This window comes from Sus scrofa, chromosome 14, assembly GCF_000003025.6.
Source record: "Sus scrofa isolate TJ Tabasco breed Duroc chromosome 14, Sscrofa11.1, whole genome shotgun sequence".
Lineage (NCBI taxonomy): Eukaryota > Metazoa > Chordata > Mammalia > Artiodactyla > Suidae > Sus > Sus scrofa.
The window spans coordinates 82,214,004-82,281,062 of NC_010456.5; the positions used below are offsets into that span (position 1 = coordinate 82,214,004).

At 44.0% G+C, this 67,059-nt stretch overlaps 1 protein-coding gene and 1 long non-coding RNA gene across 9 annotated transcripts; one reads left to right on the top strand and one right to left on the bottom strand.

Annotated features, from left to right (window-relative positions):
* Positions 20,903 to 35,346, bottom strand: LOC106506062. The gene is made up of 3 exons (XR_001301043.2): positions 35,128 to 35,346; positions 25,940 to 26,216; positions 20,903 to 23,107 (listed from the first exon to the last, which is right to left on the bottom strand). It is a non-coding gene; the product is annotated as an uncharacterized LOC106506062 (long non-coding RNA).
* FAM213A (family with sequence similarity 213 member A) lies at positions 35,447 to 57,224 on the top strand. 8 transcript variants are annotated; one of them, XM_005671140.2, is made up of 7 exons: positions 35,447 to 35,650; positions 36,206 to 36,319; positions 47,904 to 48,066; positions 49,845 to 49,936; positions 52,581 to 52,721; positions 53,305 to 53,469; positions 56,467 to 57,224. In XM_005671140.2, the coding sequence occupies exons 3-7, from the start codon at positions 47,922 to 47,924 to the stop codon at positions 56,578 to 56,580; spliced, it is 657 nt and encodes a 218-aa protein (XP_005671197.1). In that variant the 5' UTR covers positions 35,447 to 35,650; positions 36,206 to 36,319; positions 47,904 to 47,921; the 3' UTR covers positions 56,581 to 57,224.

Consider the following 67,059-nt stretch of genomic DNA (forward strand, 5'->3'; position numbering starts at 1 on the left):
ATTTTTAAAAGAAAATTTTATTTATTTATTTATTTTGCTTTTTAGGGCCACTCCCGCAGCATATGAAAGTTCCCAGGCTAGGTGTCAAATCGGAACTACAGCTTCTAGCCTATGCCACAGCCACAGCAATGCAGGATCTGAGCGGTGTCTGTGACCTACACCACAGCTCATGGCAACACCGGACCCCTGACCCACTGAGCGAGGCCATGGATTGAACTCAAATCCTCATGGATACTAGTCAGATTTGTTTCTGCTGCACCATGACAGGAACTCCAAGAAATTTTTGTTTTTAATTGCAATTAATTTGGCCAATTTGTCATCTGGAAAGTTTAAACTAATTTGCACTTCCATATGAAAATTGTCATTTCTTTACACTCTTGCCACATTGAGCTAGTTATTTTATTTTCTTCCAACCTTATACGTGAAAATTAGTCAAGTTCTTTAAGTATATTCTGGATACTGAACCCTTATCAGACATGTTTACAAGTACATGCTATTATTATTATTATTATTATTATTTGTCTTTTTGCCTTTTTCTGGGGCTGCTCCTGCGGCAAATGGAGGTTCCCAGGCTAGGGGGTCTAAATGGAGCTGTAGCCGCCAGCCTACACCAGAGCCACAGTAACATGGGATCTGAGCCTCATCTTCGACCTACACCACAGCTCACGGCAACACCGGATCCTTAACCCACTGAGCAAGGGCAGGGATTGAACCTGCAACCTCATTGTTCCTAGTCGGATTCGTTAACCACTGTGCCAGATGGGAACTCCCATGCTATTATTATCCCCTTTTAACCTGTAAGAAACTGAGGCATTAGGTAGCCTGCCTGAGCCATGTGATTAGAAGGGGGGAAAGCCAGTGTTCAAATCCCAACAATTTGGTTCCAAAAGGAGGGCTTGAACTCACTCATAAGCACCTTGCTCAGAAGAGCAGCCTTGGAAATAAAGGGTTAAGGGCACTTGGCTCAGGAGCCTCAACCCTCTTCCACCTGAGATGGGTCTACACTAAGGTTCAGGACAAACCAATTCCTGACTGGTTAACAGATTCTCACAGGCTTTACCAAGAGCTAGCCTTGCCCAAGGATTGAAGATGGCAAAATGAAATGACCATGTGCCTCTCCCCTCCAACCCAGGGCAGTGCTTGGAGGTCGCTGCCAGTGCTTGGGCTGCTCCCTCTGATGGACACATTCTTTCTAACAGGAACTGAATGCCTTTACTCAGGTTACAGTCTTTCTCGCCTCTCTAAGATCATGATGTGTCTCACCTCTGACCAGGCTGGCTTTGCTTTTACTGGGCAACTGATGAGCAACTGAAGAAAGACCACCTTCTTCTCCTCTCCCCACGAGTTCTCATGGTTGGCAGTGCGATTCACCCATCCTGTGGAGCAATCAAGGGCAGCCGTGATGGACAGGAGCAGTAAGGGATTCAGTGCTTAGGACATGGGAGATGTTCAATGACCACAGTAAGAGTCCTAAAATGGGAGAGATGACAGCACAAACAAAGGCAGGTGGACAACACCACAAAGAACCTTTCAGACCAGGAGAAGGGCACATGCAAAGGCACAGGCACAAGACTAAAGGCTCTCTAACGCATAAGCATTAGGAATAGCCAGAGAGGCTCAGGGTGCTGGGGGAGGGCAGGACCTGAGATAGCCTGGAGAAGCGGAATCCACAGTGAGTTGGAAGGAGAGGTCTAAAACAGCTACAGATTTTGTTTAGGGGGAAGTTAAGGGGCTACGTAAGTTCACTCCCAAATGATGCCTGCTTTTGAAGTGACTTTAAATCAGGAACTCGGAGTTCCCGTCGTGGCGCAGTGGTTAACGAATCCGACTAGGAACCATGAGGTTGTGGGTTCGATCCCTGCCCTTGCTCAGTGGGTTAAGGATCTGGTGTTGCCGTGAGCTGTGGTGTAGGTTGCAGACGCGGCTCGGATCCCTCATTGCTATGGCTCTGGCGTAGGCCGGTGGCTACAGCTCCAATTAGACACCTCGCCTGGGAACCTCCATATGTCACGGGAGTGGCCCAAGAAATGGCAAAAAGACAAAATAAAGAAAGAAATAAATAAATCAGGACCTCTCCCAAAGAGACAGGGTCCAGGATGGAGCACATCTTCTCCCAGAGGGTATGTGCTCATTAGACCTTCCATACCCTTCAAAAGGGAATACAGCAAGTTCATTCCTCCACTTATGTTTAAAGAAAGAAAGGGATGTAACTTACAAGCATTATCTTCACTATCAATAATAACTGTCTTACTCTGGACGTTGTATATGAGCCAAGCTCTATGCTAGGTGCTTAAGTGCATTATCTCCTTTAAATCTTCTTTTTTTTTTTTTTTTTTGGTCTTTTTTGGGCCACACTCGCAGAATATGGAGGTTCCCAGGCCAGGGGACGAATCAGAGCTGTAGCCACTGGCCTACACCACAGCTCACAGCAACACCCAATCCTTAAACCACTGATGGAGGCCAGGGATCAAACTTGGGTCCTCATGGATGCTAGTTAGATTCGTTTCCACTGAGCCATGATGGGAACTCTGTTATCTCCTTTAATCCTCAAAACACTGGAGTTCCTGTCATGGTGCAGCGGAAACAAATCTGACTAGGAATCATGAGGTTGTGGGTTTGATCCGTGGTCTTGCTCAGTGGGTTAAGGATCTGGCGTTGCTATGGCTGTGGCTGTGGCCAGCAGCTGTAGCTCCAATTAGTCCCCTAGCCTGGGAATCTCCATATGCCGTGGGTGTGGCCCTAAAAAGCAAAAAAGAAAAAGAAAAAGTCTCACAACACTGCACAAGATGATTCAGTACTTGCCCCCATGTTATGGAGGAAACAACTAAGGTTCAGGAGTTGATGGCTGGTGATCAAAGGTCATACAGCCAGGAGGTGGCACTTGGGTCTCTCAGGAGCCCACATACTTGACTGCCAGGTAGTGCTGCTTAAGCCTTTCTAATAAAAGAAATTTAATTCCTCTGTCCATGAATATTTTGCTCCAAGTCAACTGCAGTCTTTTTCTTACCTCTCAGATGAAATGAAATTTTCAAAGAACTTTCATGTTATTGAGAGCATATGCATATTTTATTGTCTTGATTATCAGACAAAATTAACTGACACTCTAAGCATTTATAACCCCAAGTAGGATACTTCAAAATCATGTTAGGAGTTCTCAATGTGCCACAGCAAGTTAAGAATCCAGTGTTGTGGTTTTCCCGTTGTGGCACAGTGGAAACGAACCCGACTAGGAACCATGAGGTTGCAGGTTCGATCCCTGGTTTTGTTCAGTGGGTTAAGAATCCGGCCTTGCCATGAACTGTGGTGTAGGTCACAGATGCGGCTTGGATCCTGTGTTTTGCTGTGGCTGTGGTGCAGGCTGGCAATCGCAGCTCTGATTCGACCCCTAGCCCAGGAACTTCTATATGCCAGAGGAGCGGCCCTAAAAAACAAACAAAGCAAAACAAAAATCCAGTGTTGTCTCTGCAGCCAGGGGTATTGTCTAAAAATATCACACTTGTAGATAAGTTTAGACAAAGTGAAATGGAAATTCAAAATTATCAGGAGAAATACAGTTCTCAGACAACACTTTGTTTGGGCAAAAACTGCTCCACAAGAGGCACCAAAAAAGTCCGCATACATATTGTCAAGGAGGGAGAAACTGATCAGGAATCATTGCCCCTAATGATGAAACATGCGTATATTTTCAGCTAGACTGCAGTTATTCCTTACTGCCCCAAAAAAATCACCACTGGGGACATATTCTGAGACCTAATGGACCAGAATAAATTATCTCCAGGTCATTTGTCTGAAAAACGAAGTACATGGACGCAACTAGCTGAGGAGAGACTGCAAGAATTATCACTAGGGGAGATAAATTCTGCAGATGAGCCTCACCAAGGAAAACCCTCATGAATAATGGCCAATAGAAAGCAATTTCATTAGAAAAGTTCACAGGGGAAAAATTCCTCAATACTCATCACTGTTGCAATCAATGCATAAAACCCGTGTTTATGAGACTCCTCAAAAATCAGTTGCTGAATTAAAAGATTCTATAAATAAAATCAGCCACAAAATAATTAGCCGAAGAGGCCTGAGATCTTTGGATAAGGATATTAAGAAATGGCTCTCTAAAAAGCAATGTTTGGAGTTCTCACTGTGGCACAGTGGAGTAATGATCTGGCTTGTCTCTGTGGCGTTGCCAGTTTGATCCCCAGTCCTGCGCTGTGGGTTAAGGATCTGGTGTTGCTGCAGCTGCGGCATAGGTTGCAGATGCAGCTCAGTTCGATCCCTGGGCCAGAAACTTCCATATGCCATGGGTGCAGCCAATAAAGGGGAAAAAAAGTGATGCTTAACTGGGTCACTTTGCTGTAGAGCAGAAACAGAACAATGTAAATCAACTATAATAAATTTTAAAAAGCAATGCTTTATATACATACATATACATACATTTATACATTATAGATAATATGGAGTTCCTGTCATGGCGCAGCGAAAATGAATCTGACTAGGAACCATGAGGTTGCGGGCTTGATCCCTGACCTTGCTCAGTGGGTTAAGGATCCGGCCATGAGCTGTGATGTAGGTGGGCAGCTGTGGCTCCAATTAGACTCCTAGTCTGGGAACCTCCATGTGACACATATGCCTTCTGGGGGGGGGGGGGGCTAAAAGACAAAAAAAGAAAAAGAAAAAAAAAAGCTTTTGAATCAAATTGACAGAAATCTAGAGAGAAATTCCCCAAGAATTTTGGTCTGAAAGAAGCACTTCCAGTGATACATTTAGAATATAGTTACCAAGAAAATGGCCTCAGAAAGAGAAGTTTCCAGGGAGTTTCCTTCATGGCTCATCAGTTAACAACCCTGACTAGGACCATGAGGATGTGGGTTCAATCCCTGGCCTCGCTCAGTGGGTTAAGGATCCAGCGTTGCTGTGGTGTAGGTCGCAGACACTGCTAAGATCCTGAATTGCTGTGGCTATGGCGTAGGCCAGCAGCTACAGCTCTAATTTGACCCCAAGCCTGAGAACTTCCATATGCTGTACATATGGCCCTAAAAAAAGGAAGAGAAGTTTCCGTCAATAGGATTGGCCAGAATAGAAGATGTTTAAAGTTCATATAGAAAGATAATGCCCAAAGAACAAGATGTTTAGAACAAAACCCTCAAAAGAGGCAGAATCTGAAGTGACTCGTTGACTCCATGAGAGATAATAAAACTAAGAAAATCTTGAAATCTGGAGAAATTGAACCATTTTATAGGGGCAAGCCCCAGGGCAGAGGTTGTTAGGCTTACTCTTCAGAAGTGGCCAGGTTCACTGAAGAGGTTCTGCAGAACATGCCTTGAGGCACAGAGTTTTCCTTACCAGATCCCTTCAACACAAAATATCAAAATAATTATCATTGTCATCAGTAAAGTTATGAGCCAAATAAAGAACTTTAAATAAAGAACAAGTTTCTCAGCAGATGTCATCAAAAATATCAGTATGTAACTCTAGTCCAACAATGCCATCTGGAGATAAAAAGTTCAAGCATACGATTAGTCTGGATAAAAATCTTACACACAATTCTTTAGAAGAGGAACAAGTAGTGCATATTTTGAGCCAGGAAATTCTTCCCAGCAAATGCTTCCAGAAAAATCTATGGAGAGGATCCAACGCGGTGAAGTTCCCTGGCAAACACTATTCAAATGAAGAAAATCTTTAGAAAGTGGTAGCCAAGACAAAATGTCTTAGCTCTTGGGAGTGGTTTGGAGCAAAGCAGAGCTGACACTGAATTCACGATACCATATGCTTGGAGCCCATCAGAAAAAAGTGCTCTGCATACTCTCTCCCACAGAAGTGACTTCTCTTAGGAGTTCCCTTCATGGCTCAACAGTTAACAAACCCAACTAGGATCCATGAGGATGAGGGTTTGATCCCTGGCCTCACTCAGTGGGTTAAGGATCCGGTGTCGCCATGTGATGTAGGTTGAAGACGAAGCTAGGATCCTGTGTTGCTGTAGCTGTGGTGTAGGCCAGCAGCTGTAGCTCCAATTCAACCCCTTGCCTGGGGACTTTGATATGCCACGGGCGTGACCTTATTAAGAAGAAAGAAAGAAAGAAAGAAAGAAAGAAAGAAAGAAAGAAAGAAAGAAAGAAAGAAAGAAAGAAAGAAAGAAAGAAGGAAGGAAGGAAGGAAGGAAGGAAGGAAGGAAGGAAGGAAGGAAGGAAGGAAGGAAGGAAGGACAGACCTCTCTTAAGATAAACTCCATTATCTCAAATAAGTCTTTTCAGGAAAAACAGAGCCAAGGTAATATAAATGCCAGCCAAGTATTCCCACACAAGACATCTTGTAGTGCAAGCCCTTTAGGCAGTGTCGCCCTGGCTAAAGATTTATCAGGTCTTCTTTCTGTACTCTATAACCCACTTCTAGAGAGCCAGGAGGGCATTAAGATTTTCACCACTGCAAGTTTAATTTGCTTATCTTTAGCACTTCCAAAAGAATTCCCCTTGTGTCTCAGCAGGTTAAGAACCTGGCTAGTATCCATGAGGATGTGGGTTCAATTCCTGGCCCCAATCAGTGGGTTAAGGATCCAGCATTGCTGTAAGCTATGGTATAGGTTACAGATGTGGCTCTGATCTGGCGTTGCTATGACTGTGATGTAGGCCAGCAGTGGCAGCTCCAATTCGCCCCCTAGCCTGGGAACTTCCATATGCTGCAGAGGTGGCCATTAGAAAAAAAAAAAAAAAGAAGAAGAAGAAGAAAAAAGGAACAAAAGAATCTCTTCAGAAGTTTTCAGGAGAGATAGCTCCAGACTAAGACTAACAAAGATGAGATGATATATCTCAGTGAATAGAAATGAAGGTCACAGCATCAAAGAATGAGATCAGTCAGGATGAAGTTACCCAAGGAATGATTCCCAAAGACCATCCTTGAAAAAGTGGTCAAGTTCCCACAGCATTTCTTCCTCTAGAGATGAGATAGCAACTGAGAGGTGATATTTACCAAATTGCAACCAGGGAGAGGCAGATAATAGAGGTAAAGCCAATGAACAGACACCATTAAGAAGAGATAAAAGAACCCAGTCTCAGTTTCATCACAAGAGACAAGTACCCTGGAGGCTGTTCATCAAAACTGAATTGCTCCTGATATCCACCAATCTGAATCAAACACCTCCTTGAAAAGGGGTTATAATATAGGTAACTATAACTTTTGCACTATGGTTCAGTGATATTCCTTAGACATGAAAAATGATAAAGAAACTATCTAAGAAGTTATTTCTCAAGAGATTATCAACCAAAATACAACAAAATGATGCATCAAATACTTCCGAAACTCCAAAAGAAAAAGCAAATGACTATATGGGTACCTAACGGATAAATGAGAGAAGTGTACCTCCCTTGTTCAATGAATAATGAAGACAAAACAAAAATAAAGAATTGATGACAAGTTGGTCAATTTCTACTTGATTTTCACCTCAAGGGAATTGTTATTTAGTTGGAAAGCAAACAGCATAACCTAAAGATTAAGAGCAAGAAGTTTGGCCTCCACAGACCTAGGTCAAATCCAGGTAATCCAGAGATGGGATTAAGATGGCAGAATAGAAGGACTGGAGCTTAATTTCTCTCCTAAAAACAACAAAACTCACAACTAAAGGCTGAGCAATCTTCACCCAAATGGACCAGAAACCTTAAAAAAGATATCCTACTGCAGAAGAAAAAGAGGAGGACACATCAAGAGGTAGGAGAGGCGATTTCACGGTATAAAGAACCCCATACCTCCCGGGTGGGAAGCTGCACAGACTGGAAACTAACTGATTCACAGAGACTCACCTACAGGAGTGAGAGTTCTGAGCCCCACATCAAACTCTCAGTGTGGGGATCTGGCACTGGGAGAAAGATCCCCTGGAGCATCTGGCATTGAAGGCCAGTGGGGCTTGTGCGCAGGAGCTCCACAGGACTGGGGGAAATGGAGACCCCATTCTTAAAAGGTGCACACAGACTTTCACGTGCACTGGGTCCCAGGGCAAAGCAAAGTCTCCATAGGAATCTGGGTCAAACCTGACTGCAGTTCTTAGAGGACATCCTGGGAAAACAGGGGTGAATGTGACTTGTTGTGAGGGAAGGACAATGAAAGCAAAGTTCTCAGGAATATTCAGCAGCTGTGCCTGTATCTGGAAATGGCCATTTGGGAAATATCTGGCCCTACCCATCAGTCAGCACTGAGAAGCCCCAGGGCAAACAACAATCCAGCTGGGATCACAGCCCCGCCCCTCAGTAAACAGACTATCTAAAGACCCCTCAGACACACAGCTGCCTCTAATCCCATCCAGAGACTAAGCCCAACCCACCAGAGGGATTAGAATTGGCTCCACAGGGGGGGTGGGTGGGGGGAGAAGAGGAGACCTCAGCCCCTCCCATCAGGAAGCCTACAGCAAGGCCCCATACCAACTTCAGCCACACGGGGGCAGACACCAGAAGTAAGAGAGGCTACAACTCTACTCTCTGTAAAAAGGTCACCACACCAAAAACCTATAAAAATGAAAAGACAGAGAACTATAACTCAGATGAGGGAGAAAGGAAAAACCCCAGAAAATCAGTTAAGCGATGAGGAGATTCTCAGCCTCCAGAAAAAAGACTTTAGACTGTTGATGATGAAGATGATGCAAAACATTGGAAATAAAATGGAGGCAAAGATGGATAACTTATAGGAAACACTGACCAAAGAGATACAAGATATAACACTTAAACAAGAAGAGATGCAAAATACAATAACTGAAATAAAAAATTCACTAGAAGCACCTAACAGCAGAATACAGGAGGCAGAAGAACGAATAAAAGAGGTGGAGGACATATTAGTGGAAATTATGGATGTGGAACAGAAAAGAGAAAAAAGATTGAAAAGAAATGAAGAGAGTCTCAGAGGACTCTGGGATAACGTTAAACGCACCAACATCTGTATTATAGGGGTGCCAGAAGGAGAAGAGAGAGAGAAGGAGACAGAAAAAATATTCCTAGAGATAATAGCCAAAAACTTCCCTCACATGGGGAAGGAATCACTCACTCAAATCCAGGAAGCACAATGAGTACCATATAAAATAAACCCAAGGAGGAACACCCTGAGACACATTAATCAAACTGACCAAAATTAAAGACAAAGAGAAAATCTCGAAAGGAGCTAGGGAAAAGAAACAAATAACATACAAGGGAACCCCGATAAGGTTATTGGCAGATTTTTCAGCTGAAAGACTGCAGGTCAGAAGGGAGTGGTATGACATACTTAACCTGATGAAAGGACAAAACCTCCAACCAAGATTCCTCTACTCAGCAAGGCTCTCATTCAGATTTGAAGGAGAAATCAAAACCTTCACAGATAAGCAAAAGCTGAGAGAATTAAGCAATACCAAATCAGCCTTACAACAAATACTAAAGGAACTTCTCTAGGCAGAAAAGAACGAGAGAAGAAGGAAAGTAAAAAGAGCAACGAAAGCAAATCCAAAGCAATTAGTAAAACGGCAATAAGAACATACATATCAATGATTACCTTAAATGTTAATGGACTAAATGACCGAACCAAAAGACATAGACTGGCTAAATGGATACAAAAATAAGACCCATATATATGCTGTCTTCAAGAGGCCCACTTCACTTCTAGGGACACATACAAATTGAAAGTGAGGGGATGGAAGAAAATATTCCATGCAAACGGGGATCAAGAGAGATGGAGTAGCAATACTCATATCAGACAAAATAGACCTTAAAATGAAGAATATTTTAAGGGACAAAGAAGGACATTACATAATGATCAAAGGATCAATCCAAGAAGAAGATACAACAATTTTAAATATCTACACACCCAACATAGGTTCACCACAGTATGTAAGGCAACTGCTAACAACCTTAAAAGGACAAATTGACAATAACACAATAATAGTGGGGGACGTTAACACTCCACTTACAGTAATGGACAGATCAACCAGACAGAAAATCAATAAGGAAACACAGGCCCTGAATGAAGCATTAGACCAGATGGACTTAATAGATATTTATAGGACATTCCATCCAAAAGCAACAGAATACACATTCTTCTCAAGTGCACATGGATCCTGGGCTACACATCAAGCCTCAGTAACTTTAAGAAAATTGAATCATATCAAGCATCATTTTCTAACACAGCACTATACGACTAAAAATCGACAACAAGAAAAAACTGCAAAAAAACACAAACACATGGAGACTCAACAACATGCTACTAAACAACCAATGGATCACTGAAGAAATCAAAGAGGAAATTAAAAAATACCTAGAAGCAAATGACAACAAAGATACGACACTCCAAAACCTATGGGATGCAGCAAAAGCCATTCTAAGAGGAGAGTTTATAGCAATACAAGTCCACCTCAGGAAACAAGAAAAAGCTCAAATAAGCAACCTAACTTTACATCTTAAGCAGCTCAAGAGAGAAGAACAGACAAGACCTAAAGTTAGCAGAAGGAAGGAAATCATAAAGATCAGAGCAGAAATCAATGAAATAGAAATGAAGAAAACCATAGAACAGATCAGTGAAATGTAAAGCTGGTTCTTTGAAAAGATCAACAAAATTGATAAACTTTTAGCCAGACTTATCAAGAAAAAAAGAGAGAGGACTCAAATCAATCAAATTAGAAATGAAAAAGGAGTAACAACGGACATCACAGAATACAAAGGATCATAAGAGACTACTATATGCAACTATACAATAAAATGGAAAACCTAGAAGAAATGGACAAATTCTTAGAAAAGTACAATCTTCCAAGACTAAACCAACATGAAATAGAAAAGATAAATGGACCAATCACAAGAACTAAAATTGAAACTGTGATTAAAAAACTTCCAACAATCAAAAGTCCAGGACCAGATGGCTTCACGGGTAAATTCTATCAAACATTCAGAGAAGAGCTAACACCTATCTTCTGAAACTATTCCAAAAAATTGCAGAGGAAGGGACACTCCCAAACTCATTCTATGAGGCCACCATCACCCTGATACCAAAACCAGACAAAGATACAGCAAAAAAAGAAAACTACAGGCCAATTTCACTGATGAACATCGATGCAGAAATCCTCAGCAAAATACTAGCAAACCTCATCCAACAATACATTAGAAGGATTGTACATCATGATCAAGTGGGATTTATCCCAGGGATGCAAGGATTCTTCAATATCCACACATCAGTGTGATACACCACATTAACAAACTGAAGAATAAAAACCACATGATCCTCTCAATAGATGCATAAAATGTCTTTGACAAAATCCAACACCCATTTCTGATAAAAAAAAAAAACACCTCAGAAAGTGGGCATAATGGGAACCTACCTCAACATGATAAAGGCCATATATGACAAAACCACAGCAAACATCATTCACAATGCTGAAAAGCTGAAAGAATTCCTGCTGAGATCAGGAACAAGACAAGGATGTCCGCTCTCGCCACTACTCTTCAACATAGTTTTGGGAGTCCTAGCCACAGCAATCAGAGATGTAAAAGAAATAAAAGGAATCCAAATTGGAAAGGAAGAAGTAAAACTATCCCTATTTGCAGATGACATGATTCTATACCTAGAGAATCCTAAAGACTCTACCAGAAAACTGTTAGAGCTCATCCACGAATTTGGCAAAGTCGCAGGATACAAAATCAATACACAGAAATCAACAGCATTTCTATACACTAACAACAAAAGAGCAGAAAGAGAAATTAGAGAAGCAATCCCATTTACCATTGCATCCAAAAGAATAAAAATACCTAGGAGTAAACCTACCTAAAGAGACAAAAGACCTGTACTCTGAAAACTATAAGACCCTGATGAAAGAAATCAAAGATGACACAAATAGATGGAAAGATATACCATGCTCGTGGACTGGAAGAGTTAATATTATCAAAATGACTATACTACCTAAAGCAATCTACAGATTCAATGCAATCCCTATCAAAGTACCAAGGACATTTTTCACAGAACTCGAACGAAATATTTTAAAGTTTCTTTGGAAGCACAAAAGACCCAGAATAGCCAAAGACATCCTGAAAAAGAAAAACGGAGCTGGAGGAATCAGGCTCCCGGACTTCAGACTATACTACAAAGCAACAGTCATCAAAACCATGTGGTACTGGCACAAAGACAGAAATATAGATCAGTGGAACAGGATAGAGAGCCCAGAATTCAACCCACACACCTACAGCCAACTCATCTATGACAAAGGAGGCAAGACTATACAATGCAGAAAAGACAGCCTGTTCAGTAAGTGGTGCTGGGAAAACTGGACAGCCACATGGAAAAGAATGAAATTAGAATACTCTCTAACACCATACACAAAAATAAGCTCAAAATGGATTAAAGACCTAGATATAAGACCAGACACCGTAAAACTCTTAGAGGAAACCATAGGCCAAACACTCTTGACATAAACGACAGCAACATCTTCTCAGATCTACCTCTTAGAGTATTGACAACAAAACCAAAAATAAACAAATGGGACCTAATCAAACTGAAAAGTGTCTGCACAGCAAAGGAAACCCTAAACAAAATGAAAAGACAACCCACAGAATGGGAGAAAATCTTTGTAAGTGAATCGACTGACAAGGGATTAACCTCCAAAATTTATGAACAACTTCTATAGCTCCATACCAAAAAAAAAAAAAAAAAAAAAACCAAAAAAAAAACCACAACAACAACAACAAAAAACAAGCCTATCAAAAAATGGGCCAAAGATCTAAACAGACAGTTCTCCAGAGAAGACATACAGATGGCCAAGAAACACAAGAAAAAATGTTCAACATCACTCATTATTAGAGAAATGCACATCAAAACCACGATGAGGTACCACCTCACACCAGCCAGAATGGCCATCATCCAAAAGTCTACAAACAGTAAGTGCTGGAGAGGCTGTGCAGAAAAAGGAACCCTATGACACTGTTGGTGGGATTGTAAACTGGTGCAACCACTGTGGAAAGCAGTATGGAGATTCCTCAGAAAACTAAAAAGAGAACTACCGTTTGATTCAACAATCCCACTCCTGGGCATCTACCCAGAGAAAACCATGACTCGCAAAGACACATGTACTCCAATGTTCATTGCAGCACTATTTGCTATAGCCAAAACATGGAAAGAACCTAAGTGTCCATTGACAGAGGAGTGGATCAAGATGTGGTACACATACACAATGGAATATTACTCAGCCATTAAAAAGAATGAAATACCAGCATTTTTTGCAACATGGATGGACCTAGAAATTATCATGCTAAGTGAAGTCAGCCATACAATGAGACACCAACATCAAATGCTTTCACTGACATGTGGAATCTGAAAAAAGGACAGACTGAACTTCTTTGCAGAACAGATGCTGACTCACAGACACTGAAAAATTTATGGTCTCCAGAGGAGACAGTTTGTGGGGTGGGGGGATGTGCTTGGGCTGTGGGATGGGAATCCTGTGAAATCAGATTTTTATGATCATTATACAACTACAGATGTGATAAATTCATTTGAGTAATTTAAAAAAAAAGTAAAAAAAAAAAAAAAAAGAAATAACTACCATTTGATCCAGCAATCCCACTCCTGGGCATCTACCCAGAGAAAACCATGACTTGAAAAGACACATGTACTCCAATGTTCACTGCAGCACAATTTGCAATAGCCAAGACATGGAAACAAGCCTAAATGTCCATCAACAGAGGAGTGGATCAAGATGACGTGGTACATATACACAATGGAATATTACTCAGCCATTAAAAAGAACAAAATGCCAGCATTTTTTGCAACATGGATGGACCTAGAAATTATCATGCTAAGTGAAGTCAGTCATACAATGAGACACCAATATCAAATGGTTTCACTGACATGTGGAATCTGAAAAAAGGAGACTGAACTTCTTTGCAGAACAGATAGTGACTCACAGACATTGAAAAACTTATGGTCTCCGGAGGAGACAGTTTGTGGGGTGGGGGGATGTGCTTGGGTTATGGGATGGAAATCCTGTGAAATTAGATTGTTATGATCATTATACATCTATAGATGTGATAAATTCCTTTGAATAATAAAAAATAAAAATAAATTTTAAAATGCTATCAAGATGGATTAGGTTGCCTATATTTTGATTTAATATAATGGGAATAATACGATTTGAGCTATTTTTGTCTGACTGATTTTCCATTACCTAATATTTTTGGAATTTGTTTATGTTGTTACATGAGTCAATAGTTATTTTTATTACTGATTAGTATTTCATTGTATGAATGCGTGTATATATTATGTTTTATTTAATCTTCTTTTCATGGATATTTATGTTACTTTCATTTCTTGGCTATTGTGAATAAGGTTGTACACTGATATAAAAATATATTCTAAAAAAATATATATTCCTGGCATGTATTTCCACTTCCCTTGAATTATAAATTCTCCAGTATTTTTCTCTATTTAAAAAAAAAAATCCCGGTAATCCAAGGGCTTCCTAGTTGTATGGCCAGGCCAAGTTATTCAACTACTCTGTGCCCCACATGCCTACCTCCCCTAAAGTTGGGATACCAACAAGCTTTACTATGCAAAGTTATCTTGGGGTTTCTATGAAGCAGTATATACAAGGGATCAATAAGCAGTAGCAATTGGCCATGTTTCCCCAGCTTAACACTGGCCTCTGAAAAATACTACATTTAGGGAGATTATACATATTTTATTTTAGTGGTCTTATTTCACCTATTAGTTCAGATTCTTCCCTAGATTATTTTTGTCCCCTCTAGTGGATCTGCCATGTGAGCTCATACATGACTCCATAGATTGTCCCTGCCACACAGTCTCAGTTTCATCACAAGAGACAAGTACCCTGGAGGCTGTTCATCAAAATTGAATTGCTCCTGATATCCACCAATCTGAGTCAAATACCTTTGTGAAAAATGGTTATTATATAGGTAAGTATAACTTTGAATTTTCTTCCCAGGCCTCTGCTCTCTAAGGAGTGGTTTGAAGGTTTCTACTGCCAGGCCATTGCTTTTCTCTCTCACCTCCATGGCTGCTGCCACAGCACTGCTCCCCCTCAAAAGCCTAAAGCAGCACCACATTCCCACAGGCAGAGCTCTAGGCTGTGGGGTGTTCTGGAAGAAGGGGACTTCTTGACACTTTGTGCCACCGTTTTCACCCAGTCATGAAAGCAGGTCATTGTTGCCCCCATCCTGGAAGAAGTGCCTTTGGAAAGAACTCTTCCAGCTTCTGATGCAGCCCTGCTGCTCCCAAAAAGGAAGACATGAGAAAGAGCTTTTTAATTTATCAAGCTGTATAAAGACTTACATACAGAGTTATTCATCAAAATAAGCTTATAAAAATGAAGATCCCTAAGCAATCAGAATGCCTACCCATAGGGAGAATGTGGTAGAGCTAAATGATCACATGATTTTGGTATGTATGTGTGAGTATATGTGGGGGGACGGGGAGAAGAGGGGTTCAAAGGGATGTTCTGAAGAGTCGATTTTTTTCTCATTCCAAACTATGTTATTAGACTCAGAATCTACACAACTAAAAAGAAAGCTTCTCTATCTTTTAATACTTCTTCCTCCTAAGTAGTATCCTTTAAGTATCCAAAGGAAGGGGTAAAATGAGGAAAGTCACATGGACTGGAGTTTGTGGGCCCAACCTTGACAGTCCACCACCACCACCAGGGGGCAGTGTCGGAGAGACAAGGGCAGGCAGGCAGGGAAGGCGCTTCAAGTTTGAATTTTTTCAAGCTCTCCTACCCACTTTTCTTTCTTTTTTTTAAAATGATTTTTATTTTTTCCATTATAGTTGGTTTATAGTGCTCTGTCAATTTTCTACTGTACAACAAAGTGACCCAGTCACGCATACATATATACATTCTTTTTCTCACATTATCCTCCAGCATGCTACACCACGAGTGACTAGATATAGTTCCCAGTGCTATACAGCAGGATCTCATTGGTTAACCATTCCAAATGCAATAATTTGGATCCGTTAACCCTAGATTCCCAGTCCACCATCCCACTCCCCCCGCCCCTGGCAACCAAACGTCTGTTCTCCAAGTCCATGAGTTTCTTTTCTGTGGAAAGGTTCATTTGTGCTGTATATTAGATTCCAGATATAAGTGATATCATATGGTATTTGTCTATTTCTGACTTGCTTCACTTATTATGAGAGTCTCTAGCTCCATCCATGTTGCTGCAAATTGTATTATTTTGGTTTTTTTATGGCTGAGTAATATTCCATTGTGTATATATGCCACATCTTCTTCATCCATGCATCTGTTGATGGACATTTAGGTTGTTTCCTTGTCGTGGCTATTGTGGATAGTGCTGCAACGAACATACAGGTACATGTATTTTTTTCAAGGAAAGTTTTGTCTGGATATATTCCCAAGAGTGGGGTTGCTGGGTCATATGGTAGTTCTATATTTAGTTTTCTGAGGTACCTCCATACTGTTTTCCATAGTGGTTGCACGAATTTACATTCCCACCAACAGTGTAGGAAGGTTCCCTTTTCTTCACATTCTCTCCAGCATTTCTTATTTGTGAACTTGTTAATGATAGCCATTCTGACTGGTGTGAGGTGGTTGCTCATAGGAGTTTTGATTTGTGTTTCTCTAATAACAGTGATATTGAGCATTTTTTTTAATGTGCTTGGGGGTCATCTGTATATCTTCTTTGAAGAAATGTCTATTCAAGATCTTTTGCCCATTTTTCAATTGGGTTGTTGGTTTTTTTGCTGTTGAGTTGTATAAGTTGTTTGTATATTTTAGAGATTAAGCCCTTGCCAGTTGCATCATTTAAAACTATTTTCTTCCATTCCATAAGTTGTCTTTTTGGTTGTCTTTTTTTAATGGTTTCCTTTGCTTTGCAAAACCTTGTCAGTTTGATTAGATCCCATTGGTTTATTTTTGCTTTTATTTCAGTTACCTTGGGAGACTGACCTAAGAAAACATTTGTATGATTGATGTCAGAGAATGTTTTGCATATGTTCTCTTCTAGGAGTTTTACAATGTCTTGTCTTATGTTTAAGTCTTTAAGCTATTTTGAGTTTATTTTTGTGCATGGTGTGAGGGTGTGTTCCAGTTTCATTGATTTACACGTGACTGTCCAGTTTTCCCAGCACCACTTGCTGAAAAGACTGTCTTTTTCCCATTTTATTTCTGGGTTCTCTATTCTGTTCCAATGGTCTATATGTCTGTTTTGGTACCAGTACCACACTGTCTTAATTACTATGGCTTTGCAATATTGCCTAAAGATTGGGTGCATTATGCCTCCTGCTTGGTTTTTGTTCCTCAGAATTGCTTTGGCAATTCTGGGTCTGTTATGGTTCCATATTAAATTTTTGGATTGTTTGTTCTAGTTCTGTGGAAAATGTCATAGGTAAACTGATAGGGAGTGCACTGAATCTGTAGATTGCTTGGGGTAGTATGGCCATTTTTACAATATGAATTTTTCCAACTCAGGAAAATGGAATATCTTTCCATTTCTTTGAATCATCTTTAATTTCCTTGATTAAGATTTTATAGTTTTCAGCATACAGGTCTTTCACCTCCTTGGTCAGGTTTATTCCCAGGTACTTAATTTTGGGGGATGTGATTTTAAAAGATATTGTATTTTTGTATTCCTTTTCTAATATTTCATTGTTAGTATACAGAAATGTCACTGATTTCTGAATGTTAATTTTGTATCCTGCTACTTTGCTGAATTCTCTGATCAGTTTGAGTAGTTTTTGTGTGGAGTCCTTAGGGTTTTCTGTATATAGTATCATGTCATCTGCATACAGTGACAGTTTTACCTATTCTCTTCCAATTTGGATAACTTTTATTTCTTTTGTTTGCCTGACTGCTGTGGCTAGGGCTTCCAACACCATGTTGAATAAAAGTAGTGAGAGTGGGCATCCTTGTCTTGTTCCAGATTTTAGCAGGAAGGCTTTCAGCTTTTCTCCATTGAGTATTATATTTGCTGTGGGGTTTGCTGCCCACCTTTCTATTGGAAGGTTTTGTTTTACATAAGTGACCAAACCAACTCCAGAATCTTGTGTTATTCTATCCCATGTTCCAATATGCTTAGCATATAATCTTTTCTTAAAATTTGAATGTTTCCCAAACAACTTCACAGAACAACAGCAAGAACACACAAACATAAATGGACAACAATTTTGAGAACTGATTACAAAAAGAGTACTTTGATTCAGTATTTAGTTTCTCATATAGTTCATAGATAGATAGATAGATAGATGATAGATGGGAACAAAAAGCATTACTGGAATTCATCATGGAAACATTCCACTATAACTATTACACAGTCATTAAATGCAATAATGTTGAAAGATATGTGTTGGCACAGCAAATGTATTCTCTTAGAGTGCATGCATGTGTGTGTGTGTGTGTGTGTGTGTGTCTATGCATAGAGAAGTATATAGAATGATTGCCATTTGAGTGATAAGAATACTGCTGAGTTTGTATTCTGTTATACTTTTCTATATCACTTAAGCTTCTTTATAATTATCATGAATCTTTTATAAAATTAAAAAGATATAAAATTATTTTCTCCATTGGGGGAATAAAAATTATTTTTAAAGTAAAATTTATCACTATGTTTTTGTTTTTGGCCACATCCTCAGCATGCAGAAATTTCCAGGCTAGGGAGCAAACCCAAGCCACAGCAATAACAACACTGAATCCTTAACCACTAGGCCACCAGGGAACTCCCAAATTTATCACTATGAATCTAAGAAGTTCAATTTTTTTAAGTATGAAGTGTACAATTGTTTTTGTTTTTTTAGGGCCGTACCTGTGGCATATGGAAGTTCCCAGGCTAGGGGTCAAATCAGAGCTACAGCGGCCTACACCATAGCCACCGCAACACAGGATCCAAGCCATGTCTGCAACCTACACCACAGCTCATGGCAACACTGGATCCTTAACCCACTGAGCCAGGCGAGGGATCAAACCTGCATCCTCATGGATACTAGTCGGATTAATTTCCACTGCACCACAATGGGAATGCCAGTGAAATGCACATTTAAACTTGAGCTTTTGCTGGGACTGATGGATGGGATGCTTAATTCCCAGTCTTTGACTTACAGGGGAATCCTTCTAAACCAGACTTCAGATAGGACAGGAAAGGAGTGAACTCTTCTGGTTACTCGTTCTACCAGTCCTCCCTCTGGGAGGAAAACCGACCTCTCTGGTTATTGAGATTGTTGGGTGCCTGCTAGTCCTGGGGTCAAATTTCTCTGCTGGGCAGAGGGAATGTATTAAATGTCCTACTCTTTGGGGTTTTCTTTTCTCCTTGTTCTCTTGAACCTGTCCATTCTTGTCAGAGGCTCAGCAGGTTTTTACACTCTTGATTTCAGCTTTTCCACCTGCAATCTGGTGGGAAAGTCAGGCTTGCCGAGGGAGATGCGAGACATTGCCACGTTGCTCATTTAGCCCAGTTACCTCTCTCTCTGAACATAATCCTAAATAAACTATCAATCCACTGAAATGAAAGAACACACTGAAACTGCTCTCTTATCATAAGGCTGCCCTTCATATTATTATTATTATTATGACCTTTAAATTACCATTATCCATGGCTCATGGCTAGTATAATGATTGCTAATATAACCATCATTAGCTAAATGCTTCAACTCTTTCCCACCAGGCATAGTCTTTCAGGGGTCTCATTCTCAACAAGTCAGTCCATAGGGATTCCACCCAGGAACATCTACCTCCAACTTCTACTACACTCTGTGATGCTTAAATGAGTTGATTCACATAAAGAAAGCATCTAGAGGAGTGTGCCTGGAACACAGGAAATCCTCAATAACATCAGCCGCTGATGCTGCTTTTATCATTGTTGCTAACAGTGATGTTGTTGTTTCTTGTTTTATGCTGGAACCACATAATTCTAAACCTTCAGTTGTGTTACTGTTGTGGGTTTCCTCCAGTTCCCCACCACTTCATAATTTTTCTGACAAAGCCCCAGGCTGTGTTTCCTTTCACAGCCACGTGGTGTCACCAGCACTTCACAAGCATCCATCCAAAGTGGCTGGTTGTTAATTTCAGAATTTTCAGCGGGGATCCTGATCAGGACGAGGTGTCAGCTTATACAAAGAGCCAAGCCTAGTCAGACAGATCTTTCCATGGATTGCAGAAACATTTCCTTTTTGTATTTTTTTTTCATGGAGATTTATTTAACACTTAATTTTGTGTAAAATACCTCTGCTTTAGCCTCCATATTTCTCGTTAATTATGCTAAGAAGCACACTAAGGAGCAACCTGAAAATAATAACGGTCATTTATTGAGTGCCTGCCAGGTGTAGGCACTGTCCTAGGAGAGACAAAGTCCCTGCCCTCCTGGAGCTTACAGAGTAAGCTGAGCCAACTATGAAGATGAAGCTAGGGGAAGGACAAGAAGCCATGAGGCAGATCACCTGGTAGACTTCAGAATCTTATAAATTTGGCAGCCCCAGCCTGAGTCTGAACTGACAGCAGCCCCCCAAAAGGCAGTCCACATCAAGATGCTGGGCCAGGTTGTCTGGAGGGGAGCCAGCTGTCCTCAGGCTTGTGTGACTGGCTTCTGGTATGAGGTAAAAATTTTGCAAACACAATGATGTGTCTGTATGTGTGTTTCCCTTGGCCATCCATGCATCTATCCAGTCACATGGAGATAAATTAAAGTCACAGCTCAGAGTTCCCCATGGTGGCTCAGTGGAAATGAATCTAATATATACAAGGACGAGGGTTTGATCCCTGGCCTCGCTTGGTGGGTAAGGACCCAGCATTGCCTTGAGCTGTGGTGTAGGTCACAGATGCAGCTCAGATCTGGCATTGCTGTGGCTGTAGTGTAGGCCGACAGCTGCAGCTCCAATATGACTCCTAGCCTGGGAATTTCCATATGCTGGGGGTGCAGCCCTAAAAAGACAAAAAAAAAAAAAAAAAAAAAAAAAAAGGCCCAGCTCTACCTTTTCCTTGTTCTATGACCTTGGCCAAGACAATTATTGCCTCTAAGCCTCCAGTTCTCATCTTTAAGTAGAGGACAGAAAAGCTTTCTTTACAAAACTAACATGAGGATTACCTGAGATAACAGATGTAAAGCTCTTAGCGCTGGGCCAGACAGATCGTGAACACATGGTAATTGGTAATTATGATCTTCACTTATAACTTATAACCTCACTTATAACAATTAAGTTAACACAAAACCACTAGGTACTGAGGATGAGCCAAGTGTTGTGCTTGGCTCTGCACATGGTAAGGAAATCAAGCCAACATAATCCTTGCCTTAAAGGAGCTTCTAATCCAATAGAGGAAGAAATTATACACAAAATAATAGTCACACAAGACTGACTGGAATCATGTCCCAAGAAAGGGACCCCAAGTCCTAAGAGAAGCTAAGGCAGGAGAAGTTGCTGTGAATATAGGGAAGGAGAACTAGCTTAGACCTTTGGATCTAAACACAAGTAGGGGGCGGAAGGGCAAAGGTTGGGCCCATGAAACCAAGACGGTGCAGAGGGAGCCAACCCCACCACCCAGGATTGCTTTTACTGGGTAAATGGGAACACAGCCAGCCAGGAGTGCCCATGCGCTATCCTCAAGAAAGCTTCTTCTCCAAGGCTTGCTGTAGCTGACAAACTAGTTCACAGAGGTACCTCCTTGAGGACTCACAGAGTTTTTACGACGAGAGGAACTCTGAGATCTGCTCAGAGAACTTGCCAAAGTGCCAGAGAAAGACTACGCACCCACCTTAGGTCCTGGAGCCTCCTGCATTCCACCCCTGAGGACACAGTCGCCAAGCCCCATCTATAACGCTGTGTATTTACAGCTACATTATAGCAAAAACCTGCACAAATCAACCTCTAGCACCGATACTTTCCTGCTGGGAGGGTCAATGAAGCCTTCAAGACTGAGGTGGCTTTGATCTGGGCATTGGTGAGATTTGGGGAAGATGTTCCAGAAAGGGAGAAGAGCAAAGTAAGACAGAGATAGGCTGGAATGCACAGACCTTGAGTACACCTGATAACTGATCCTGTTCTGCTGGAGCGGAGGGCACCTGTACTACTGACAGCAACTCCACTTTCCAAGTGCTTCAAAGAGTGCTTACGTTGTACTAGGTTCTAGGCTAAGGTCTGGCATGCATTATCTCATCAAATTCTCACACACTAGACACTGTTATCTCTGTTTTTCTTTTAGAAACACACAGTGAGATAAGTGATTATCCTAGGCTACAGAGATAAAGCCTGTTAAACTGGAATGCAACCCTGACCCTAAGTCCAAACTTAAGTCACTATGCAATGTTAGCTTCCAATGACATATGATTGGAAAAGTACCTTAGGGTTGGGTCATAGAGGGCCTTGAATACAGAGCAAAGAGTATGGCACTCAGGGCAGCTTGAGCTCTGGACTAAAAATTTTTGGAGGCATCTAAGGTTGCAGTTGAGTCTCCTTAGGCTTGAGCAGAAAGTTAAATGCAAACCCAAGCCAACAAACAGTCCATCTTGGGGAGCAGAAAAACTCTGATTTGAGATAAAGTGGCATCTACTGGGAGTGTGACTCCAGACTCCGAGCACAGGAAGTCTTCCTGGACTCTGGGTGTGCTTGCTCTGCCATTCTTTTTTTTTTTTTCCTTTTCTTTTTTGGCTGCCCTGCAGTATATGGAGTTCAGGTATCAGACTGGAGACACAGTTGTGACCTATGCCACAGCTGTGGCAATGCCAGATCCTTCTAAGCCACTGGGCCTGGCTGGGGATCAAAACTATGTCCTGGAGCTGCAAAGATGCTGCTTATCCCTTTGTGCCACAGTGGGAACTCCACTCTGCCATTCTTTGGCCACAGTCTGGGCTTCTGTCATCTTTAGAACCCAAGGACCACTTGACATGTTTCATGGTTGTACATATTTATTGCCAGTAAAAATGAACTACCCAAGAGGCTACTAAGGAGAAGAGAGTGGAACTGATGAGAATTTGGTGTCTCTCAGGGCATCCCCCCCCACCCTGGCTTTGCTTGGAATCACTAAGGGGAGCCGTGGACTCCTCTTTTCCATGATGAAGGAGGAGGGAAAACTTATCTGAAGTGCCGGAGAGGCAGGCTGCTGAAGCATGTACAGCACCCAGGTGTGAGTCAGGTCACCTTGAATATGGATAATGATCCACATGCCGCAGATGTGGCCCTAAAAAGACAAAAGATAAAAAAAAAAAAATAGTAGGACAAACCAGGTGATCCTGAAGAAATTTCAGGGTTTTATTTTGTTGTTGTTGCTTATTTGTGGTTTTAAAAAATGCATAACATAAAATTGACCATCTGAACCATTTTCTTTCTTTCTTTCCTTCTTTTTTTTTTTTTTTGGATTTTTAGGGCCGCACCCGTGGCATATAGAGGTTCCCAGGCTAGGGGTCTAATTGGAGCGGCAGCCCTGGCCTTGGCCATGGCCACAGCAACGCGGGATCCAGCTGCGTCTGCGACCTACACCACAGCTCACGGCAACACTGGATCCTTAACCCACTGAGCAAGGCCAGGGATCGAACCCACAACCTCATGGTTCCTAGTCAGATTCATTTCTGCCGCACCACAACCGGAACTCCAGTCTTAACCATTTTCAAGTATATGGTTCAGTAGAGCTAAGTATATTCACATAATTGTGCAACAGATCTCTGTAAATTTTTCCTCTTGCAAAACTAAAACTCCATTGAACAAGAACTCCCAAGTCCACAAATGAACCTATCTACAAACCAGAAACAGACTCAAAGACATGGAAAACAGACTTCGGTTGCCAAGGGGGTGGGAGGAGGGAGTGGGATAGACTGGGGCTTTGGGGCTAGTAGATAAAAACTATTACATTTGGAATAGATAAGCAATGAGGTCCTACTGTATAGCACAGGGAACTATATCCAGTCTCTTGGGAATAAACCATGAAGGAGGATAATGTAAGAAAGGGACTCTGTGTGTGTGTGTGTGTGTGTGTACACATATACGTTACATATAAACATACATACATATATATATGTATGTTTATGACTTGGTCACTTTGCTGTACAACAGAAATTGGCACAACATTGTTAATCAACTATAATTAAAAGTTTTTTTTTTTTTAAATTCTCATATCCATTCCCTCTTCTGTTTGGTAACCACTAGTCTACTTTCTCTTTGTTTGAGTTTGACAGCTTTAGATATTCCATATAAGTAGAATCATACAATGTTTGTCTTTTTGTGGCTGGCTTATTTCACTTAGTATAATGTCCAAGGTTCATCCATGTTGTAGCATGTGACAGGATTACCTGCCTTTATAAAGCTGAATAATACTCCATTCTATATATAATAATACTCCATATATATATATATATATATTCATATTTGTTTATCCAATCACCAACTGACGGGTGTTTGGTTGTTTCTGCCTCTTGGTTCTTGTGAATATTGCTGCTAGGAACATGGGTGTGTGAATATCTTTTCAAGCTTGACGCTCAGGTTTAAGATGTAATCAGTTCGCTTGCATGCTTTATTACTGCTTTCTTTAGACAAACAAATAAACATGGAGCCTCTTGAAGAGTGAATTAATTAAAATTAACCCTTTAGATGCTATAGGGTGACATTAATTTGGGAAGTTTGGACACTCAAAGCTACAATTTTGGCACTCAACAAAGTCCTAAAGCCACACCACCAGAAGGAGCTGGACCAGCCCTAAACTGGGGCCTTGCAGAGAAAGTCCTGGCGTCATTACGCACTTCAGTCACAACGTTATCCAGGAAACCCTTTCAACAGAGGTAATTGGTATCTACAAATATAAATCATTTGCTGGATAAGCTATGCATTGACTTGTTGGAAAATACAGGACATTACATGCCAGATGTGCAGAAAAACATTCTTCAAATTCAGTCATGTATACTATAACCCCAGGGGAAAACATTTGGGATCCATACAGTTTCCTTTGAAAGAAAGATTTGCTTTTTCTCTCCTGAGCAGCATGGTTGAAAGGTTTGGCCAAGGATCAGGCTGGCAGGCATGTTCCTAAATATTGAACCTCTGCCTTCAGCACAATGACTCAGTGGGGCAGTGGGTATTTGTTAGATGATTAATGATTCAGTATAGGTGTGCCTGCTGGTTGGGGTACAAAAATGCCTGCTGGTTGGGGTACAAAAATAACTTAAATCACTAATCATAGAATCCTCTTTAGAGGAAACTAGTGAAACCTGGCTGATCCATTGAAACTTTCCTCTCTGGGTTCATTTCCATAACCAGAATGCCTGTTTTAGGATGCTATTCTTCTTGGCCATGTCAGTGGCATGCAGAAGTTCCCGGGCCTGGTATTGAACCCACCCAGCTTTGGTCTGGGTGTATGGCTATGATGAGCAGTCTCTACCCTTGAGGTCCTAGGCCAGTGGGGGAGGTAGAGAGAAGTAGGCAGTGTAGGAGCAGAAGTGGGAACAAACCCTGGGAGCCCAGAAGAGCCGAACTAATTCAGGCAGAGTGAGAGGAAGAGCATCCCACAGATGATATTTGATCTGAGTGCTGAAGGAGGCAGAAAAGCATAAGGAAGGGCAGTCCAGGCTGGTGGAACAGCAGGTATGCAAAGGTATCAATGTTCAGAAATGTGTAAGAATGGCAGGATGGCTGAATAACAGGGCCCCAGGGGCTGAGACCTGGGGAAGACCTCTGAACCAAGTGTGAGAACTCCAGAACAGGGCCTTGGTCCCTCTACCAGGAGCCCAGGGCAATCCAATCCCATCCCTGGTCTCACTGGCTGCCCACTGTGTCTGACTAGAGAGAAGCCACAGCTTTCACGCATGCCCATGACCAGGGATGGAAAAGGCATTGCTTCATGGGTGGCACAGGCAGCCTTTCTATGGCAATTTGGAGGGAGGAGGTGCTCAGTCACCAAGGAGGAAACCTTGCCAGCTTTGAGGGGATGTTTCCCAGTGAAGCTGAGGAGAGTGTGAAGAACACTCACCTCGTGGCTCCTTCCTTCAGTAACCCTGGCCACCCCAACCACCGACCTGAAGCTCACCAATATTCCTGGGATGCAGAAACAGCACCCACTCGCTCCAACCCACTCCCTGGTTGTCCTGGCAGCATGCCAATGAGGTGAAGCCATAGACACCTTGAGAATCAACTGAAGGCAAGATGACCACAAGCGAGGAGGAAACTTTAGTCTTCTCTCAGAAGGACTGGCTGGTGGCAGCCTGCTACTGTCCAAAGCAGGTTACTTGTGATTAGGGAGACGATGCTTTTTATCATCCCAGCCATTGCTCTTCTATCTGGGACACAGACTACTGAACAGGACACTAGGAAAAGAGACAAAAATTAAGACAATGTTAGGCAAACCGAGACTCTCTTCAGGATGCTCTTTCTCCTAAATATTTTTAGAATGAAACTGAGTCTCCTGGGAGAGCCTCTAATGAGTATGAAGCAGCCTGTCTGCCAGACAGACTTCTCCCTGTCTGAGAGCTCTAAGTGACTCTCTAGCCTCCAGAAAGTATAGATTATTTTTTAAAATAATAACTCATTGAGAGGTAGGTAGAGATGGGAAGAACTATGGAGAACTCCGAGAGCAAGGGGCTGCCAAAGCTTGGAGTATAAGGAAAATTTTAGTTTCGTAACTCTTTTCTTTTTAATATTATTTTAAAAATACCAACATGAGGAAATCCCATTGTGGTGCAAAGGGATCAGCAGCATCTCTGGAGCCTGGGATGTGGGGTTTTTTTTTAATTATTTAATGAATTTTACTACATTTATAGGTGTACAACAATCATCACAACCAAATTTTACAGCATTTCCATCTCAAACCCTCAGCGCATTTCCCCCCTTCCCAGGTTTAATAAGGATCCAGTGTTGCCACAGCTGCAGTGTAAGATCCAACTGTGGCTCAGGTCTGATCCCTGGCCTGAGAATGCCACATACCATGAGGTGGCCAAACAACAACAACAACAAATACCAACATGAATCTACACATTGAAAAGTAAACCTACAGAGTTCCCATCCTGGCTCAGTGGTTAATGAATCCAACTAGTAATCATGAGGTTGTGGATTTGATCCCTGGCCTCGAACAGTGGATTAAGGATCCAGCATTGCCATGAGCTGTGGTGTAGGTTGCAGACGCGGCTCGGATCCCGCATTGCTGTGGCTCTGGTGTAGGCTGGTGGCTACAGCTCTGATTCAACCCCTAGTCTGGGAACCTCTATATGCCTCAGGGGTGGCCCTAAAAAGATAAAAGGAAAGAAAAGAAAATAGAAAAGAAAAGAAAATCTTCCTCTCATCTTTTACCCCAGTACTTCTTCCTTCCCAAATGGAATTGATGTTATCAATTTGCACGCTTTCCTTCTCGACCTTGTTTTAGGCACACACAGTATCAACGTGTGTTGATACAGACCCACACATAGCCAGATGTAGACAGAGATAGGACCAGAACTGGGATACAGGTAGGGGTAGAGACACAGCTGATGTTAGGTGTTCCTTGCTGTTCATCAAGAACAGGGAATTAGGAGAATTTAGCTCTTGGGAACAGAGAGTGAGGAGTACATATTTTCTGCTTCCAGCCAGCTGAGCAGAGTTACACTGGAGCATCTCTTGGGAAGAAGAAGCAAGCCAGTACTTGTGGGGAAGGAGAGGCTGGAGAAGTCGTAACCATGGGGACGTTGAGATTTCTAAGATTAACAGAAGAGATGGGATTAGGGTCACCCGACATGATGGAGAGCCTGAGCCCTCTCTGTCCCTGGATTGCCTGCAGGATCTTTGTAGAAACTGGAGCATAAGTCCTGAAGCATTGAGAGTAGCTTCAAGGGTCTAATGGCATATGTGCTGTCAGCAGAGGAAACCACAGGGGATGACAGGACAATACAAAATATTGGTGAGGATGTGGAGCAGTTGGAACTCTTATACATTGCTGGTGGGAATGAAAATCACACAGACCCCTTGGAAAACATTTTAAGAAAGTATTTTATAAAGTTAAACATACACTGACTCTATGACCACCCCTAGACATTGACCCAAGAAAAGTGATAACATATGTCCAAATAGACATTTGTATACAAATGTTCCTGGCAGCTTTATTCATAACTGTCAAAAAAGCTAGAAACAACCCAAACATATCCATCGAGTGATGAATGGATAAACAAAATTTGGTATATCTATACAATGGAATACTTCTTGGCAACAAGAAGGACAGATGTAATGATGTACACAGCAGCATGGATGAACCTCAAAAGCATTATTCTAAGTGAAAGAAGTCAGACACAAAATACTATATATTGCGTGATTCCATTCACATGAGATTCCACAAAAAGCAAAACTATAGTGGTAGAAATCAAATCACTGATCTTCTGAGGATGGGGGTCTGGGGAAGGAGTTGACCACAGAGGGCCATAAGAGAACAACTGGGCATAACAGAAATATTCCATATGATGGTGGTGGTGGGAGATGACTGTTGTTATGTGTGTCCCAACTCTAAATTCAAGTTAAGATTAGTGAATTTTACCTCAACTATAATTTAATGAAAAACTGTACTTTACTAAAGCTGACAAAACATTTTGCGGGGGGGCCATGCCCTCGGCATGCACAAGTCCCTGGGCTAGGGATCAAACCTGAGCCACAGCAGTAATCTGAGCCAGAGTAGTGACAACACTGAGTCCTTAACCACTAGGTCACTAAGGAACTCCGACAAAGTATTTTTTTAACTGAAGCAAAAATGGGTGAGAGGGAAAGTGATAATAGGACTGAGGAATGGAATATAATTATACAAAAAGAAGTTTCTAGAAAATAATTAGGGAGCAGTTTTAAATAAATACAGCTAAAACTTAGTTGAAATCAATAATGTTTCAGAAATATATAATTTAATGAACTGAATCAACAAAAAAGTTCTTAACTGGTTTTATTATGCTAGCATAACCCAGATGCCCCCAAACCTATCAAGGACAGTGAGGGGGCAAGACCTCTGATACCAGCTTCAAGTTTAGGATCCCCAAGACCACACTAGTGTTTTTGGTTTTTGTCTTTTTAGGGTCACACCCACAGCATATGAAAGTTCCCAGGCTAGGGGTCAAGTTGGAGCTGCAGCTGCCAGCCCGTGCCACAGCCACAGCCACACCAGATCCGAGCCACATCTGCAACCTACACCGCAGCTCATGGCAATGCCAGATCCTTAACCCACTGAGCGAGGCCAGGGATCAAATCTGCATCCTCATGGATACTAGTTGGGTTTGTTACCGCTGAGCCACAATGGGAATTCCAAGACCACAAGAGGTTTGATGATTCACTAGGGGAACTTGCAGAACTCACTGAATGCCATTATGCTCTTGGTTTTATTTCATGGCAGGGAAAGGAAGAAGATTAAAAATTGGCCATGGGAAGACGTGCCCAGACATGCCCTGTGCCCTGTGGCTGTGATGTAGGCCAGCAGCTATAGCTCTGATTTGACCCCACCCTGGAAAACTCCATATGCTTCCCAGGCGTGCCCTTCCCCCCCAAAAAAAGAATTGCAATTACTTTGTGTTGTATTTTGAAATTTGGTAAGGCAAATATTGCCTCATTTGTTCTCACGTAACTTTCACAACTACTCTCGGACATTTATGTTTCCTTGTAAAACTTGGATCCTGTATAAATTAAGATGCATTCAGTTACAAGTGCACATTGTTTATATTCCATGAGTTGAGTCTAACGGCTGTATAAAAATCTTCTAAGAGATAACATTATGATTTGGCACTAAAATGAAAAAGTTATTTTGAATGCAGAAATTCATGGAAATAGCAAGTGGAAAATAAATTTATGTTAGTAAAGGGAATTTTGTTATCTAAGGAATGACTTCATTTTTCTGTTTTCTTGCAAAATACAATCAAGAGGTTTATAAAACCAGGAAATAAAGCTTTTCCCCCAGCCCCCACCTCCATGCACATATGAAGTCTATTATGTTTCGCTACAAAATTCATGCAAAAGAAATGTAATGCAATGGAAAATTTCCCAAATCTCTGGAAATAGATAAAAAGAAATTCCAAAGCAATGAGAAGTTGGTGTCATTAATTCATATGTTTTGCAGGACTACCATTAAGATGTAAAACATCTATTTATCTTTTTCGATTTTTTTTTTTTTTTTTGGGCTGCACCCGCAGCATACAGAGGTTCCCACGCTAGGGGTCTAATCGGAGCTACAGCTGCCTGCCTACATCACAGGTGCAGCAACATGGGATCCGAGCCACATCTTCGACCTACACCACAGCTCAGGGCAACGCTGGAACCTTAACCCACTGAGCAAGGCCAGAGATTGAACCTGTAACCTCATGCTTCCTAGTCAGATTCGTTTTCGCTGCACCACAATGGGAACTCCACAAAACATCTATTTATCAAAACTTCCTGCTGATTTTGTGAAGACAATAGTAGAGCACTCTTTAAGAAATACTGTATCACCAGTGTTTCTCATAGCCCAAGGATAATATTGAGTCCCAAATTGATGGAGAAGAGTTGGACTTTGGATGTGAGGACATTTTAGGAATACCTTAATACGTTATTTTATTTCTATTTTCCCGTTTAAAGGTACACACAATGATGTATGTGATGGGCACTAACCCAGATTTAGACCAATCAGAGCACAGCAATACCCTGGCCACAGTGGCCAATCAGAATGAGGCCCTGGACTTTGTTCACTCCTTAGTCTACTCAGCCCTGCCCCATGCTGGATCTTAGAAGCTACTCTAAGACCACAAGAGAAACCAGCCTTAACATAAACCAACACATGGCTTAATAGAGCAAAGAAGCAAAAGAATCTGGATAGCTGATGATTTTAATGAACCAGAGGATCACCTCAAGGCAAGTTTGAGTTGGGTTTCTGTTACTTGCAAACTCAAGTTTCCTAAGTATTCACTTAATGTCAATGGATAGAGCAAAAGATAATAAGCGAGGACACTCAAAGAAGCCCTGTTGCTCCAACCTGGGGACAGACTGATCCCACCATGCAGCCCTGTGTCAGTCATTGATCCACCTGGTGAACCACTGGTTGCAGTATTGATAAGGATGGAGTAGGCACAGGTAGGGATGGAGTATGCACAGGTAGTTGTAGAAGTCCCAATAAGGACCACAAATAGAGAGGGAAACCTAGGGAACTTTGGGAGATCACTGTGTTAATAATAGCTCAAGAAAGCCATCAGAACAAGGCAGACTTGCTTGACTAGTGGATTTGCCTCAGGTTGTTGGGTTGGGAATGGGGTGAGGCCTGCATTCAGATTCAGACCAAGGCAGGAATTTAAAGACCACCCTTCAGCTGACTTGAATACCAGACAGCAAGGAGGAATTACTACTCTAAGAAAAGGAAGAGGCAGTCTTTTCCCACCCCCACTCCCCTTGAATGATAAAACTGTAGCTCACCTAATCCTCAGGGCACCCCTTGCCTCATGCTTGCATCTCTCACAAGTGTCCTATCTTTTTTTTTTTTTTTTGTCTTTTTGTCTTTTTGTCTTTTTGTTGTTGTTGCTATTTCTTGGGCCGCTCCCGCGGCATATGGAGGTTCCCAGGCTAGGGGTTGAATCGGAGCTGTAGCCACCGGCCTACGCCAGAGCCACAGCAACGCGGGATCCGAGCCGCGTCTGCAACCTACACCACAGCTCACGGCAACGCCGGATCATTAACCCACTGAGCAAGGGCAGGGACCGAACCCGCAACCTCATGGTTCCTAGTCGGATTCGTTAACCACTTCGCCACGACGGGAACTCCCAAGTGTCCTATCTTAATAAATCTTTTTCTTGCCTATCACTTTTGTCTCTCGCTGAATTCCTTGTGTGTGGAGGCATAAAGAACATGAACCTCACTAAGTCCAGACACTGGGTGAGTGACTCTAATTTAAAACTGTGGGTTTAAATCCCAGTCTGGGTTTTGGCTGGGTTCAAGTCCCGGCACGTGAGTTCAAGTCCCAATCTGGGTTCTGGTGAGGTTCAGGCCAATAATGCTGTCAGTTTCAGTATGGAAGGCTCCAGAAAGGCTTTGCTGTGAGGCACACTGTGGAAGCAGAGAAACTTTACATACTTTTTTTTTTTTTTTTTTTTTTTTTTGCTTTTTAGGGCTGCACCCACGGCATATGGAGGTTCCCAGGCTAGGGGTCAAATTGGAGCTGTAGCTGCCAGCCTACACCACAGCTCACAGCAATGCCAGATCCTTAACCCACTGAGCGAGGCCAGGAATTGAAACTTCGTCCTCATGGATGCTAATCAGATTCAGTTCCGTTGTACCACAACAGGAACTCCAAGAGAATATTTACATATTTTGAAAAATGAGAAAGAGTGGAATGCAGGGATACTCGCAAGTAGAAAGATATTTGGAGCTGATCTAGGCACATGATTTTGTGGTTCGTACATATTTCCAGATTTTTTTTTTTTTTTTTTGTCTTTTTTTGTCTTTTCTAGGCCCTCACCCGAGGCATATGGAGGTTCCCAGGCTAGGGGTCTAATCAGAGCTGTAGCCACTAGCCTACGCCACAGCCACAGCAACTTGGGACCCAAGCCGCATCTGCGACCTCACCACAGCTCACAGCAATTCCAGATCCTTAACCCACTGAGTGAGGCCAGGGATTGAACCCACAATCTCATGGTTCCTAGTAGGATTCGTTAACCATTGAGCCACGATGGGAACTCCTGTTTCCAGATCTTGATTTGACTTTTATTTATCCACTGAAATGAGACAGTGAAGTCAAGCACCCATTTTTTTATTTTCTTGTTGATGTTAGCTGCTTCCAGAACTGTTCCTACTGAGCCTAGACACACTGTAAGACCATCGGCTTAAAAACTCGCATTATGCTGCTGGCCTGGATCAGTAATGACTGCAGACAAAGCTAGCTGAATCTAGAGGTGGCTGCGCCACTGAAAGAATGGACGTCTTTAACCAAGTTTGCCTCCTGTTCACAATGTTTGCTGCCTGCCCCAGGGGATTTGTGAGGGACAGACCTCGAGAGGGTAACATAGCTAAATTATCTAAGTTGTTACAGAGCTCCTAGTTAACCTTAATTTCTACCCCCTTAAATTCAAAATCTAAGTTATTCCCTGGATTTGCAACATCAAAAATACTTTTCTCTTTAAAACTTGGCAGACTGGTGGGTTTATTTTTGTTTCTAATCCTTGAGTTTTGCAAGTTTTCCTGTGCCTACTTGCCTGTAACTTATTCTTCAGCCTGTGCCTTCTCAAATTGAGACTGCGAGGAGTGTGTTAATTAGCTATCAGATCTAGCCTGGCTTTTGAAGTCCAGAGCTTTGGAATGCTACAAAAGTGTAAATATAATCATGGCTTTTTGCATTTGGTAATTACACCACAGTGGAAACTTCAGGGACCTCCCACCCCAGGATTCTGCTACTCATGACCCCTGAATGGTTCTGTCATTAATATTCAGTCTCTGGGGACCCATACCCAAGGGAAATGGCTTCCTGTTCCATTCTAAGTGGCCTTTCCTGCACCCTTTCTCCCTGTTGACCAAATATCCTATTTCAGGACAGTCAGAATAAGTTCTCTCCCCCTCCCCCCTTCACAGGGTAAGGTATTAAGCAGGACAGATAAAGGCCCTCTGGTGGTAAACTGTCCTCTTGTGACTACACCAACACTGTATCAAATTCTGCCAAATGTTTCAGGCCTTCAAATCAAATACCTACTCCTGCCAGAAGGCTGCATGATTGCTCTCACCTCCAATCTAGAAACACCCTCTCTTTCACAACACTTCCCAAGTACACCTCCGAGCTGGCCTTGGAACAGGCTCTGGGGTTGAAAATAAGCAGGACCCCGGAGTTCCTGTTTTGGCTGAGTGGGTTACAAACCCAACTAGTATCCGTGAGGAGGCGGGTTCGATCCCTGGCCTCACTCTGTGTGTTAAGGATCTGGCGTTGCTGTGGCTGTAGTGTAGGCCAGCTGCTGCGGCTCCAATTTGACCCCTGGCCTGGGAACTTCCATATGCCGTGAGTGCAGCCATAAAAAGACCAAAAAAAAAGCAAATGAGCAGGACTCTATGGGGCTCCCAGGCAAGAATAGGCCTCAGTTCAAACAGTTACTAGTCAGGGAAGGGAGAGGATTCAAAGACCAGTCCAGAAACAACAGTGCAGCCTTAGGGCAGGGTCCTGGCAAGGAATATGCATAACACTATCTTTGAGTTCTTCTGCAGAACTAAAACCCCCAACAAATGAAAGATGTTAACTACTTGATGAAGCATTCTATAGTCCAAAAAGGAGGAGGACTACCAGAATCAGTTCCAGGGCCACTAAACACCAGCTGTGAAGAATACAAGCTTGCATCTCCTCTGATCCTTATCTGTGGCCCTATTTTCCACTCCCAAACTTTAAGACCCCTTCCTATTCACTCCCAAAGGAGGACACATTCTTTAGGGTATTAGACTGCTGTGGCCTCCTTTGCCTGGCAAAGCAATAAAGCAATTTTTTTCTCCTTCACCCAAAATTCTTGTCTCTGAATTTCTGTTTAGCACTTGTGGGCATAGGCAGAGTTTCTGCACCAGGGTCCCAGAGATGAAGCAAAGGAACTTAGAAGCTGGTTAGGGACTGATGAATCTCTTTGGGGTTTTTTTGTTTTGTTTTTGGTGGAGCCTGTGGCATGTGGGAATTCCCAGGCCAGGGATTGAACCCTCACCACAGCAGGGATCCCAGCCACTGTGACATGGGATCCTTAACCAGCTGTGTCACAACGGAACTCCAAGTAGTGATCTCTTGAATGGATTCTATTGACCCATAAATTTACAAGCAATCGGGAATCTGCATGGGAGGTCAGAAGGGTGAATCAAGAAAGCTTTTGGACTTTTTACACCAGTAGGCAGTTGCCAGGTGAACTCAGGGGAGCCAACTGCAGGCAGAGAGCCACCTCTGATCAGTGGGTGTCTCAGCCTAACTTTGCTATTTCATTGTACACTGCCTGTGACTGATCAGTTGAACCAGCGATACTGTGAATCATTCCTCCTGTCTCCGAAAAGGTGTTCTTTCAACCGCCTGCGTTTACAAAACAGTGTGGACACTCAACATACCACGAGTAAATATGTAGATGAACAATGTGGGTCAAACTAGACCTTGACTTCTCAATCTGTGAAATCAGGCAACATTCCAGGAACCAGTGGTCCAGCCGCCACTCACCATCCTCTGCCAAAGAGCCAGCATTTTGCGGGTGAAAGAGGTTGCGGGATGCTGTCAGATGCTGGCAAAATTCTGAATTTGTTCCTAAAGATTTAAGGGACACTCACCGGAATGCGTCGGTCCTAAAGACTCCCCCTCCCCATGCCAAAAAACAGAACAAGCTGTCCAAAAATAACTGCTCAAAAACTCGCTGAGGACTAAATGGGGATTGTCCTCAGCTACAGGACTTCCAGATCCAAGTAGAGCCTCCTTTTGCTCCAGAAGGCGCTCCTAGTGATAGGAGTCTAGGGTCACCACTCCCGAAGGACTGAACGGAGCTAGAGCTTTGAGAAAGAGCACAGTGCTGCAGAGTGTCGGACGCGCGCTGGCAGCCGGCGACAGCTCCACAGTGGCGCTGGCACGGAGCCACTGAGGGGCGGGGCTGATCACGTGAGGGAGGCGCGCGGGGCGGCGCAGGCGCGATCCTGCGCAGGCGCGGGGGCCACCCCTGGGACCCCTGGGCCTGGGGAAGGTTTGGTCCGCCACCCCCCACGGCGTCCTGTGTTGCGAGAGGAGGCGGGAGGGACGGAAACTCCAGCGGTACGTAAGGCGCTCAGGACTCTGCGAGGCACGTGACGTCCGCGAAGGCAGGTGAGGAAACTGAGGCAGGGCGGGGCGATCGAGATTGATGGGCGCGCGTGGGTGGGCTGGACACCTGGCAGGTTAGGTCCGCCCTTCGGGAGGCGCACCTGCAGGGCCGGATCCAGGACCCTATTTGCCTCTGTGAGTGACGTCCCTCTCTCCCCAGCGCTCTGCGCTCCTTGGGAAAACCCCGTGTTTGCGGTCAGAAGACCGGGAGCCGGGAGCCGGCACTGATCGTCTAGCCAAGAACGCCCCCTCTTTCCAACCCCCAGCGGCCCCGGGGTTTGAGAGAGGCTGATGGCAACGACCCGTCTGGGTAGTTTGGTCAAAGAACCGAGAAAGGGACTCTGCCCTGGCGCGTCCGTCTTGCGGGGCCGAACCTGGGATGGGCCTGGGGGGCTGCCTGGGGGTGGCCAACTGTACAGCCGGCGATGTGCAGGTGGAGACCGAGAGCTAGGTCATCCTGGGCCCTGTGCTTGCATAGGGTCCTGTATTTTATGGGGCCGCGATTTCCTGCTTTTTTAATAGTCTCAGAGGCACCTGTTTTGCCTCTTTCCCCCAAAGGTTCAAACCCCTGACAACTTTGAAAAGAGCCCAACTGTAAAACATTGTGCTGAAGTCTGGGAATGAAAAGTCGAACAAGGCATCGGTGATTGGTCTGGACAGTCTCTCCTCAAGGTTGTTGCGGGGATCAGAGCTGAAGAAGATGGTTAAGGACCAGGCTGGCAGGGGTTGTGGGGAGGGGCAGAAGCCGAGCTGGGTTTCAGTCCCAGCTGACTTTGGGTCTCTTTTCCTTACCACACCAGGCTTTTCTAGCCCAACTAAACTAGCTCTCAATCTAGTTTTTTTTTTTTTTTTTTTTCTTTGTGCTTGGCAGATGACTAAAAACAGAAAATACTTACTTCAGATTTATTTGGGAAAGCATTATCCACGAGCCAGCCTGTATAGTCTCTGATATTCTCGCTTCAGTCCTGTTCTGGAGACTGAGAATTGGGATCCAGAAACCTAGACTCCTTGGAACATACCCAGTCATCAGAAACCCATCATTTCGTGTACAAACAACATTTTAGGGGCAATCATTGACTAATCTAGAAGTGAGCAAGAATTATACCTCACATTATGTCACTCTTTGTAAGGTAGCTTACGAAGCACCACCTATACATTTAATCCTTTGATTCCTATAACTCTGTAGAAGATTATGTTTTGTAATTTGGGAAGCATTCCTGTTTTACTAATGCAGAAACACTTGCCTTGTTCAGATTCTTAACAGCTTGTAGGAATTTGCATTAGGTTTGAGTTAATTTTGGTGTGGCCCTTTCATATTGCCCTTTTTTTATAAGGGCATGACATTAAGTTGAGGTTTTTTGCATGGTTCCTGAGGGGTAAGAAGACATTTCTTATTTTGTCTTATATGCTTCTGTCATTTTAATGGTGCTTGGAAAGTTTGGTGAGGACTGGAATTCTGGCGCTCGATGCCCCAAGCTCTGTCAGTATCCCAGAAATAAGGCAGCTCTCCTGCCAGCTGAGTACTTGCCTTTTTGTGAAATTTTGAGCAGAGAGACTCCAAATCTCCCTCTGCTGAGGTGTATGTGGCAAGAGTTGTCTTGGAGGCACTGTGAGGGAACCAGCTTCACCCCTGAGCTCAGTGACCTCTGGCACAGGGGGATTACAACTGGGCAGGGCCCTTTGCCTTTCCTGGTGCTGGCAGGCTGCTGAAGGGCAGCATGGAGTATGCCTTGTGGGGTAGGCAGTTAGGCCAGAGGAGCCTGAGAGAAACCAGGGTTCCCTCCAGACCCAGGACTTCCAGCCAGGAGGTGGGCCTGCAGTGACACAGTTGGAGAAGTTATTCAGTGTTTCGTTTCTGTTTTGCTTCAGATGTCCTGCTGTCATAAGAGAATGAGTGAATCTGAGCCCTGCAAAGAAGAGAAGGATACATTGCTGCCTTACGATTCTGTAGTGCTTTATTGTGTTCCACATTGTTCTTCTAGTGTATTCTTTCTGACAGCCCTTCAAAGTGCCATTATTATTATTATTATTATTATTATTATTGTTATTATTTTGGCTGAACCCATGGCATGTGAAAGTTCCAGGTCAGGGATCAGACCCATGCCACAGCAGTAACAATGCCAGATCCCGTAACTTGCTGAGCCACCAGGGAACTCCTAAAATGCCCTTATTTTTAAGAAGACAATGAGGTTCAGAGGGATGAGGTGACCTCTCAGAATCAAAGAGTGAGAACCCAGGATTTTTGTCCTGAAGCCCAGTGTCTTTTGTGATTTGCCTTTGCCTTCCCATCCTCTCTCGTATAACTTGGTAGAGCAGATATTCTGAGGCCAGACAAGAGGCTATGCAAACAAGGGGCAGAATGGCCAAGTATTTGGGAAGGGGTCTGTAGCCTCGGGTAAACTGATCAGAGAAAGGACCTCTCCTGGCCCTCACATTCCTCACATTTGGCAATGTCTCAAAGTTTCCCAGTAGCTGGTTATATCCTCTTGTTCTCCTTTCAGCATCTGATCAAAACTTTATGAATCTAACATCTAAGATCTAAGCACCCAGGAGTTCCTAGGTGCTCCTAGTCACCCAGGAGCAGAGCAGGAAATTGGAGACTGAGGCAGGTAGGTGAGAGCTCCTTGCAACTGGCTAGTTCCATAGCACTTGATGACAACGGTGGCTGAGAGCACACTCCCTACTGCTCATGAGGCCCAGAGCACCCACCCAGGCTGCTACATTTCCTTTTTCAAGGCTGCCTCTTTATCATCCAGAATTGACAGGACCTGGTTACTGTGGGGAGGAGAGATACAGAATGGCTTCTCAGCCAAGAATGGGCAATGTGACCCTTGAGAAAACATTTGGCTTTGAATTATAAACTGCTTGCAAAGTACTGGCTTTAGGAAACTTAATGCTCCCTCCAGCCACCAGATTTCCAGGTCCTGTTCAGGAGCAGTTTTGCTTTTAGGACAGTGGGCAGACTTGAGGACCAGTGGGCCCCCTCCCTGAGCCCTGACCCCGGCATTGTTCCAGCCTCTGCAGGAGTGTGCAATGCAAGATAAACAGCCATGGACTGGGAGCTGGGAGACCTGACTTCCAGCACAGCCACTAACCAGTCCTCTCCCCAAGTGACCTTCGACTGGTTGGTTCCATCTCTGGGCCTTAGCGTCTTCTTTTACTCAGTGAAGGAAGGGCTGAACTTGAGCTCTGAAGGAACAGAGGAGAGAGCAAAGAGGATAAAGCATCCTCCTTCACTGAGGGCTTGAGGCAAGGAAGCCCATGTACACTCCTAGTTTTTTTTGTCTCCCTCAGCATCGCTTTCTTCCTTATACCTTGTCTCTGCCTCAGGCCAGCTCATTCTGAGCAGGGAGTATTCCCAGGGTGGGGCTTGACTGGGCAGATGTACCCTTAATGATTAGAATATGATGCTGTCTCTACTTGTTTCAGGCATGAATTAACCCACCCAGTGCTGATACTTCGTTTTATTATGACTCTATCAGTTCCTGCCCAGAGGCAGCTCCTTGAACAGGCAGAATGAGGCCTGGAGGAGCAGAGAATGAGATTAGACATACCCAGCAGGAGAGCGGTAGTGCAGGTGTCCCCTTGGCTTTTTGGATATCAGAGCCCTGGAGTTATAATTGTGTGATACTTCAAAGTCTTTGGCTGTCAGAACTGAGACAACCTCATAGATTTTCTTAGTTCTTTCCTCTTTACAGATAAGGAGACTGGACCTAGTGTCTTTATAGCTTGTGTCAGATCACCCTGCCAATGAGCAGTGGAACTAGGACCCAACCCCAGGTCACCTAAGCCCCAGGCTTGAGCATTTTCTTTCTTTCTTTTTTTAGGGCCACACCCGTGGCATATGGAGGTTCCCAGGCTAGGGGTTCAATTGGAGCTGTAGACGCTGGCCTACACTACAGCCACAGCACTTAACCCACTGAGCGAGGCCAGGGATCAAACCCGCAACCTTATGGTTCCTAGTTGGATTCGTTTCCGCTGCACCACGACAGGAACTCCTTGAGCGTTTTCTTTAAGGTCAAACCAGCTACATACAGATCAATTCCAACTCTGTGGAGTTTAAAGTGTAAAATTCAGATCATTTCATTCAGATATTTAATGCCTGCTAGTTGCCAGCTTTGTGTTAAATGCTGAATTTGCGGGAATAAGACAACAGCCTTTGCCCTCAGATTTCTCCACCATCTTATGTAGACAGATACATTAACTAAATACATTAAGTCTATTTGCTTGTGCCGTGTGCAAAGGTATGTGTGTGCTTGCACATACATGCATGCTATCTAACCAAAGGTGAGGGAGCAGTTAGTTGTTGGGGCTTTCATGAAAGGCTCTGCAGAGAAAGTGCTATATGTGCTGTGGCTTATCTGGTTGGCATGGGCGGGGAAGGAATTCTGGGTAAAGGAAACAACATGTGCAGAGGCCTGAAAAGACGTGTTATAATCTTTGTACACTGAGTAGTCTGAGAGGGTGCTGAAGTGGCAGGGGCTATGACAAGAACGACAGCCTGAAGCTGAGCTATGAAGGGTCCTGGCAGTGTGCTGAGGAATTCATTGCTAGTTAGGGTCTGAAATCAGGAGCAAGATGTCATCGGGTTGGGGTGTGTGACTGTCGCTGTGGCTACAGCATGGAGAATAAGCAGGAGAGGTCCTGGCTGGAGCCAGCCAAGCTCAGTTCTGTGGTTACTGAGACAGGCCAGGTACAAAGTAATAGGGGCGACACTGAGACTGAAAAGAGGATGGGTAGCAAACCCTTTTCATAGGATGAGCAGAACTTCCTGACTTTGGGCCAGGAGGGAGAAGGAAGAGTGGGATACGACTTTCAGTTTCTGGCTTGAGCAGTTTGCTTGATGCTTGTGTTATTCACTGAGCTAGGGAAAAAGAACTCCGGAAGAGAAACTGACTTTAGTGGAGGTCAGCTTTGGTCATGATGCAGCAGAGATAAACTGTAGAGCCCCCAAACGGAAGCTTTGAGTCCAGAGTGGCGGTTAGGACCTGGAAGTCAATACCAAAGTGGTGGGCAAAGCACTGGCTGTAGGTGAAGTCACCTAGGGGATTGGGGTAGTTGAGAGGAGACTTGAAGTGGCAGAAAAAGAAGGGAGGGCAGAGGGAGGTAAAGAATAGATGGCAGGTAAGAAGCATCAGCAGTATGGGGTAGAAGAAGGGGCAAGCAGCAGGCAGCACAACTGTTACTGAGTCCAAGCTTGTTCTTGCTCACCATACAACAGATCAATAAGTTGAGAGATGAGTTGTTGGGGCAAGGAATAGTGACTTTATTTGGAAAGCCAGCAGACCTAGAATATGGAAGACTAGTGTCCCAAAGAACCATCTTACCTGAGTTAGAATTCAGGCTTCTTAAAGGGGAGGAAGTTGGTTGGTTGTTGCAGACTTCTTGGTGCTGGAATCCTTTGTTCTTGCAGCTGCCCATCTAGGTCTGGTCACAGTGTTCCTATAAACCTCCAACAAGACAATTGTTATTTTCTGTTCTGCAACTTTTTAAATGTTAGAGCCTTGAGAATGGGTTATCGTGTATTTCAAGCTATAGGCAACATTCTTTTATAAAGGTGCAGCGCCAGCAGGACTAAGCATAGGCAACAGAGCACAAGGGTTAGAGCTGAAGGAATAGATCCAATATGGTGTTGGGTTTGTTCTTCTGCTACAAAAGCTGCCATTGAGAAAGGGACATCTTCCTTTGATTTCAGTTACTGTGACCCATGGGCTGTATGAAGAGCTGCATCAAGGGCTTCGCTTCATTAGTCTGCACTGGAAAGCAGAGAGGGAGTCTGTTGGCACTTGATAAATGTTATAATCTGCATGACTGCAAATGACTCAACATTTGCTCAGCTTTTTGAAGGGCTAGGGGGTCTTGGCAGCTGTCCATATTGATGTTTTCTGGAGATTGACTATTGGCAGTTGAAGGAGCCCCAGGGTTTCTGGGTGGCCTGGTCCTGCCTATGGAGTGAGCGGGCTTGGGCCATAGGCGGGACTCCAGAGCCCCGCCCTCCCCTGCTGCCTGCTCCCCGCCTGCTCCCAGTGGGTCAGCCTCCTTGTCGGCCAAGGCCAGGGTGTGCATGCAGCAGCAGCAGCGGATGGTGAGTGCCTGGTTCTCAGGTTTGAACTGCCTGAAATTGGATAAGGGACCTTGTGTGGGGGAGGGGAGGTGCCTTGTGAAGCTCTGGGCAGCTGGGAAGGAACATTCTGAAAATTAAAATGGGGGAAGCGGGGGTAGAGTTATGATGAGAAACAGAATGTGCAGGCTCCAAAGTGAGCTGTTTTTGGTAGAATCCCACGATGTCACTGGGGCGCTTTAGAAGCTCTGCCATTCACCTTGCCCAACACCCTAAAAAATTGAGGAAAATGATGCTGGGGGAGGAGTCAAGCAAGCTGGTCGTAGGGAGGCCAGCTGTGTCTCCTTCCCCCACACCCAGACTAACACTGCAACTTTGAGCTGCCCCAGCTGTTGTTTGTTTGTGGTCTTACCACACTCCACCTTCTTCTGTGGGAGAGGCGGGATCAGATAAGGCCCACAGTGGGGAACTGAATTCTGTGGGTTTCAGGTTGGGGCTGGCTCCTCTGTTAACAGCCTTGCTCTAATCTTTCAGAGAAACTGACCCTTTCCTTAACAGAGGGGGGACAGAGAGGGGAGGAAAGAGAAGGGACATCTGTCACATGGTAAATTTCCTTTAGAGTGAACAGGGTATGACTATGTGATGACTAAAAAAATGAGTGATCTGAGGGTTCCCGTCATGGCTCAGCAGGTTAAGAATGTGACTGGTATCCATGAGGATGCAGGTTCAATCCCTGGCCTCTCTCAGTGGGTTAAGGATCTTGCGCTGCCGAGATGTAAGTTGCAGACGTGGCTCAGATCCTGCACTGCTGTGGCTGTGGTGTATGTAGGCTGGCTGCTGCAGCTCCAGTTTCATCCCTAGCCTGGGAACTTCATAAGCTGCAGGTGCCACCCTAAGAAAAAGAAAAAAATAATGAGTCGATCTTTTCAAATTCTCTTTAAGTCGAAAGGGATCATGCCCTTTGACCTCCAGAAACCCACCAGTGAATGGGTGGGGAGGCCCATGTAGTAGAAAGACTATAGGCTTTGAGGTCCTAGTGATCAGGGTTCAGGTTGCAGTAATGCTGCTTGCTGGTTCTGTGACATTGACGCAGGTCCTGAACTCCTCTGAAGTTCAGTATTGTCAGCTGTGTAACAGGATAATAACTGCCTCATGAGACTATTGAGTGAATGAAGTGCAACTAGGCATTTCGGGTGGCACTTAGTAAACGCTGGTTTACTGGCCTCTCTATCTCTCCAGTCAGTAGCCTTAGAGGCCCAGGTGAAAATACATTATTTCAGGTACATATTAAGCTTCCTGCTACCTCCAGCCCTTTTCTGTGGGTGGAAATAGCTGTGACTCAGGATTCAGAGCCAGCTCTCACTATGCGGGGCATTGCATGGTACATGCTCCAAGACATGCCAGGGTGGGAATTGCTTTGTAGCTCAGTACACTCTCTAGGTATTTCCAGAAGTCAGTTTTCACTGCTTTTCACTGGCAGGAGAGCCAGCCGCTAGAGGCCTGCTGGGAGCATATGTTCATGGAGGGACTTGCCTCTCACCTCTGGTGCTAATAACACTCGCACGTCTTAGTGCTCCTGGGCCTGAGGACGAGGGCCAACTCCCTAAAGGGTGAGTCTGTACTCACACTCTCCAGATCACACAGCTGGGGGTGGGGGGTGAGTTGCTCCTGGGTTTTTTTTTTTTTTTTGGTTGTTTGGTTGGGTTTTTTTGGTCTTTTAGGTCCTCACCTGTGACATATGGAGGGTCCCAGGCTAGAGGTTGAATCAGAACTCTAGCTGCCAGCCTATGCCACAGCAATGCCAGATCCGAGCCAAGTCTGCGACCTACACCACAGCTCATGGCAACACCAGATCCTTAACCCACTGAGTGAGGCCAGGGATCGAACCTTCGTCATCATGGTTACTACTCAGTTTCGTTTCCGCTGAGCCATGATGGGACCCCCACCCCTTGGGGTTTTGAAACCCACTCTGTGCTCCTGCTTATGAACTTGAGGTAGAATCAGGGGCCTTTGGGACATCCATACACACCCCACTCATCCCTTGCCAGCCCACTGTTTCCCAGGCTTACTGATTCCAGGCCTGGCCTAGCTCTTCCAGCCACTTTCTGCTCCAAAGCCACTTCCTTCTGGGCGCTTCTAGGGCTGCTCAGAACAGATGTAATTGGTTGTCACCTCTGCACGCAATAGCCCCATGTTCATACCTTGCCCAAGGAATTGCCTCACCTTTCCACTTGAATTTCTCTTGTCTGTGTACCGGGTCTGTATCTGCCTGAGGATTGTTTCTCATTTAGTTGAATATCCTCCCAGATTGCCATTTATTGAACAGGTTGGTGCTGAGTAAATGTTTGGAAGTAAATGTTGAGTCTAGTTGAATCTGATTCTCTTGTACTCAGGAGCAGACAGACTCGATGTCTGTTGATGGGCAGCAGGGAGATGGAGCCTGTATGCCTCCAAGAATAGTACTCATGTATGTGTGTTAGAAGGATGTGGAGGAGTTCCCGCTGTGGCACAGGGGGTTAAGAACCTGACTGCAGTGGCTCGGGTTCGATCCCTAGCCTGCGGGTTTGATCCCTGGCCTTGTGCAATGTGATAAAGGATCTGGCATTGCCACAGCTGAGGCATAGGTCACAGCTGTGGCTCAGATTCAGCCCCTGGCCCAGGAACTTCCATAGGTCAAGGGTGTAGCCATTTAAAAAAAAGAAAAAAGAAAAAAGGATGTGGCACTGACTGGAAGGGTCCTGATGTCCTGAAATGGATGTGTCCCAGGAATAGAAGCAAGTCCTTTTGGAGGGTAGATATAAGCTGACCTTTGCAAACTGATGCGAAATGTTATCGAATCTGTGATCAGAGACTGCGCCATGTGGGCCTGAATCATACACACATCAGGAGTCCAGGGAGGTTTTGGAAGTGCATAAAGGTACAGAAATCATTCCAGGCTCTGGGGAATCTCCTGTTTACAGCAGGGAGGTGAGAGCTGCGGTTTTCCTCCTGATTGTTCTGTGAATTATAATCCAGTAATGTGTAACTTTGCCACGTAAAAGAATTGGAAGCCGGCCTGAGGAATGTTCTTACCTGCTTGACCCGAGTGCTTCAGTCCTCCATAAATTGTCATTTTTCCCACTTGGTCCTATCAAATTCATTTCAGCACACATTCATGGAGAGCCCACTGTGAGCCACAAATAGGCCCTGTGCCAGAAAACTGGAAAACAGGTCCAAATCAGTGTATTGAACACATCAGAAGGATCGTGGGTGCAATTTGGACACAGGTGGGGGTGAATAAACCCCTCTTGGGGGTGCGCATGGAGGTAGGCAGAGCATTCTGCAAGACCTCCAGAAGAACACAGCAAAGGAGGTAGGACATTCTGTGGAGAGGCATGGAGATAAGTACGTCCTGATTTTTGACTCAGGGTGACTGTCCTCCCACAGTGAGCTAAGGGGACAGAAGTGGCCCTCAAGGAAAGCCCAGCTCTCCAAGGCCAGCCTGCCCTCGTGGCTGTACAATGTTCTATGGCTTATGGCCAACCAAGCACAAAACCTGAATTCTTTGTTCCAAGACAATGCGTCACCAACATTAATGTGCCTGTGAATTGCCTGCCGGATCTGATGAAAGTGCCGGTTATGATTCCTCAGTTCTGAGGTAAGGCTGGAAATTCTGCAGTTCTCCACCAGGCTGGCTCCTGAAAGCACATTTTGAATAGTGAGGTTGTAAGAAACTCTTCTCTCCCAGCTTGTCCCCTCCCCCAACACACACACCAGCCTCCCTTCTTTTTCCTCTTCCCTGGTGTACAGATGCCAAAATCCTCTTTCTTAAAAGCTGTTTTCATTTGGCCATTCCCACCACACATTCCACTGCCTGGAAGTTCCCTTTTTTTTTTTTTTTTTTTTTTTTGTCTTTTTGTCTTTTCTAGGGCTGCACCCACAGCATGTGGAAGTTCCCAGGCTAGGGGTCTAATTGGAGCTGTAGCCACCAGCCTACGCCAGAGCCACAGCAACACATGGTCTTAGCTGTGTCTGCGACCTATACCACAGCTCACGGCAATGCCGGATCCTTAACCCACTGATCGAGGTCAGGGATCGAACCTGAAATCTCATGGTTCCTAGTCAGATTTGTTAACCGCTGAGCCACTACGGGAACTCCTGGAAGTTCCCTTTTATTTCTGAACTCGAGTCTGAACTTCCCAGGCTGGCTTGAACCCTAGGCCTGCCTGCCCTGTTCTTCCTAAAGTCATCACCACTAAATGACTCCCACCCCCACATCATGACAATGGATCCCTCACAGCCCCCACCCTGGGCAGTGACATGCAGATTTCCAGGCCTTTGCTTAATCCTTTGTAGAATCCTTTGCTGAGGCAAGTCCACAGGGGAGAGTTAAGTCTTTGGTTAGGTGGGATGAGGTTAGGTGGCTCTCACACACAGGCCCCAGGTCCAGGTCAGTACACCTGGGGGTATTAGCACGTAGAATCATGCTGGTACTTAGGGAGGACGGTTCCAGCATAAGTCAGATCCTAGAATGGCGAGAGACCCAAATGAAAAGAGGTATTCTTAGTGGTTGTCAGGAAAAGAAGGCCGGATGGCGTATCTGCTGCTGTTACAGAAGTGGGCTGCTTCCAGGAGCTTTCTCCCAGAAGTACAAGGCTTCACGCTAGAGGAAGCCTTAGTGGCCCCTGAGCATGAGGTGGGAATGAGGCTGGATTTTCCCAGGGCCTGCCTGGACCTCCATTTCATCTGCAGGGCCCTCTGTCCGACCAGACATCTGCAGCCCAGCACCATGCTCTTTCCTGCAGGATGCCCACCCCCTCAGTTGCTACTCTTTTGCATTCAACAGATATCAGCATAGTTCTATATACAGGAGGAAAATGTCAGATGAATCGTGGCCATCTCTATTAAACTCATAATTTAGTAGGTGGTAGATGTTTAGAGGATATTTGCTTTCTTGTCAACTATGGTTTTATGTATTGCCTTTTTTTTTTTGGTTGTGCCCATGGCATGCTGAAGTTCATGGGCCAAGGATCAGACCCACACCACAGTAGTAACCAGAGCCACAGCAGTGACAACACCAGATGCTTAACTCATTGAGCCACTAGGAAACTCTGTGTATTGCTTTTTTGTTTTTTGTTTTCACCATGAGCCTGTGTTATTTGCTTAACGAGTAGAAGTAAAGGTATTCTTAATTAGGATAAATGTACTAAGATTGCCTGCCTACCTTTTTTTTTTTTTTTTTTTTTGTCTTTTTGTTTTTTTAGGGCTGCACTCACGGCATATGGAGGTTCCCAGGCTAGTGGCCTAATTGGAGCTGTTGCTGCCAGCCTAAGCCAGAGCGACAGCAACGCCAGATCCAAGCCATGTCTGCAACCTATATCACAGCTCAGGGCAATGCTGGATCCTTAACCCACTGTGCGAGACCTGGGATCAAACCCGCAACCTCATGGTTCCTAGTCAGATTCATTTCTGCTGCGCCATGATGGAAACTCCCCCCCTTTTTTTTTTATTAATGATTTTTATTTTTTTCCATTATAGCTGGTTTACAGTATTCCATCAATCTTCTACTGTACAGCAAGATGACCCAGTCACACGTACATATATACATTCTTTTTTCTCACATTATCATTGCTTGCCTACCTTGAATGAGGCCCTGCTGGGCATCGTCTGGGGGCTGGATGAATAGGATTGGGTCTCTGTGTCTGAGGGATTCGCAGAGAGGAAGAAGAATGGGATAACAGATCAGGGTGATTAGTGCTCTAAATAATATAATCACACAGAGAAAGCCGCCCCCTCCCCAGGGAGATGGGAGCTGAGCCTCCTGGACTGTGAAGGAAGAGCAGGCATTGACGAGGAGAGGAATGAGGAGATAGTCTGGCGCCAGGGGACCAGCCTGGAGGAGTACCACACAGCTGGGAGCCTTGGGCATGACAGGGAGCAGCTGTCATTTCTGTTGTGGCTCCTGTCCTGCTAGTGAGCTCCCTGGGGCAGGGACCTCCACATGTCTGTTGTATCCCCAGGCTCCCTTATCAGCAGGTGCGTAGTTAGCAGCCCTTGTCCAGTCCCATTTCTGACGCTGCTGTTCCCCCTCCCTTTGCCTCTGGCCTCCTGGGTGGCTGCCCAGCCGGAGCCTTGCCTGGGAGATCAGATTCCAACTATCCTGTGGGAGCTGTAACATCTTCTTCCTCTCAATCCCCAGAAATGTCTTTCCTCCAGGATCCAAGTTTTGTCACCATGGGAATGTGGTCCATTGGTGCGGGAGCTATAGGGGCTGCTGCCTTGGCACTGCTTCTGGCCAACACCGACATATTTCTGCCCAAGCCCCAGAGAGCAACGCTGGATTATCTGGAGGATATAGACCTGAAAACACTGGAGAAGGGTAAGCAGTGACCCCGCCAGGGTCAGTACTTTTCCAAGGCACTGGGATGCAGGCTTACTTTTTTTTTTTTTTTCCTTTCCGAAGTAGTTCTTTTTTTTTTTTTTTTTTAATTGAAAGGGCAACATAACATTAGGGAAAATGTAATAAAAGAACACTTTTAAAATGACTGATAATTCCATTACCCTAACACAGTCATCATATTTATTTCTGCACATTCTTTTCCAGGTATGCCCATAATATGTAGTTGTGATCTTGGTGTACACGATCTTTTACATTTCAGCTTTTCCTTATTAAAAGCATTTTTCATTTTCTCATGTTGCCTCTCTAAATGTAATGACAGTTGTTTTATAATGTTTAGTAATATTGTAGTACTGTTTACTTAGCCAAGGCTTCTAGAATGTGTTCTGAAGATTTCCAGTTTCCTGGATCTTGACAAAAAGGAGCTCTCAAGTTAAATAAGTTTGAGAAACACTGTGTTTTGCTTACAGAAGTCAGGTGTCTGCATTGTTACTGGTACAGGCACGATCAGCCTCACCTGTAGAACAGCTGCACCATCCGGGGAGGCACAGGGCCACACTTTTAGAGTGGACCTCCCTGTCTACCCCCTCTTCGTGAGCCCACCTGGGGTCCCTGCTGGACAGCTGAGAGCCTCATAGATGCTCGTGGTGGTGTCTCTGCCTCGCTCTGCTCTCAGCCTTGACTCTGCAGCTCAGGGGGTTTCAGTCATGTTGACAGCATGGGCACAGCTGGCATGAGAATTTGGTGCAAGTTGGGGCTCAGTGACTGCTTGGTCTCCAGGTTGGCGCCTCAAAGGGAGGCCATTGCTTCTTTTCAGTAAGTGAGGGAGCCTGTCGGGGAAGTCTCGGGAACTGTGACTGCAGATTTATGATGTAGGTCACCTTAGTAAGGGGCTAAGAAGCCCTGCAGGGAGAGGGAGCCCTGTTTACCTAGGTTCAACCTGGACTTTCCCAATCTCAGTTGATTACAACCTCCTCCCATCTTTTGTTTCTACATAATGTCCCACAGGGACCTGGATTCCTCTGAGAAATGGTAAAATAATAATGGGTTCATACTTACCGAGCCCTCACTGACTGTATTACCAGCCACTGCAATGAGCACTTTTATATCCATCTTATAACACTCCCTGTGGCCTGAAGTGGAGCTGCTAGGCATCTGCATTTGCAAATGGGGAAACTGAGATTCAGGCAGGAGACAGAGCCTGCTCAGGGTCACATCTGGATGCAGACTCAGTCTGACCATGGAGCCTGAGCCAATCTACTCTACTGCCCCAGAGCACTTCCTTGTTGGGCCTCTTCTACCCCCTATGGATAAGATTGCAGTTAACATATTTAGGTAAACTTTTCTTGCTTTTAATTTCTGTTGACCTAATTTCTTTGAATAACTTTTTTAAGAGTTAGGGTTTGCTTGACCAAAGTACAAGATCTCATTCAAGTTTTGGCCACGTATCTGCCCTAAAGGATTGCTACATGGTCCACTGATACCAGCAAAGGAATATGCTGTTTTTCCAGAAATGTTCCAGGGGGATGGTCAAGGGCCCAGCTAGATATTTATGGGGGAGGGGCCTTTGGGTTCCTTCCCACAGTAGGATCCTTATGCTATATTCATTTTCCTCAGGCCCTGTGTTTCCTATTTGCTTTTTCCCACATCTGAAATACCTTTCCAGGTCCTCAGTTAGGCCTGGTGCTATTTATGAGGTGCTTAGAGGTTAGAGTTGGACGGGGTGGAAAAGATACCAAATTCCTTCTTCTTCTCCTCAGAGCCAAAGACTTTCAAAGCAAAGGCGCTCTGGGAAAAGACTGGAGCTGTGATTATGGCTGTGCGGAGGCCAGGCTGTTTCCTCTGTCGAGAGGTGAGTGGCATTTAAGGGTCTGTTCAGAGAAAGGGATCCCAGCAAGTGGCCAAGAATCTACTTACATTACATGATCCCTATTGTACCACACATTTAGGGTACTTCCCGTTATCTTGTTGGTTCCCCACCATATCCCTGGAAAATACAGCTCGTTGTTGTTATTCTCATTTTACAGAGGAGGAAACTGAGGCACAGAGGTGGTAACAGGGTCACACTTCTGTGGGGGCTGTATTTGGTTCCTATTGCTGCTATAACACTTGATCACATGTGGCTTTACATAACAAATTAATTTTCTTACAGTTTCTTTCTTTCTCTCTCTCTCCCTTCCTCCCTCCCTCCCTCTTTCTTTCTTTCTTTCTTTCTTTCTTTCTTTCTTTCTTTCTTTCTTTCTTTCTTTCATTCTTTCTTTCGTGCCTCCCCCATGACATATAGAAGCTTCAAGGCTAAGGGTCAAATCAGAGCTACAGCTGCCAGCCCATACCACACCACAGCAGTGCGGGATCTGAGCTGCATCTGCGACCTACACCATAGCTCACGGCAATGCTGAATCCTTAACCCACTGAGCGAGGCCAGGGATCGAACCTGCATCCTCATAGATCCTAGTTAACCTCTGAGCCACAAAGGGAACTCTGTATTTTCTTACAGTTCTAAAGGTCAGAATTCTCAAATGGGTCTCACTGAGCTAAAGTCAAGTTACCAGCAGGGCTGTAATCCTTCTGGAGGCTCCAAGAGATAAATGATTTCTGTGTCTTTTCCAACTTCTAAAAGCCATCTGCATTCTTTGGCTCATGGCCCCTTCCTCCATTTTTAAAGCCAGCAGTAGCTGGCCAAGTCTTTCTCACATTGTGTCACTATGTCACCGACTCTTCTGCTTTCCACCCCCACATTTAAGGACCCTTGTGATTCTGCATTGGAACCATACAGGTAATACAGGATAATCTCCTTTAAGATCAACTGATTAGCAACCTAAATTTCATCTACTGCCTTAATTCCCCCTTCCTGTGTAATAAGACATATTCAGAGGTTCTCAGAATTAGGATGTGGACATCCATCCTTAGAGGGTGTTATTCTGCCCACCACAGGAGGTGACATTTCAGCTCAGGGCTTTTGAGTCCAGTCTGTGATGCCTCCAAATACCCACATGGAAGCCTGTTGTGACTTGATTTCTCAAACAGTTAAAGCCAAATGTTCCAGGAGCAACTGCTCCAATTATAACCTGTTTTCCTGGGCTCTAGTCTGTACCCTGGCAGAGCATGTTATAGAAACTTATATTTCTAAGACGATAGTTGGATGGCAGGCAGTATTTTTAGGGAGGAGATGTGACTCAGTTTCCACTTTACACACCTACAGCAAAAAGTCCATGGAAAGCAAATAAAACCTTTCCTCTCACATACAGGTGGTTTTTGATCATATCAGACCTTTAGTGCTCTCTGCCCTCAGACAAGGTTTGCTACTTGCTGAAATGTCTTGACAAATGCATTGTAATGAATGCTGCTTTACTAGCTATCCTTTTGTCAATATTGTTCTAGAAAATAAATGAAAAATTAAATGTAGTTACCATTTTATAGCAATGGTGGTGAGTGAGCTGCTTTTAATTGTGTTTCTGCCATTTCTTTAACTCTGACACCAAATGTGAAGAAGGAATTTGTTCTTAACTTTGGAACTCAAATGTGCGGTTTCATTTGCTCATCTAGCATGCATTCCTGAGAGTCAGGGATGTCTGTACTCACCAGCGTGGCTGCGTCTCCCCATTGTTCACCTTCACCTTAACATCTTTCCACCTGGAACCTAGAGCCTTCTGCATCTCCAGCCCTGCACTAGGCACTGATACTGAGGGATATAGGAAATGGAAGAGGGCAGGTTCTAACAGACACATTTGGGAACTTAAAGGACCATGCTCAACTTAGAGGAACCCATTGGACTTAGTACAGAAAAAGTCATCCAGCAGGAGAGATTGGATACATACAGAGAATCAGAATCAGGCCTTCATTCCAGGACAACTTTTTTGGCGGGGAGGGGGGGGGCGTTGTGCCCACAGCATCTAAAAATTCCTGGGCCAGGGATCTGAACCTGCACCACTGCAGCAACCCCAAGCCACTGCAGTGACAATGCTGAATCCTTAGGCCACTGCACCACATGGGAACCCCAGGGAGAGCTTTTTAGAACAGGGATCTATTTCTAGAAGGTAGAATTTGAGCTGGAGAAAGAAGGAAGTTTATTGCAATGGGAGGGAGCTCTTGACAAGGCCTGCATGGAGTTGTCTGATAAGCCCTTGTGCTAGTTTGCTCTAATGCAGGGGAGGGGCTGTGAAATTAGGACAGAGGCATAGAGGCTAGGAGTGGAAGCTGACTTGAGTGCAAGCTCTTAGTTATTGGATGCTACTCAGGCCATAGTTAGGACAGCCATAACAGGAGCCTAGCCTCTCCTTCCCTCCATGGGTAGGACAAGAAGCCTGGGCTGAGGAGGGGGCCTGACACCCTACCCTGAGGCTTGGTGTCCACCAGCTGGGATGGTCTCCTGGGCTACACAAGCCTTAATTGTTCCTCGCGTTTTGTTGCCTTTGTTCCTCCGCATTTGGAGCCGTCCTCATTCTGCCAGTAGGAAAAAGATTGCTGGTTTCCCTGACCTTCCCTGTCGTCTGCAGGAGGCTGCGGACCTGTCTTCCCTGAAGCCCAGGTTGGATGAGCTGGGCGTCCCCCTCTATGCAGTGGTCAAGGAGCAGGTGAAGAATGAAGTGAAGGACTTCCAGCCTTATTTCAAAGGAGAAATCTTCCTGGATGAAGAGGTACATGTGCTCTGAGCCTGTCAGACACAGACCGCTGGGGATTGCATGCAAGCTGGAGGATTCTGTGACCCCCAGAATGTGTTTGGATCGGACCTGGAGCTGGCCTTCTTCTCATCTGCCCCCAGCACTTTGAGCAGAGCATGAGCGAACATTTAAAAGCTGTCCTTCAGTTAGCACTTGAGCCCTTCCTGACTAGTGACATGGGAATGCAAGCCTTGGAAATAGCTGAAGCTCTATCAGGTTCCCCTGCCCTGTAGGTGGGCACCCAGCATAAGCCCCTGCCCCTTAATTCATTGCAGCCAAATTTCTTTCCCCTCTACTCACCTCTGCAGAATGTAGGACTATTATCACTGTCTGGCCCAAGAAGCCTGTAAGTCTGTAGCAAGAGATAGAGTCAGAATTGCAAGCTGCAGGGTTCTGTTTAGCTCAGGCAGTTAAGAGAGCTCCTGGGTGGGAACTGTGGGTGTTGGGTGGAGGAGGATGGGAACCATTAGAAAACAAATGCCCTGCTGGGAACTTTACCCCACAGCAAAGGCAGGCATTCAGGCTACTTACATGGGATCCATTTTCCTCGCTCCTACAGAAAAAGTTCTATGGTCCCCAAAGGCGGAAGATGATGTTTATGGGGTTTGTCCGTCTGGGTGTCTGGTACAACTTCTTCCGGGCCCGGAGTGGAGGCTTTTCTGGAAACCTGGAAGGCGAAGGCTTCGTCCTTGGGGGAGTTTTTGTGGTGGGACCAGGAAAGCAGGTAAATTTCTAGTGTTCTCTTGGGGGGTCTATAAGCATAAGACCCCAATGTGTGTGGGGTAGGAGGATGACTTTCCCTATTTGGAGTCTCTCAGCCTTCCTTCCAGAAAGCCAGAGAGCATGAGGAAGGGGAAGGGAGGGAAATGATCACTTAGCACATGCCTACTCCCTCAGCACCCCGCGCATGTGTCCCCTTCCTCGTCACAGTAATGTCTTGACCTGTCTGGCAGGTCTGAGAGTCTTGCAGGTAAGTAACCTGTGAGGGGCAAGTGGCTGCACCAAGGAGGATAGCTCCTCAGTGGCACTGCTGGAGGCCGGGACCCAGGTTTTTTGATGTCAAGTTCTTTCCTGTGCTCGAACAAAACCGTAGTCTTTATTCTGTCAAGAGTTTACTTCCTTGCAGTGTTCCCTGTCATCCTTACAGTGTTCCCTGTCATCCAGGATAACAAGGCAAAGAAAAGTGAAGAGAAAAGAAGGATTGGGAAGGCCTCATTGAGGGGTAGCAGGGAGCTGTGGTGGGAGGCGGTCTTTCCCTGAGGGATCCTGGTGGCAGGGCTGCCTCTGGAGAGGTAGCAGACTTCTCTACAAATAGGTAGTTTGGGGTCCTAGCTGTGGGGATCCAGGGTCTGCAAGGGGGCCTAGGCGGGTGTGGAGAGATGAGGTCTCCGTGGGCCCAGGAGGCGGGTGGGTGGTGCTCCATGTCAGACTCAGGGCATCACCAGCAGAGGCCTGGTCAGCACAGAGTGAAGACAGGGTACGATGGCTGCAGGCTCAAGGACCTGGCAGGAGGATCCAGAGGCTTGGGGTCAGACTTCTAGGCCTGTCTCTGCCAACCTTGGGCATGACATTAACACTTGGCCTCACCCGTAAAAACAGGGTAGGTCTGCATGGTGGAGCTCACTACTGACACTGATGACTGCATGCATTTTCCAGCTGCAGAGGACCAAAGCTAGTGGGAATAAAAAGCCTTCAATTTTAAGCCTTATTCCAAATCTCTTCCTTTTTAAAAAATTGTTTTTATTATTATTATTTTTTTTTTTTTTTTGTCTTTTTAGGGCCATGCCCACAGCATATGGAAGTTCCCAGGCTAGGGGTCAAATCAGAGCTGCAGCTGCCGGCCTACACAGCCACAGCAACACCGGATCCTTAACCCACTGAGCAGGGCCAGGGATTGAACCCGAGTCCTCATGGATACTAGTTGGGTTCGTTTCTGCTGAGCCACATGGTAACCCCCAAATCTCTTCCTTTTAAGCCTTGGTATCTGCTGTTGCTTGTCTATATTAGCATCTAGCATGAATCATTCTGATATATCATAAACCTATTTGCTACCTTTCTGGTAAATACATCAAAATGTCTAAATGATAATGTCTGCCAGGGAGTGCCTGCTTTATGCCAGCGGCTTTTACAGACACACACACACACGTACATCATCACATGTCTTCTCTATAACCACTTTGGGATGGGAGGTATTTTTATTCCCATCTACATGTGAGGAAGTGGCCTAGAGATATGAAATATCTCAGCCAAATATACTCAGCTAGTAAGTGGTACCAAGGAAATGAAACTCAGGAACTCAGACCTGTCCTGCTCCGGAGAGCCTGCCCTCCTCTTACCCGCAGGCCCTTTTCAGAGGTGGTTCCCAGAGACTCCTTCCAGGTGTCTTGCACTTGGACGGGCCACTTCCTCAGGTTCCCTCAGCCTCTTGCCACTCCAGGCCCCTGCATACCTTTCCCTATGCTGTCTCCGCCTTCCTTCAGCCCCTAGGGCAGGGCTTGGCTCACCTGCCAGCCTCCTCTCACCTGGCAGTGACTCATCTGGTGCTCACGGGTTGCCCAAGCCTGGCTGGCTCGCTCCTGGTGTTGCTAGGTGTGTTGTTTGACTTTGTTGGTGCTCCCTGGAGCTCCTGCCATCTTCCTTCCAGGTGGAAGATTGACCAGGCTGGCCCAGCTTCGGGACTTACCTGTGTGTTTCTTGAGAGCAGAGTTTTTGCAATCCCACTGTGCCAGGTGCCACTCAGTAGGGATTTCCTTTGTAATAATAATCTTTAGAGTACACTTACTTTAAAGAAATAGTGTGTTCAGCATAGGAAATTTGAAAATGGAGAAGATGGGGAGAGCCATTCTATAAGGCCAGCTGTCAGTGACAGCCTGTTAGAACAAAGCTGGGTTGAGAGGCCTTTTGTTTTTTTTTTAGAAAATGGTAAGTTACTAACTAGATGTTCTTTTTTTACTTAACAGTATATTCTGAACATTTCCCCAAATCATCATATGTTCTTCCTCAGTGTTTTTAATGTTTGCCAACTGCTTTACTAAGCAAGTAAATAGTTTCCAATTTGCTTCCACAGTGTGGTGGGACTTTTGGGGGTTTTTTGAGGTCTTTATAATGGTAAAATGAACATATTTTTTTGACTTCCCAGATGTCACATTTCAAAGAACTAACACAGATCTCGAGCACATTATTTTATCTTTATACCACTTTAAGGTCCTTTGGGCTGTACTTCGTCTTCAAGCATTTCACCTCACAGTATCAGAAGTGAGTGACCTCCAGTTTCATAGGAAAACCCAAGTAAAGAGAGGGTCTCCCTTTTCAGGTGGTCATTCAGTAGCTGACGGGGTCTGATCTCTGAGCTCCATTTCCATACTTCCAGGCTTTTCTGTGTAACCTCATTCTGCATTCTTTTACCTGCTCCTCTACCTGTAGACATGCTGATAACTCACTGCCCGTGCTTTATCATCTGGGAAGCCTCTCTTGACCACCCTGTTATATTAATCACACCTGACTTCTGCTTCCAAAGTGCTGCTTGTACCATCCAAATATTGTGAGGGAGCTTCCCCTGATCTGTTTTCCCCAAAAGACAGAACTCCTCAAGGGCAGAGCTGGGCCTGATCTCTGTACCCTGCTGCCCAAGCACAGGACTTGATGGACAGCTGGCACTCAGTGTCTCCTCATGGATGAATGACTGAGAGTGAGGACTGATGTTCCCTTTGTTTTCTTTTAGGGCATTCTTCTTGAGCACCGAGAAAAAGAATTTGGAGACAAAGTAAATCCAGTTTCTGTTCTGGAAGCTGTCAGGAAGATCAAACCACACACTTCAGCCTCAGAGAAAAAATGATCGTGTGCAACTACCCAGCTCAGGGATAACTAGTGATCTCACCTGTGTTCACAGGATGTGTTGTTTCCACTTCTGTCCCTAAGGCGTTAGAAACCCACTTAAGCCATATTCTCCATATAGACCATTAACATATCTTAATATTGTTCTGTTTAGGCCTAATAAAACAAAATAGCCCCCAAACAAGACTGTTAAAAATCTTAAGAAACTAGTGAGGATTATTTCAGGTAAAACCTGGAAAATCTGAGGCTTAAAGTTGACGGCTATACCTGATGACAAACATATGTGGTGTTTGAGTGCTTTTATTTGAGATTATTTTTATTTCCCTGTCTTTAAAAATCTAATAAATTTGATAATTGACTTGAAGATTAAGGATATAAGATTTTTGGCTTGTGTTTTCAACGAATGATTTATTATATAATGTTAAAGTAATCATATAAAAGAATTGATGTGCTTTGGATGGCTTGATAAAGGTAAATTATGAAGTGCAATCTTTTATTTTTCATTGCCTTCCATTCTAATCTTGGAGATTTGTTTTTTTTCTAGAAGAAATGATCATCTCTGGCTTTAATAAAATTATGTATCAGAAATTTCCCACATATACAAGTTTTTCTGTTAAGAGTAACAATAAAAAATATTTACCATAATGATGTCTGAATTTATTAAATCATTGGTGCCAAAGACACTAAACACGAAAACACAAGTCTTCTCCAAAGAAGCACAGAGCCTGCAAGGACACTGCAGCAAAGGATGCAGGGAGAGGAACCTTGTTGTGATCTTCATCACTAGCTGTTTTACTCCTGGGTCCTCCTGCATTGTGTCTTCTCTCCGCAGTTAGCATGGCAATGCGCAAAGAGCACCAGAATGAGTCATGAGGTGGGTTCAAGTTCTAGTTTAACTGTGTGACTTTAAGCAAACCTCTGACCCTCATCTCTCACTGGTAAAATGGGTATAATAATTCCTGTCTACCATTCAGAGCTGCGTATTAGAAGTCATTGAGAAAATGATAAATATTATGAAACAGTGCTTCTCCAACTTTCATATACTTGCAGATCACCTAAGGATCTCATTAAAACAGAGATGGTTAAAGAAAAGCTAAACACTAGTTAAAGGCAGTATAGACAAATTTTATTCAGTAACTTCTGTATCAGGGGAGAGGCCTCAATATAGAACTGAGCTTAGCTGGGCTCTGTACTAAGGTGACTAGTCTCTTAAAAGGAAAATGAAGGAGTAGGAGGGGGATAGGCAGGGACCTGAGCAGAGTCAGAGAAGTGGAAAATTATAAAAAGCAGGTGGGGGAATTGATCACTGTGATTAGGCTCTCTCTGCTAACTGGCTCATTCATCAAGTCAAACTTCTACCCTCCCACAGAGACTGGGAGATGGAGCCCTATTTGCCTTGCTGAGGACATTTCAAAGGGATGCTCCCAGGTCTTTGAGAAAAGATACTCCTGGGTTGCAGGAGATACATATACATTTCAAAGAAACAGAGAAATGATTTAAAATGATAAGTTTTGGTGTTTGGGTTTTGTTTGTTTGTTTTTTAAGTAAATGCTCTAAGAAAAAGGAAGTTTAAGAAAATGGAGGAGGTCAGAGGCCCATGGTCAAGTGTTTGGCTGGAATAAAGGGTAAATTCTTTTGGCAGCCTTGAGTTTTCCCAGGCGAGGACTCAGGAGGCTGAGTCTTCCCTGGAAACAGCCTTGAGTGCTAAGAACTACGCTAGTGTTCGTTCAAGTCTCCCAATGTGGGGGCTGGACAAAATCATTTGTATTCTAAGTTTTACAGTTCTCAAGACTGGAGTAGGGCTTGAGTTTCTGCACTTCTAACAGGCTCCTGGTGATGTCAATGTTCTACTGATCCATGGATCACATTTTGAGAAGCAAGAATCTAAAGGACCCTACAGATCAAACATGTTAATATCTGTGGACGTCAGCAGTCTTCGACAAGTATTAGCAGTTTCCTTTTCTTTATTTGATAAATGAAGTGAGATTCCATAGTAAATTCAAACTACAGAGAGAATACAAGGGAGTCCTTGCAGGAAAGCTGATGGTTCTTTAACTGGATACACAGTAGAATCACCTGAAGAGGTTTAAAAAAATTGTGATGCCCCATCCATACACCCAGGCCCATTAAATCAGAATCTCAGGAATGGGACACCCACCGGCAACAATATTTCTTAAAGCTCCTGGGTGATTCTGATATGCAACCAAGGTGGAAAACCATCTTAAAAGAATTTAGTGTCACATCTAGAAGACCAGCGTTAACACCTTAAGAGAACTTACCAAGGAGTTCTCTTGTGGTGCCCTGAGCTATCTGTTGTGATCACTGCAGTGGCTTGGGTCACTGCTATGGTGTGGGTTTGATCCCTGGCCTGGGAACTTCCACATGTTGTGGGCAGGGCCAAAAAAAAAAAGAGAAAGAGAGAGAGAGAATTACCCAGAACCAGGCTGCCCCTGGTAATTTCTGATGAGTTTTGAAAAGTCATCTTTGGATGGCAAGTGTCAGGTATGCTACTATGGACATGGATGGAGGGGGAGCCTGGGCTGGAAGTGAACCTTCAAAGTGGAGAAGATTTGGATAGGAGGACAGGGTAGAGATTATTTCAGATAGGATCATGCCTCTGAACCAAGAGGTAGCCAGAGAGGAAGTAAATAGTAGGCATGGAAGAACAGCAGGGAGTCTGGTCTGTTTTGTTTACTTGATGCTATCGATGTTCTCTTCCCGACACACTGATTTCTCAAAAGCAGTACCCTTTGCACACGGATGACTATTTTAATAATAAAACAATTTTACTGGGGGTGGGGGAGGAGTGCCTCAGGCTACTTTATCTCTTTTCCCAGAGCCAGGCACACTAGTTCGAGGTGGGGTGGAGCCGGGTGGGGGTTGGGGGTTAGGAAGGTGAGTTGTGGAGAAGAGTCTGCAGGGGTTTGTGAGTGTAAAGGGTAGATGAAATCAGAAGGTCCTGACTGAATACTTCTCCTTAGCCCTGGGTACCTTCCCTCCATTCTTGGCTGCTAATGTCCCAAAGGGCAAGTAGGCAGGTGTGTATTTGTGAGTTTATGTTTAGGAGGGAAGCTGAAGGAAAAGTTGTCTTGTTCTGGTTCAAATCCCTCAAATCCTTTCTAGGTTTATTTATTGATTTGTTTGTTTTTTATTTTTTAATTTTTTTTATTATTCAATGAATTTATCACATCTTCCTAATAATGTAGTTGTATAATGATCATCATCCTTTCTAGGTTTAGAGGAGAATGCCTTATTTGGGGGTTGGTTGGTTTCTTTTTAAAGCAATTACCATAAAAGATGACAGTGGGAGGGATCTCTGGATTTGCGGGGCAGGGGTACTCCCAAAGACATGTTTCTTCCCGGGTATCCATGGTGACCTTTTCCACCTGGATTCACATAGCCAGTAAAGGCACTGATGCTGAGACTGGTACAGCATAAGCTTCATTTAATGGCCAAAGAAACGATAACAAGCCCAAGCTCATACTACTTACCACACAACAGGCCAATAAATTCAAGTCAAATTGTTGGGGCAAGGCATAACGACTTTGCAAAGCTAGCAGATCAAGAAGTAGGCACACTTGGAGTTCCTGTCGTGGCACAGCAGAAACGAATCCAACTAGGAACCATAAGTTTGTGGGTTTGATCCCTGGCCTCGCTCAGTGGGTTAAGGATCTGGTGTTGCCACGTGCTGTTCTGTAGGTCGCAGACACGGCTTGGATCTGGCATTGCTGTGGCTGTGGTGTAGGAAGGCAGCTGTAGCTCCGATTCGACCCCTAGCCTGGGAACTTCCACATGCCGAGGCTGTGGCCCTAAAAAAGAAAAAAAAAAAAAAAAAAAAACATCTTCACTAACAGTCGCTTGCTTGAGGGAAAGGGCCCACTGCAATGCTGACCAATGGCTGAGCAGGACCCTTACCTTACTGGTCATGGTCATTCACTAAGTATCACATGCTTTTAGAATGTGGAAGCAGGACTTAGTTTGCAAATCAACTTCTTAACCTGATTCAAGTGGAGACACCATAACTATATGGGAGGATCGAGGTAAAAGGGAGGGAACTGAGTAAAGTGAAGGAGGAATATTCACGACTTATCCAAGAACAGGAGTGTGGTTTGGAACTGGAACTTAGGCAACACTCCTTTTCAGTCCTTGTGTGGGCTCGGTTGGCTGTTGTCATGGCAACTGGCAACTGTCATGGTGCTGGCAGGTGTGTCATTTAGCATGCTAATATATTACAATGAGCGTAATAGGCTTAAGGTCTACTGGAAGTCAAGTTTTCCGCCATCTTGGGCCTCGCTGGTTCTAACCGGTTTTGTTTTTCTCTTTGCAGCTTCCTCATTTGTGGTTGAACTTGAAACTTGGATAAGGGCAGTTGATTTCCATTTGAGGCAGGAGTAGGGGTATGATTCTGGGGCAACAGCCTGGCAACAAAACTAGTTAAGGGTAGGAGTCAGTTCTTCCCATAATTCAGTAAGAGTACAGGAGTGCTGGGATGTGTATACTTCTGTAGATAGGTTGGCCATATAGGAGAGCCTCTTTCATAAAATGACATTTGGGCAGACACCTGAAAGAAATAAGGAAGTAGGTCTTACAAATATTCGAGGAATAACACTCCAGGCAGAGGAAAACAGCAAGTCCAAAGGCCCAGAGTTGAGGATGGGATTGTTTTGTTCAAGGAACAAAAAGAGAGCAAGTGTGGCTATAACAACATGAGTGAGGGGGCAGGGGTAGATGAGATGGTAACAGAACAAACCTGACTCTGTATTGGATCTATTTAGCTCTAACTCTTGTCCTCTGTGGCTTGTGCTAAGTCATGCCTGCCCTGCATCTTTGCAAAAGAATACTGCTTATAGCCCGAAATACACATGATAGCCCATTCTCCAGGCTTTGACCTTCAAAAGTTGCAGAACAGAAAACAGCAATTTTATTGTTGGAAGTTTATAGAAATATGGAGACCAGAACAATGTGGACAGCTTCAGGAACAAAGGATTCCTGCACCAAGAAGTTTACAACAAGCTGCCACCCCCCTTCCCCTTTTAGTATAAAAGAATCCTGAATTCTAATGCAGGTATGATGGTTCTTTGGGGCACTAGTCTATGATCCTCTTGGTCTGCTTGCTTCCCAAATAAAGTTGCTATTCCTTGCCCCAACACTTTGTCTTTCGATTCATTGGCCTATTGTGCAGCAAGCAGTACAACTTGGACTCAGTAACAATGTAGAAGGTGGTGAGATGGCTGAGATGCACACCACGTAGTTCTGGCAGGCCAAGGTAAAATTTTGAATTTTACTGAGAGAGATGGGAATCGATTGGGGAGTTGTGAGAAGAGGAACTATCTGATTTACACTATTCTGCCTACTTCAAGACAACCAATTATAGAAGATTAACCAGGGAGACCACTTAGGATGCTATTGCAATAATCTAGGCAAAAGATAATGATGGCTGGAGCTGGGTGGTAGCAGTGGAGGTGGTGGGAAGTTGTCTGATATTTTTGAAGACAGAGCTAAGGGGATTTCCTGAATTACTGGATTTGGAACATAAAAGAAAGAGGAATCAAAGATGACCCCAAGCTTTTTGATCTGAACAACTAATCACACATAAGTTTTGCAGTAAGAGAGAGAGTAGATGTAAGGTTTTAATGTGTTACAGTAGTTACAATGGTGAAACAGAGGTGTAAATATCAACTGAGATGCATCAAAACAATTCTAGGTAAAAATGAGCCTCCGAATGGTATATTCAATAGGATACAATTTACATAAATTTTTAAGACTGGCACACCAATATGGTTTAAAGCTCCATACATATGTAGCAAAGTGTAAAAACACATATAGAATGATAAACAATGTCTAGCTAGGGTTGAACACCATCTGGTAGCTTCACACTTTCAAAAATCCTATTGCCCAGGCCAGATACTAGTCCAGTTAAACCAGAATCTCTGGGCATGTGTCCAGGATGAAGACAGTACCTTTTTAAAGCTCCCTAGGGGATTCTAGTATGTAGGTAAGGTGGAAAACCACTGCCTTAAACTGAGAAACAACTGTGACATCTTAGATGAGTAAAAGGAATTTTCCCTTTTTATATTTAAGCCTTAAATAGAGTTTCTGTTTTGGAGTTAGGCGAGAGACACCTTTGCCCTAATTTCCATGTTGTTCAGCCAGGAAATAGGAAGAAACTCTCCCAAGAGGCAGATGAGCCCAGACTGTGGTCTTCCAATGTCCAAGGAACACCTCAGAGAAATGGCTGATTGCAAGCTTAGGGCAGACAATTTATAGGATAAGCCTGGAATATCCTGTCATATCAGAGTTATCAAGCAAGCTCCCAAAGACCACTGAAGACTTGTAGAAAGAAAGGACTCAAGATCAATCTTGAAGAGGTTCTTTCTTGCTAAAGAGGGGACAATTTGAGCATCTTTAGTTAAAACAGATTAAAACACATAAGATATGTTTAAATCCATAAGTTCATAATGAGCCTTTAAAAATAAAAAAAATCTGAAGTTCCTGGTGCGGCTCAGTGGTATGAACCTGACTAGTATCCATGAGGACACAGGTTTGATTCCTGGCCCTGCTCAGTGGGCCCTGCATCGCCATGAGCTGTTTTGTAGGTCACAGATACAGCTTGGATCTGGATGTGGCTATGGCATAGGCTAGCGGCTGTAGCTCCAATTCGACTTGTAGCCTGGGAACTTCCATATGCCTCGGGTGCAGCCCTAAAAAAAATAAAAATAAAAATAAATTTAAAAAAAGAAAGAAAAATAAAAAAAAATAAATCTTTGGATGATCCTAAGAAATCAATTCACTTTATTATTTTTTCATTTTTTTTTTGTCTTTTTGCCTTTTCTGGGGCTGCTCCCATGACATACGGAGGTTCCCAGGCTAGGGGTTCAATCGGAGCTGCAGCCACTGACCTACTCCAGAGCCACAGCAACGCGGGATCCAAGCCGAGCCTGTGACCTACACCACAGCTCATGGCAACGCCAGATCGTTAAGCCACTGAGCAAGGCCAGGGATCGAACTCGAAACCTCATGGTTCCTAGTCAGATTCATTAACCACTGCGCCATGATGGAAACTCCAGAAATAAATTCACTTTAAAACCTAAAAAGTAAAAAAAAAAGAAATAAGTACTTACCCTTACTTCAAAGTAACCAAAGAATTGATGAGGGAAGTTTCTTGCTGTGGAAGTACTTGCTCAGAACTGGTCCAGCCATAATTCAAATGGGAGTGGTCAACAGGTGGCTAGTGGTAGAGGCCAGGTCCCAGGAAATGCCTTACTGGTTTGGTCCAGAGGGCAGCTTCTTACAGAGCTTCCATTCAGCAGATGATGCCTCGAACTACTCTCTTCATCCAGCAAGACATGCTGGTTCCATTCCCTCTCCAAATGCTCCCCCAGGACAGACTGAATCAGTTAAAATCTTGATCCTATCACTTTCTTTATGGGGGAAACAGAATTCTGGGAAGATGATGTTAGAGGACCCCAAACTGGTCATGAGTCTCTTTTTGATGGAAAAGAAAAGAACTCTGAACTGAACCTCTAGAAGTAGGACACCAGTTTGCCATGAAACCTTGAGCTGGTCTCTTCCTTCTCTAGGCCTGTTTCTACATCTATACTGTCTATGTAGATTTGACAGAATAGTCCCTTTATAATTCATTCATCAGGACCAAACCTACAGCCCAGATATCTATGCCAGTGTTACTGAACCTACCCTCCTCGGATCAATGAATTGGACGTCCCAGGAAAGCAGAAAAATATTGGTCTTGGTCCATCCTGGTTTCCTCGGCATCTGGCACAGAGCCTGGCCCTCAATAAATAATAGAGGTTGGATGGCAAAAACAACCATAGGAAAAGTCAAAAGGCCAACAAACAACTGGGAAAAAAACATTTGCAATTCAAAACACAAAGGGCTGGTTTTCCAAATACCAGTTCCTACAAATCAATAAAAGGTTACTGGATTGTAAGTTAATACTCTATCCTAACGACAAGTAAAAAACTGAACAAACTAGAAAATCAACACTTCCTAGATCTGTAAAAGAAATGAGGTAACAGGGAAAACTGCTGACCCCAAAATTGGAGAGTCCGATAGGCTAATACAGAGAATTACAACTTACTGAAGCAGAAATCCATGTGTGAAACCTCTGTGGTACCAATCCTGGGATAGAAATGTCTAACTATAATTGATGAAATGTTGGAGGCTCTGTGCAGGCAAGTCTGTGAGTCAAAAACTCCAGGGGGGAGTGCCCGTTGTGGCTCAGCAGTAATGAACCTGACTACTACCCAGGAGGATGTGGGTTTGATCTCTGGCCTCACTCAGTGGGTTAAAGACCCGGTGTTTCGGTGAGCTGTAGTGTTGGTTGCAGACATGTCTCAGATCTGGCATTGTTGTGTCTGTGACACAGGCTGGCAGCTACAGCTCCAATTCGACCCCTGGCCCAGGAACTTCCATATGCCATGAGTGCGGCCCTAAAAAAATAATAATAAAAAAATAAAGTGCTGGGGGAAAATAAACCCACCAATATTGAATTCTGTATCTTGCAAAATTATCTTTCAAAAATGAAGGGGAGGGAGTTCCTGTTGTGGCATAGCGGAAACGAATCCAATTAGCAACCATGAGGTTGCAGGTTTGATCCCTGGCTTCAATCAGGATCTGGCATTGTGGTGAGCTGTGGTGTAGGCTGCAGACTCGGCTTGGATCTCGAGTTGCTGTGGCTGTGGTGTAGGCAGGTGGCTGTAGCTCTGATTGGACCTTTAGCCTGGGAACTTCCATATGACACTGGTATGGCCTTAAAAATACAAAAGACAAAAAAAAATAAAATAAAAATAATAAAATATAGCTAGAGACATCCTGAAAAAAAAAATGGAGCTGGAGGAATCAGGCTCCTGGATTTCAGACTATACTACAAAGCAACAATCATCAAAACCATATGGTACTGGCACAAAGACAGAAATATAGATCAGTAGAAAAGGATAGAAAGCCTGAAATTAAACCTACGCACCTACAGCAAACTCATCTATGACAAAGGAGGCAAGAATATACAATGCAGAAAAGACAGCCTGTTCAGTAAGTGGTGCTGGGAAAACTGAACAGTCACATGTAAAAGAATGAAACCAGAACAGTCCCTAACACCATACACAAAAATAAACTCCAAATGGATTAAAGACCTAGATATAAGACCAGACACTATAAAACTCTTAGAGGAAAACATAGGCCACTCTCTGACATAAACAACAGCAACATCTTCTCAGATCTGCCTCTTAGAATAATGACAGTAAAAATAGAAATAAACAAATGGGACCTAATCAAACTTCAAAGTTTCTGCACAGCAAAGGAAACCCCAAACAACACAAAAAGACAACCCACAGAATGGGAGAAAATCTTTACAAATGAATCCACTGACAAGGGATTAATCTCCAAAATTTATGAACACCTTCTGCAGCTCCATACCAAAAAAACAAACAACCCAATCAAAAGATGGGAAGAAGATCTAAACAGACAGTTCACCAAAGAAGACATACAGATGGCCAAAAAAACACATGAAAAGATGTTCAACATCACTCATTATTAGAGAAATGCACATCAAAACCATGATGAGGTACCACCAGCCAGAATGGCCATCATCCAAAAGTCTACAAACAATATGTGCTGGAGAGGGTGTGGAGAAAAAGGAACCCTAGTACACTGTTGGTGGGATTGTAAATTGGTACAACCACTATGGAAAACAGTATGGAGATTCCTCAGAAAACTCAAAATAGAACTACCATTTGATCCAGCAATCCCACTCCTGGGCATCTATCCAGAGAAAACCATGGCTCAAAAAGACACATGTACTCTGATGTTCCTTGCAGCACTATTTTCACTAGCCAAGACATAGAAACAACCTAAATGTCCATTGACAGAGGAGTGGATCAAGAAGACGTGGTACATATATCTAATGGAATATTACTCAGCCATTAAAAGGAATGAAATACTGGCATTTTTAGCAACATGGATGGACCTAGAAATTATCATGCTAAGTGAAGTCAGCCATACAATGAGACATCAACATTGAATGCTTTCACTGACATGTGGAATTTTAAAAAAGGACAGAATGAACTTCTTTGCAGAACAGATACTGACTTACAGACTTTGAAAAACTTATGGTCTCCAAAGGAGACAGTTTGGAGGGAGGAGGGATATGCTTGGGTTGTAGAATGGAAATCCTATACAACTGGATTGTGATGATCATTGCACAACTACAAATGTGATAAATTCATTGAGTAGTAAAAAAAATAAAAAATAAAATCAATCATCCAAAAAAATAATAAAATAAAAAAATTAAAAATTCAGAAAAATAACCCTTAAAAAAAAGGACAAATAAGGATTTTATCACATACAAATTGAGTGACTTCATTGCCAGTATATCTGCTTTGCAGTCAATGTTGAAAGAAGTTCTCCAGAGACAAGGAAAATGATGTAGGCTAGAAACTTTTACGTAAAGAAAGGAAGAGCTCTG

Bases quoted from the DNA above. Each gene is read 5' to 3' on its own strand.
- FAM213A (XM_005671137.3), top strand. From the start codon at position 41,712: ATGCAGCAGCAGCAGCGGATG. The intron at 41,733-47,903 runs GTGAGTGCCTGG...TCTTTCCTCCAG, and splicing joins TGCAGCAGCAGCAGCGGATG to GATCCAAGTTTTGTCACCAT. The intron at 48,067-49,844 runs GTAAGCAGTGAC...TCTTCTCCTCAG, and splicing joins CCTGAAAACACTGGAGAAGG to AGCCAAAGACTTTCAAAGCA.